Raw genomic sequence first — 72,089 nt, 5'->3', positions numbered from 1 at the left:
ACATAAATTCTCACTTTTATCCATTTAATAAGTGATGCATGTTGTTTAATTTGTGTTAAGGTATGTAAGAAAAAGTATGGATGTGTTGACTAATTTCTAAAATGTTATTATGTTGCATATGATTTTGGAACAGGATGTACTATAAATTATAGATTAAATTTTTTGTTACATGTTATGATATAAAAAGTAAATCAATATTTCTTCTTTGGCATGGCTTATTGAAATATTGCATTATGTATTTTAAAAATAAAATTTATTAATATTTTTCTTGCATTTTCCTTCTAAATGATAAAGAATAAGAGAAATTTTCAGGTAATTGTTTGTAAACATTTCTTCTTGAATAAATCTATCAAACATATGAAAGTACTTTTTCCTATTTAGTGAACAGCTTAACTGTATGTGCCCATTATTGAATTTTCTCTAACAATGACCTTTGAAGAGTTAAAGACATACTATATAAAATGCAATGTAAGAACTCTGACAAAATAATGAAACTTATAGATGTAGGGAAAATTATCTCTAGGTGAATTTCATAGAACTATTATTTTCATGTTCCGTAATGACTTGTATATAAAATCAGAGCAATTTTTATTCATTGTCATTAATCAATGGTCACTTATTATGTATAATTTAAATAATATATGCCTAATAAAAACTGTTTTAAGTACAAAGGAGTAAAAACTACCATTTTGGCTAAGAGATAAATCATCTGACTGAATCATGAGCATGCACTTTGATCTCTGCTAACCAACAACATATATTCTCTTCATACATACTTCTCAGCTCTCAAATTCTGTTATAAAGGGGAAAATGCTCAAAATTATTTTTATTGATTGGTATAAAATTAAAGTGGAAACAGACCCCAACTACCTTTAAAGATATGAACTCCTTGCAACATCTTTGCAAACCCCTGCTGGGGGAAGGGAGGTGTTCATAAAACATTGGAGATACTAGATCCGATCATTTAAGGGCTCCTTCCAGTTTTAAAATTGCTCACGTCTTCATTTATACATTAATCAGGTAATGTACATTTGCATATACATCAGACAGAGTAACTAGTTGATTAAGTCACCAGTCAAAAATTTTTAGATGAAGAGATGAATGGGATTTCCTCTAATGTTTAATGACCATGCTGGTGAAGCTCTTAGGGTGTTTTCGGGATTAAATAGTCCTGAAGGATATATCTATGAAGCTAAAAATGAGAATTAACTCCATGTGGCTAAAAAGATAAAAGTAACAAAAGGAGGTGCGATTTCTGAATATGATGGCAAAGGGTATAGTCCCTGATGTCAGACAAACCCTGGCTCTGAGGTCAGCCCATTCCTGGTTGCCCATACCTGGCCAAGTTATTTAAACTCATTAGGTCAGTTTACTCATCTGTAAACTATAAAATGTGGATGACAGACATACAACCTATATAGAGATGTTGTGAGGAGTAAATGAGATAATGTACAAAAAATGCTTGGGGAAGTACTTGAACATAGTAACTTTTCAACACATTTAACTGTAACTATGTTTCCTTGTCTGATGCTCCTTCCTTAAGGCAATTGAAAGGAACTTTCTGATGGATTGCCTTTCTTTCAGATTTCTGAGGGGAACTCTTCTTTGCTAAGTGAAAATTTACCAAGTGCCAGAATTTCAGTCCAGCTGACTACCCACCAGAATTGTTTAGGTGCTACATCAGTAGGGTAAGTTAATGATGAGGACACAGAAAATATATCCGTTTATTCTTGCTTTCTTTTATCATTATAATCATTTATGGAAAATAGCTTTCTGATATTGCACAGATAAATTGCTAAGATTTCTTTTTTTTAAGATTTTATTTATTTATCTGAGAGAGAGAGAACATGAGCTGGAGGAGAGGCAGATGGAGAGGGAGAGGCAGACTCTCCACTGAGCAGGGAGCCCGATGTGGGGCTTGAACACAAGACCCTGGGATCATGAGCTGAGCCAAAGGCAGACACTTAACTGACTGAGCCACCCAGGTACCCCAAATTGCTAAGGTTTCTATTTGAGATTTTATAAAGGACACAAGTTTACAATGTTTTTCAAAACGTCTCTAATATTTAAAGATCATCATATTAATATTGGATTATCTCCATTGCTTTGTTGACTTGGGTGAGAATATTTCAAAAATATAGAGTTAAATTTTTAGTTAGGAATTAATTATCTGGCTGATAGATTAGCCTTTCCCTTCTGTGGTGTTCTTCCCCCCCCCCCCCGCCACTGCCATTTTTCATTATTTTGGGTGTTATTCCTTATTTATTGACATACATTGGATAGACAACAAAGAAAACAGTATAAATGTACAAAATGAAAGTTAGTATTTACTGGTATCACCAGCAATGAAGGCATGTTTGATCTGAGGGAAGATTAAACTGAGCCATAGATACAACCAGACTCACATGATTAGGGCCCATGTGAGTACCACAGCTTTTACCTATGGTGCACACTGGGGGTACAGTGGGGACCCCAGAGCACATTGGCCCACAGATAGACAGCTGTATATCTTTGAGTTTCTCATCACGCAAAACACTTTTAGCAACAACAACAAAAAAGTTCCAGGAGGAAAAAAACCCAAATTAAACAAAAGCCCACGCAAGTGTAACTGACAAGATAGATTGGCTGTGCTTTTGCTCTGGAGACCTCTGGTAGCTGGGAGCATTGGCCACTTGGGGAAGAGGACAGAAGCAATGAGAGATTGGAGAGGCTGTGCTGGAAAAGCAAGCAGATAAGGTCTGGGCCAGCCCCTGGTTGATCACACAGCCTGAACAGTGATGGGCATGACATGTGTTTGGACTGGTCTCAATTTGTGCTGTCACAGCTGTCAAATATTTTAAATATCATCCCCAGGAGTACCTCAATTTTTCCTTCATTTCTCAGTGGCTGCAGATGAACAAGAGTTAGCTATTTTTGTGCTTTACATAAATCTGTTAAATCTTCCGGTTATTTCATGTGCTAAGATCTATCATGGCTTTATCCATATATTTCAAATCGCAAATGTTCATTTCTTTTCCTTAGATGTCAACCAAATGAAGATAAGTATTCTTTTAAAAGCTGCAGTTCTGATTTTGTGTTTGGAGAAAACATGGTAGAAAGAGTTTTGGTAAGAATTCTGGCATTATAAAGAATTATAAAAGATGTCACTTTGAGTTTCTGGAGGCATATTAATTGAAACAATGTTAAATTGGAGCATACTTTAAATCCTGAGTTCGAAGGCACGTTTTCTTTCTTTAACCAGAAAGATTCTCCTGGGAAGCAAGTTCTAGTTGTTAGAATAATAGGCAGGAACCCACAGAGGAAGGGAATTGTATAATTATAACATTATTACTGATGAGAAATATTAAATAGTTCTTTGACGTGTGTTACACCCAAGGTACCCAAGGAAATCCCAGAATTATCTGCAATAGATGAGCTTAACTGGTAATGATATTTTAATATCAGGTTTTCGATAGCGTCTTTCATAACAAGATGCACTTAAAATCATTTGCCAATTTTTTCTTGCTAACCACAACCCTCCCCTTCAAGCTTTTATAGTGAAAAACACTATCATAACTTTTTTTTTCAAAGATTTTTTATTTATTTATTTGAGAGAGAGAGAACACATGAGAGGGGATAGGGTCAGAGGACAAAGCAGACTCCCTGCCGAGCAGGGAGCCCGATGCGGGACTCGATCCAGGGACTCCAGGATCATGACCTGAGCCGAAGGCAGTCGCTTAACCAACTGAACCACCCAGGCGCCCTATCATAACTTTTTTTTTTTGCAGGCTTTAAGAGGAAAATCATAGTACTTTACTTGCCTAGGGAAACATACTTGCCAAGTGGAAACCCCTAAGGAGTTTTACCGGCATCCCTATTTAGTATTGGGCGTCCTCCTGCATGAGGTGGTTGCCCCTCTGCCCTCCACAGCTAGCATGCATTAGGACTACTAGTTACATCAAGGATCCAGAGGAGGCTACACAGATTTTAAAACCTGCATAGAGGCTCAGAATAACAAAGGACCAACTCATGAGGTCTGTCTATTCCAAGTTTTTTAGGGCTTTCACAAATCAATCCCTTTTAAGACTTGGTTTATTCTACACCCCCCTCAGGCTAAACCCAAATTCCAAGAGTAGTGTCCTAGCTTTTTAGCTTGGGGGCACCCTCTGTCACTCTCAAGATGAAGGGTGACTCCACAGTTCTAGAGCTGTTGATCCATATCTTTGGATCTGAACCAGAATGGACCAACTTCCAGAGTGAAGTTCTAGGCGATACATTTAGGCACATTTCTTCCATACTGTTTAGTCCTAAATTTAGCACTACATTAACCACAGCTTCTGTAAGATGTCACAGACACAAATAAAATACTTTCCAAGCCTCACAGGATCAACCTTAACACCCAATTCGACTTAACAAACATGTTCTGTGTTCTTACGAGGTCTAAAGCTCTGGCGTGGGTCTCAAGTTTGGCTGTGTATTAACAATCATCTCGTGACTCTCTAAAGGAGTCAGTATGCCTGAGCATTTCCCCAAACCGATTAGATCAGAGTCTCTGTGGGTGAGGCTAGGTGTCAGGTGATTTGAATGCACAGCCAGGATTGAAAAACACCTGGGTGAGTGGTTATGCGAAGCGAAAGGGAGACCCTGTGCTCTAGAGGTGCTTATAATCTAAGGGGAGACAGAGACATACCTGAGCAAATGAACTGCAGTTGGGATTAGAACTTTGCTTTGAGGAGGTACTGGTGTACATTTCCTGTGGGCACTTTCAATCTGGCTTGCAAAGGAAAACTGAGCTTCCTGTCTCTTTAAGATGATAACATCCTAGGCTAGCAGGAGCTGTAGCGATCACTTGTATGTGTCCTCTGCTTAATCCTATAATCCCGTGACCTTGTGATCTGGGGGTCAGAATGCCCTCCGGACTCGTGTGCTGACCATGCGCTGTTCCCGAGAGTCATGAAACTTTCTGTGCCTTCCTGTTTATTTTCTTAAAATGGAAATAATCACACTCATCTCTACCAATTGTAGCAGAATATCTTAAAATATCCAGTTAAATAATGTGGAAGAGTTTTGAGTTCATAAAGGAAAAGACAGAAACCCAAGTTCTGAAGTACTGTTACAATTCCCTCTGTTCTGCGGGGGGATCTCCGGGATCATAAATGGCCGGGCAGTTACTCGCTTTTTCTTCACAGGCCTTGGTTACAGCACCTGGGCAGGGCCCCATGTGTGCTGCCTTAAAAGCGATTTTTGGCAGAAATTAGAGGAAAAATTAAGATGAGCTCTGAGACAGTGAGTGGGTTCTCTGGGTAACTTGTATGATTATTTTGGATAGAGAGTGAGGCGCTGGGAATACTGAAATACCTTGAAACAGAGATGAGAGTTGCATCTCCTTTGAGGCATCAGGGTGGTCTGGTGGTAGCACGGAACAGCTGCTACCTCCTTTTGGGTCTCTAAACCTTCTCCCCTTGTCCCTGGAATGAGATCCCACCTGAAGTAGGCTGGTGGTAACCAGATTACGCTTCCTGAGGATCAGGACCAAGGTCCTGTGATGTGATAGGAAGGATTTCCCCGTAGAGCACATTGGGAACCCCAAACAAAAACATTGCAGTAGAGTTTGCCGTGTTGAAGTAGAAGAAAGAAAGGTAACTTTTGGCTTACTGCAAATATATAGGGATACAATTCTGTAATATATCTTTTTGCCTCACCCAGGATACTCAACATCTCACCCAACCTCAACTCGAAAATGACTCAAACACCAGGGAAAAACCGTTCAAATCCACTCTAGAATTTCCTGTCAACTCTCCAAATTCAAGTAAGAATTATGTCATTTGTAAAAAAAAAAAAAAAAAAAAAAAAAAGATTCAACTAGTGTATTTCCTGTTTTCCTATGTCATTTGTTTGGTATCTATAAAATACAAAAACAATAACGCAGTGCTTTAAAACTTTTTGGTAAAGATTAAAGCATACAAATATGGTTGTATGATACATAAGCTTAAACATTTTTTACTTGAGCACATGAGAAATCATTAAAGAGATTTATCTAAACTCGAGTAGTTTCACTTTTTGGGAAACCCTCATTATTTTTGTTTTGTTTTTCAAAGATTTTGTTTGAGAGAGAGAGAGCACGCGTGCGTACTCACGCACAAGCAGAGGGAGGGGCAGAGGAGAAGCAGGCTCCCCGCTGAGCAGGGAGCCCAATGTGGGGCTCTATCCCAGAACCCCGAGATCATGACCTGAGCCAAAGACAGACCCTCAACAGACTGAGCCACCTGGGCGCCCCGGGAAACACTCATTGTTATAAAAAGCTTAGGAGACCTGTATATTAATGGGGACAATAAAGAGCTTTTACAGTAGAGAAAAATGGGGTCTTTTATGTGTCTTTTCCCCCCTATTTTTTTCTTAGGCACAGACTCTATTAAAAATATATCCCTAATTGAATCAGCTGCTGCTTTCTCTTCTAAGCCATCACCCAAATGCTTGCTGGAGAAAATTGATGTTGTAACAGGGGAAGAAGCAGAGCATAATGTGTTAAAGGTCTGTATACCACACGTTGCTCTTTCTGGCAGCATGTCTGTACATGAAATCAAGTTTCTATAAGCAGGAACCCCTTTAAAAATAAAGGCAGAAGTATAGTTTTCATTAGGACAGAGCTGCTTCAATAAAACTGTGAGGGGCTTCCAAAGACTAAGCCAATAGTTTGTTGTATTCATACGTTAGTATGTGTAATTTTCAGGAAGATGGATTATTGGGTTTACAAGCATTCACATTAGTCTTTTAGAAAGAAGACAGCCAGGCATCCTGTCTTAAAATAACTTCAGACCTAATTTTTATACTTTTCATGCCTACTTTTATAATCAGTGCTATCATCCTATGATTGAAAATTTCTACTTACCCTGGACATTTTTAAATGATAAGATGAATAGATTTCAGTTCAAGATAATAAAAAAATTCTGTCTTTCTTTGAAAAGTTCTTTTATATAAGTTTTGGATTTCATATAAAGCAAGACTTTCACAGATATAATATACAGTATCATACATAGGATTCGAATGTTGAGTGGTCTATCAGCCGAGGCACATGAAATGTAATTACTATGACATAATGGTTTTTCAACAAGGTGCAGATTTCCCTTTCTCCTTCTCCATCTGCTTTTACCCCCAAATCTCTCCATTTCTCTTCTCTTCTCCCATGATTTACTGATACATTTACTATACAAGTGTGCTTCTAAGCATAACTCTCAGATCATCTTAAACCGAGGTTAAGTGAAATAATTGCTAGGGGTGAGGTCCTGGCATGCTATATTTTTAACAAGTCATCTGGGTGATTCTTGTACACAGTAATATTTAATTCTGGTAAGCATTAAATTATAGTACGGTGCTCTGTAGTACCACTTCCTAGTTGCCGTATTCCTCAAAAAATTTTAAGCATGCAAATAGTTTCACTAATCCTTTACTTTCACATAAGTCACATAGCTCAAATAACATTACATTTCATTTAAAAGTTGGTACATATAAATATATTGTTAAGTGAAAAATCACGATGCAGAAAGTATGGTATTCTACCATTTATAGAAAAAATAAGGGACATATGTATCGGCATGTATATACATACAAGTATCTCTAGAAGGATAAACAAAATATTAGCAACAGCGATCACCTGTTGCAGGGGGTAGAAACTGACAGATGGAGAAGTACGGTTGGGAAGGACTTTCCATTTTGTACATCTTTTTTGCTTTTTGATATTTGAACTATTCAAAAATTGCGTGTTTTAAAAGTTAAATTTTTAAAGCTGGTTTACAAATCATTAAGAGAGGTTATTCTGGTAAAGTCAGACAAAGAAAAGTGTTGCAGCATAGGAAAGGAATCACTTCGAAAAAAATTTTTTTATATATTTGACATTTAAAAAAATTGTCCTTTAGATCAACTGCAAGCTTTTTATATTCAACAAAACAACACAGTCCTGGATTGAAAGGGGCAGAGGAGCTTTGAGGCTGAATGACACAGCGAGCAGTGATTGTGGAACATTCCAGTCAAGACTAAGTAAGGAATCATTTTGTAAAGCAACCCACTCTTTCTCAGAGTAAAATTACCAGTAGGTACACATCATTTTCTGGCGATATGCTTTCAAAGAGTCAACAAATCAGTCTGTTGAAAACAATGTTGTTTCTAATGTACTATGGCAGCTTCCTGTTTAGAGCAGCCTCTGGTTCTGCCTCTATCACTGACTAGTGACCTTGGACGAAGTACTTAATCTCTCCCTGCCCTAGTTACATCCGTTTCAAATGGGGAGAATAGTACTCCATGACTTACTGAGCAATTGTGAGAATTCAGTGAGATAATGCACTTAAGCACCTATGAGCAAGCCCAGCACACACCTCAACAGTAATCTCCGTATTATTTAAAGGCCATACATAGGATGACATCATTTCTGAAGGAAAAGTAGTTTTCTAAAAGAGAGTATCTGCCCTGTCGTTTATTCTTGGCATTCTAAACATGGCATGTGGGTTGAGATGAAGGGTCAGATTCCTAGGAAATAAAGGTGTGTGGTTACTGAATCCTGTGTGTGGTTACTGACATCCAGAGTGATGGTGAGAATCTGGAGTCAATCAAACTGAAACACTCAGAAAGTTTTTGGCATCCGAGAAGACACACTGGGCATTGTTCAGAGGCCCAAACTGAAAGTGAGAGCCCTGGGCAGGGCCAGTAGGTTTACTGGTCAACACTGGGCAGGCAAAGCTGTGGAGGGGACCACTGGTAGAAGTTGGATCCATGTATACGGATGTTTATTGAGCTTCAGATATCAAGCTCAAGAAACCAGCGAGGACTAGAACTCATACTAAAAGAATAGGAACCGTGTCTTCAGTTCTGTAACTGGCAAACAGGTTTCTAAGTAACCCAACCAAGTATTATTCCCAAGGCAGGTGCTAGTTGTTTTCTACTCTTGTTCAATGCCACTCTTTCCACTGCCTGCCAAAATTTGTGATGCATGGTGTTTACATTGCTGGGTAACCTGATTGTACATTTTATGTGGTATACCATGATCACCTTTCCACATCAGTAGTTATCTTTCTTCCCAATTCTTAATGGGTTCATAGTATTATCTTGAATAGCCATGTCATTTTTTAACTAATTTAGCTAATTTCATTTTCTGAATGCCTAAAGCCAAGTTTTCTCCATTGTAAACAATTCTTGGATAAATATTCTTCAGACCACTAGATCCTCAAAGGAGTTCTAAAATTTTAATCATTTTTTAATATTATAGTAAAAAAAATAATTCCGGCGTTTAAGCTAAAATTAGTCCTCCAACATAATAAAGCTCAATTTGAAAACCAACTTATAATCAAGCCAAATTACAATGTAATAGTGAAAACACAGTCTGAAAAACCACTGAAAGATTTACTTTGCTTTCAAAAATGGCAAATTCCCCAGAAGGTCAAGTAATCAACTGTTCTGTAGTCTTATATATTCACCTTCCCATTTTAGTTATGCGCAATCAAGGCAGCCTGAGGCTGATCCTCAATAGCAAACTCTGGGCTCAAATGGAGATTCAAAGAGCGAACCACAAAAATTTGCGAATAACAGCTACTGATTTAGAAGACTATAGCATCAAAGTGTTTTTAATTCAGGTAAGTAACAGATTACAGTGATAGAGAATTATCCTACTATATTTCTAGATCGCTGCAATTGCTAAATTGTTTAATTTCATTGTAACCTGCACCACTGGCAAAAAACAAAAAACAAAAAACCAAACTTCAGCCATTCATTTTGGTTGTTTACAGTTTAATATAAGACCTAAGTTTTATATGGAAATTTACAGATTAACACCAAAATCTATAGTAATCAATTGGTATATGTCCAAGACATTTGTACTGATATATGCTTCAAACCTCCTCATTTTTCTTTACCATTATGTGTAATGGTATTACAAATTATGTCAACAATCTTACTAAGTTACCAAAGGGACTGTTGTCAAGACTGGCTCCTAGGAGTCCAGTGGAATACACAGCCCAGTGCTTATACTGAATGCTGAAATTCAGAAGGCTTTGAGATCACTGGAAAGAAACCAGTGAGAAATGGAAAAACAGAGGGCTCGTAAGTCAAAACAACCAGTCCAACAGCACATTCCCATTCTGGACATGAGTCAGTCTCCAAGGTAACAGGATGGGAGCACAGACTTAGCTTTTCCCGGCAGCAGGAATGCTTGACCTCAAATACAAGATCCAGGCACAAAAGAGAGAGATCTGGCAGGGATCAAACCAGAAAAAAGGTTAGGTTTCCCACATGGGCTGAGACCCAGAAGACTGGAACAGACTGAGTACTCACATGACTCAGGCAGAAGGTAACAGTACAAGTAAATTAGCTCCCATAGTAATGGAAATGGAAATGGAATGGAAAGTAATGGGGAAAAAAAGTTGCCAAGTGCCCAATGATGAAAAACCAAAGGTTTTATTAACTACCAGTAAGGGCACTGTTAGGTGTAAATGATGTTGAGTATTGAGATGTTAGAGTAAGATAATGCCCAAATGTTGTTTACCATCAAGGGAGACAATCCCTGATACTCTGCCAGGCTGGATCCCCTGGCTTTGAGCAAGTAAAGCAGCCTGCCTGTAGCTGATACTAAGATTGAGACCATTAGCTCAGATGAGATTCTGCTATTCAGTATCTGACCCACGCTGGCTCCCTAAATTGTAGGATATCTGCTAGAGATAAGCCAGCTAAATGCAAATAAAAATCACCCCAAATTCCATTCCCAGGCATGGTCATTACAACATTTTTCTTATATTTTAGCATATATGTGTATGCACACATATGTATGTATTGTACAAACTGTATGATCTTCAGGTAGGTTATTTAGATTCTTTAACTTGATTTTACTCATCTGCCAAATAAAGATAATAATAATTTACTTTATAAAGTGGTTAAATAGATTAGAATGTGAATATTTGATTATGAAGTTCACATAGGTAACCTTTTCACTCATCAGTGAAAGTGAGTGTTTTCCTATCATTAAATAGTTCATTTTTTGAAAATTCTTTTAATAGGCGAAAAGAATTCTATTATGCACCCTAATTTATTCCATTAATTCCACTTTGTTAAATACTTAGGTAATTTACTGCCTTTCATTATTAAAAATTCTGCAAGAAAGATGTGAGGAATTCTCTGTGTACATACATGTTAATTTTCTTCGGATAAGGTTTTGACTTGTCTTGACAAATTTCTCTTCAGAAAGACTGAATCAATTTTCATTCTCTCCAGCATTTTCTTATGGTACTTCCTGGGAATTATCATTCTTTTAAGCATAGAGAATTTGTTATTCAAAAAATATATCATTGTGATTTTATTTTTAATTTCTTGTTCTGAATTCCTTGAATGAATATATCTGAATGAATTTGGCAAAAGGCAATATATTGACCAGTGGAAGACATATTTAAATTTTAATGTTAGAAAGTCAAGGTGGCAGAGTAGTATTTATATTTCAATTACAAATACTCTTGCAATATTTATTAACTTACTAAGGAAAAACTACACCTTTGCACATAATGTAAAAAATGAAATCAGTCAAGATTCAACAATTATTTTCTCAACATCTATATAATATTTAGCACAATATGAGGAACAAAAATATTTTATTTAACTTATAGTTATTTTCCCCCCAAAGTAATTAAGGGAACTTAAGAACATGCAAATGAAAAAATATAACTCGGGGTGCCTGGGTGGCTCAGTTGTTAAGTGTCTGCCTTAGGCTCAGGTCATGATCCCAGGGTCCTGGGATTGAGCCCCGCATTGGGCTCCCTGCTTGGCGGGAAGCCTGCTTCTCCCTCTCCCACTCCCCCTGCTTGTGTTCCCTCTCTCGCTGTGTCTCTCTCTGTCAAATAAATGAATAAAATCTTGAAAATATATATATAGGGCGCTTGGGTGGCTCAGTCGTTAAGCGTCTGCCTTCGGCTCAGGTCATGATCCCAGGGTTCTGGGATCGAGTTCCGCATCAGGCTCCCTGCTCATCGGGGAGCCTGCTTCTCCCTCTCTCTCTGCCCCTGCTTGTGTCCCCTCTCTCGCTGTGTCTCTGTCAAATAAGTAAAATCTTTAAATATATATATGTACATATATATATATAACTTAAGACCCTTCTCCCAAAAAGTTGGCATTTAGTTTGTTCAACCCTCATTTCTTGGTTTGAAAAGTAAGACAGCTTTCTGGAGGGTTAGCAAAGAGAATAATTTACCTAGATTCTCTGCGAAATTGTGAAAAGATACAAAAATGTAAACCACTGCCATGTTACCTTAAAAGAGCACTGACTTTGATGACAAAGATCTGGGATGCGAGCCCAACCAATCTGCTGACTAGCTAAGTACACTCAAGCAAGTCATTGTACCTTTCTGAGCCTTCATCTCCTCATCTGTAGAGGGCTGTGGGAAATGAGAATATACTGAATACTTGTACTGGGTGCTTTTGCTAATATAAATGAAATAAATAATTCACTCATGGTTTCATTGTAAGGATTGAATAAAAAAGAGTGTAGTAACCATAACTGTTATAACAGTGTTATTGTCACCATCATTTTTTATATTAAGAGCATCCATAAAAACAGCATAGAAAAGTACTGAGAGCAAAGACTTCTGATGTGTTTCTTTTTTTTTTTTTTTTTTTAAGATTTTATTTACTTATTTGTCAGAGAGAGACAGACAGAGCACAAGCAGGGTGGAGCGACAGGCAGAGGGAGAAGCAGGCTCCCCGCTCAGGAAGGAGCCCGATGCGGGACTCGATCCCAGGACCCCGGGATCATGACCCGAGCCAAAGGCAGATGCTTAACTGACTGAGCCCCCCAGGTGTTCCTTCTGAGGTGTTTCTGATACAATATCATAAGGGTGGCTCTGTGGCACAATGGCCGGCACTCTGAGCTTCTATGCTGCAATATTATAGATTGCTCTAATGAGCTCTGCTCTTTCACTGAGCTGTGAGGCTTGCATGGGACATCGAAATGCAGTCATGTAAAGGAAAGGTGGTCTTTTTTTTCATCCACCCTACAATTTTCTACAGTGTAAAACAGTGGGGGAAGGATAGTCTTCAATTCAAATAGAAATTTTAAATCACAAAATTTCATTTCTCAGTTTAAAATGCACAAATTGGGACCTGTTATAAAATTATTCACTTTCGGATTCAATTTGCTTCAAGATGAATGGCTTTTTACTCTTTAATTTTTAGAGTTATTTATATTCTAGATTTATGCCATATAATTCTTTCCTTATTAATAGTGGAAGATTAAAAATCTCTAAAATGTGGCTATTATTATTTCTACTCCTAAGATTTTATTTATTTATTTATTTTGAGAGAGAGAGAGGGCAGGGGGAGGGCAGAGGGACAGGGGAGAGAGAATCTCAAGCAGACTCACCCTGAGTGCGCGAAGCCTGACATGGGGCTCGGTCTCACGACCCTGAGATCATGATCTGAGCTGAAATCAAGAGTCGGCTGCTTAACTGACTGAGCCACCCAGGTGCTCCTATTTATATTCTTAACAACTTAATTTTCCTCATGCAGGCCAGCGCCAAAGACACAGGATGTCTGTATGCAGCAATACATCATCGGCTGGTTGCACTTCGAAGCTTCAATGAACAGAAAGATGTAAATCAAGCTGAAAGCCAGTCAGAAACAAGCCTCCAACAATTAAACTGCGAAAGCTGTGATGAGGATGAGGATGATTTCATCCAAGTTACTAAAAATAGATCAGGTAAATAGCTTTTCTTTTCTTAGGTCAGCTGTTTAAGAAAGAAATCTTCTGCACAATCCTAATATATGAAATAGATTTTTGTAAAGTGGAACTAATCTGTTTAGAGTGGATGGGAATTAGAGTCCTAGCTCTTTGGATCAGAGGAATGGATTTGTAAATCATTGTCTTCTATCTGTGGCCTTCATTATGATTTTGCCAAAAGTCATCCCCATTGTGATGCCCGTATGTCATTTGCACATAAACTTAATAAAAATACCATAAAGTCTTACACTGATACACTGAAACTAGCCCATTTGTTTCTCTTCACATGGTCTCATTTTCCTATTATTGGCTATAATAGAAGAAATTATAAATATATCATACAGGTAAAAACACATTGCAGTGGAGCCCACCAGACAAATATGGCTTGAAATACCGAAACTCTTATTTATCTCCTTTTTGGAATTGGACTGCTTTATTCTCAAGGACTTTTTTTTGCCTAGGGCAAACAGTATTATTTTTTTTATTGTGTCTGGATTCATGAGTTGAGCAAGGTTGAAGTAGAACCAGTAGTTAGCAGATTTTTAGGTTTCAATGCTTATCCTGATGAGTAGATTTAAAACAAAAACTTATCATTATTTTTGGAGAGAAACACTGTCAAGGAAATAATAAACCCACCTCTGTTATATAAATGGTGCCAAGTATTTTCAGTAATAGTTTCATTTAGGCCTGAATTCTGCTCTACAGAGAACTGAGTAACATACTTATAAAGACAGTGTGTTAGCAAGCATTTTTGCAACTTTTAATCATTTTAAATCTTAAAGGTAACTTAATCATACATAATTTAAGAATCTATCAGAGTACAAGTGCAAAACTTGATGAAATATCTTCCTTTGCATGGGCGCCTGGGTGGCTCAGTTGGTTAAGCGACTGCCTTCGGCTCAGGTCCTGATCCTGGAGTCCCTGGATCGAGTCCCGCATCGGGCTCCCTGCTTGGCAGCGAGCCTGCTTCTTCCTCTGACCCTCCCCCCTCTCATGTGCTCGCTCTCTCTCTCTCATTCTGTCTCAAATAAATAAATGGAATCTTAAAAAAAAAAAAAAAAGAAATATCTTCCTTTGCCTAATACTAAAAATGTAATCAAGAAGAAAAATGCACAAAATATGCAGATCAGGATTATAAACTGCTTGACTCAGTGAGCCAGAGAACTAAGTGAATATGATTTTTCTTGTCGTTCTTAAACAAATGGTTTCTTATTCTTTAAAATGTGTGAGATGTATGAATAAAATTATCTTTTATAATGTTTATATTGTCAATAATAAAATGGGGTCTATTAGAAAATGGATTGGTATCCATTAGAAATGTTAGCTTGAAATAGGATTAAATGGCAAAATTCTCTCATCAACAAAAGTCACACTTAGGAAATCTATATTTTATTATATTCCATTTTAGGAAAGAGTAATATGCAACTATCCTCATACAAAATGAGAAACAATGGAAATAATGCAAAGTAAATGTCAATCATATGAACCCACCCTTCCTCTGCCATTTTTCCCTTTTCATTTAGTACTTTCTCTAGGAGGTGTGGCATACAAATGCTAAACTGTTAGGAAAGCAATAAAAAGTCTATTTTTTAAAACTTTGTTGCCCATGAATTAAGGAAGGGTTTAATTATCTGAAATGTCATGTTTAAAATTAGCAACATTTCCAAATGTTACATATAAAATGTATATTCTATATATTGCATTTCCTCACAGTAAGCATATTCATGCATATTCATGTTCAGTTGTGTTCAATATTAAATCTAATCTGAATATAACATTTTATAATATTTTAAATTTATATCACAGATCCTTCTAGGTGGACCCACAGACAGTCGGTTGCCTGTTCATGAACGCTATCTACTATAAACGTGACAACATCTACAAAAAGATTGGTCATCTTACTGAAAATACTAAGCCATCCTAACTAAATGAGAAGATCCTATTCGTTCCTTGAAGAGTTTTTACAGCACAGTTCATGAAAGATAATTTGTTCCAATTAAGATTTTTCTTTTATATAGTCTAATAATTGCAAGGTTTTATATTTTGATTATTGTGGAGAAAATGACAGAATTTAAGAAATACACGGACTTTGGAAGTTCAAAATTTATCATTTTTGAAGAAGCTAATTTAGAATAGGATTTGATAACTAATTGGGACTATTCATCACATTGGTGGATATAATAGTTCAAATAAATTTCTGGATTTCATAAATATCTAACTAAAATATTTTTTCAGTCATACATTGCCTGGTCATAAAACAAATATTTTACAAGATTTCCAGTCATTTCTTCCAAAACACTATATCTGCATGCTAACATTTCATTAAGTCATGTTTCTCTTCTGGGAAATGTGTATTTTCATTTAACCTTTGGATTTACTACTACTATAAGATTATATATTCATGGTATGAATTCCTTTAAAGATAGTGTTGTCTTGGACCTGTATCCATTGCACCTTGTGTATGCTTGACTCCAGTTCAGCATCCAATAGTTGTTGAAGGGATGAACAAAATACATTAACTATGTAACAAAACAGTAAGTATACAAAAAGTAAAATATGTTAACTTGTTCTTTGCTTTATGTAATTAGATTGTCATTAATAGTCTAATGGGTGTAGCTGTATAGAGACCTTTTAAAAAAACCAAATATATTCATATATACCCAAATGAATTTTTTCTTAAATGCTGTTGTTGTGGTAGACTGTAATAATTTCAACATTTGTGCAACAAAGTTTTGATGCTCCTCTTTTGAGATTTGTCTCAGAGACACCTTATGAGTTACGCAGAAAAATTAGTGCTTCTAGGCATATTTCATTTTTCAATCCAGTTTGATCACCCCATGACTTCAAAATGACTTTTGATCATGATTCCTAAATATTCCCTTGTTAGGGGCATCTTAGTCTTCTCAGGGTGTCATAACAAAATACCACACTGTTATTTTTCACAGTTCTAGAGGCTGAGAAGTTGAAGATCAAAGGGTCAACAAAATAGGCTTATTCTGAGGCCTCTGCTCGTGGTTGTAGGCTGCTGTCATTGCCTCGCGTGCTCGCAGGACCTCTTTGTGGGAGCACGGGCAGAGAGAGAGAGCAAGCTCCCTAGTGTCTTATCCCATAAGGGCGCTAATCCCATTAGACCAGGGCCCTGCCCCCTTAAATTTATCTAACCCTAATTACCCCCCAAAGCCCCATCTCCAAATTCTATCACATTGGAGGTCAGGGCTTCAACATATACATTTGGAGGAGAACATAAACATTCAGTCCATAACTAGGGAATAGGATTTATAATTCCAAAATGATTTCTGAAGATTTTTTGAACAATGACAACATATTTGGAATAATGGGTCTAACTTCACTAAATGTTACTTTGAAGAACAATATTCATTTGGATATATACATATGAATACACATTTTTTAAAGTTACATTATTTTGCTACAGTACCTTTTATAGTAATAAAAGCAATTATTTAGATATAGATAGATATATAGATTCATACATGCATACATACAGTATGTATGTATGGTATAGTATGGTATAGTTAGGCATATGAAAGTTCAATTAATTCTTTTAGACTCTAATTTGGTTAGTATATAAATTATAAATTATATAAATTATTAGTATATAAATTAGTATATAAATTGTTCAGAGTTTTGCTCTTTCCCTATAACTTTTACTAAGTTAGTTACTAAGAGAGGCTTATTCATTCTAGTGACTATAGAAGAAATACAGCATCCTTCTAAAGTAAGCAATGATTCAGGAAATGGAAAAGAAAAATTAATGTGAGAGAGGAATAGAGAAGAGGTAGAGAGAAGGGGGAAAAAAATCAAAGAAGAGCTCTAGCATAAAAGGAAGAATAAAAACAATGAGACAACAAAAGTTTAAAGTTGGTTGGGTTTTTTAACCCCAAAAAATGCCTCTGATACAGAACACAGAGGAAAATTTTCTTTAGAAGCAAAAATAAACAGAAGACATCTGGAGAAGAAATGAAAGAATTGGTTCTCTTTTCCTATAAGATCTTAGTTGATATGGGAACACTGTGATTGCACTAAATTGTTAAAGTAAAGCAGAGAACAGAGATCTTTATCTTCCTGACATGTTCATTCTTGTGCTCACTTTAGGGTGGAGGTAAAGCAATATTTCTCAATGCCTCAAATATTTTAATATCATTTGAATTCATTCTTTCTTTATTTGATTTTCCTTGTACTTCTCTTCATATACAGAGCAAAAAAAATTAGACTACTTCAATTACTTATCTACACATTAATGTCAGTGCAACAGAATAAAAAACAGAATATCAGGAAGGCAGAGAGAAAAAGTGAAAATTTCTGGATTATGACATGGTTACCAATGCAGAAACATGATATCTAGCTTGTGACTTTCAAACCATTTTCTATCCACTCTACTATTCCTTTTTACAATCTTTATGCAAATATTTAGTAATATTTAGGAGGGGATAATAGAAGTAGAAACATCTTATAGTTTCTCTTCGTCCTATATCTTCATCTAACCTTCTTCTTTTTGGCTTTTCTACATATGTTGACCTTTCTGTAAGGTGAAGAGATCATCCTACAATGATAATCATTTTCATAAGTTATTAGGTAGATGATTTCAAAGCATACATCTTAGATTTTGATAGAAGCTGCTTTTTGTCAGGGTGCCTGGGTAGCTCAGTCATTAAGTGTCTGCCTTTGGCTCAGGTCATGATCCCAGGGTCCTGGGATCAAGCTTCGCATCAGGAAGCTTGCTTCACCCTCTCCTACTCCCCCCTGCTTGTGTTCCCTCTCTCACCGTGTCTGTCTCTGTCAAATAAATAAATAAAATCTTTTTTTTTTTTAAAAAAGGAGCTGCTTTTGTCAAAATTTACTGAAATATTTCCCAAATATACTAGATATATATTTAATATATCTAATTATATATCTTATACTCAAGTAACCTTAACATTCTTCTCTTTCAACAAGACTTTAGACTCTACCAAGTTATTCAGCTTAATTATGGACCATCAGAATGTTCTCTTGTAAAATATTATTTTACATCCATTACTGTCAAAGCCAGGAATCCTTAGACCTCAAGGATTAATACCCTATACAAGTCTTGGAATATGTGGATGTCATTTAAAAAAAAAGGGTGTGTGTATCTTTCATAGAGTCAGTATGTACATGAAATGGGTTGGAAGGATACATCTTAACCTTTGTAAATCCTCAAGTTGTGAATATCACAATGATACATAATTTTTCCCATAATATGTTGAGAACAAATAAGCTTCTTGAGATGTAGTTACCAGGTGGTTGGGTAAGCTCACTCACTAAAAAAGTATATCAGCCCTGCCAGAGATGGGGTTTGAGTTTTTGAAACTCAGTAACATTACAGATTATTTTAGTAGTTTGAGGGTTTTGAAATTCATATTAAATCCATGAATGTAAGCACTTCTGTTTGTTTTGCAATGGACAAATCACACCCACAGTACTGCATGATTTTTGACATCAGACTTGGGAGTGGACAAACTGGAATACATGAACACATTTAAAGTTTCTAAGATGATACTTGGAAACTGTGGCATTGGAGAAGCTATTGAAATAACTGGCAAATGTGTACCCTAATAAAGACTTGATGTAATAGTTTTCAAACAATTGGAAGTTTGCCAAAACTTCTTAATTTCTGTGAAGCTAGTGGATATAAAAGACTATTTCAGTGAAATTACCTTAATTTGTATCTTTTTAATTTCTAATAAGGTTGAATATCATTCAGGTATTTATTCTCTGGTTGTTTCTTCTAAGAAATTCCTGTCAAAGCTAAGCATGCCATTTTCCCATTTTAGTGGCTTCTTAGCATATACAGGATAAAATCCAAGCTCCTAAGCACGCCACTTTCCATGTCTTTCCCCTGCCTGCCTCCCTAGCCTCACTTCCCACTGTGGCCTGCCTCCCTCTAAATTCTCTAGCAATTCAGAACTGCTATTTCATTGCTCCATGCTTTTGCTCATGCTGTTTTCTCTGTGGAAATCCTTAGGATAACAAGGTGTTGGAAGAGTGAGAAGAGAAAGGATCTTGAGGATGGTCAAGTTATACACGAGTAACTCACACCCCACAGAAGTTAAGAGAGGTGCTTAAATTTCCATTCCAAGTCACTACTAGCACCTGCTGTGAGGCAAAGTTCCTGACCAGAAGGGATCAGTGACCTACTAAAAGTAGACATCAGCCTTCATTGTGTTATTTCCTATTCTAATATACTCTCTGGCACACAGTAGGGACTCCATAAATATTCAGTGAACCCATGAATGAATGTTGTTGGTGGTGGATAGCTAAAAAAGGAAGAGTCCAGGTTCAGGATCAATTTGGGCTTTGAAAGAACCTTGCTATCACTCTAGTTCAACACCCTCATTTTATAGATGAGGTATCTGAGGCCCAGAAAGATGAAGTGACCTGCCGGAAGTCCACAGGCTAGTTACTGATAATGCTAGGACTATAAAGAAGCAAAGAGGGCACCCAAGCAAGTGGATGTAAGGAGCAGGAAGGACGAACAGTAGGACGTGGATTGCCATTTGATTCTCCCCCGTAAAAGGAGCGCTTTCTTCTACTTCCATTACTACTAAGTCAACCCAGGGCCAAGTGTAACTACTCCAACAGCGCCAGGTCTCCCTCCTCTTGCCTCCCAATCCGCTCAACAGTCCCAAGCCAGATAAACAGTCATCATCGTTTTCAGGACTCACTTCTTTCCAGTTAAGAGCCTTCAAAAGGCTAACTGCTGCCTATAGAATGAACTCCAAATTACTAACATTCTTACCTTTCTCTATTGACCTGTCTACTTTTTGCATCTTATCTCCCCATCTAGAAATGCTCCACTTGGCCAGATTCCTCTACCCGTTATCCTCTAACTTCCTCAAAGCCTACCTGTCTTTCTCTCCCTGGGCTGATAGTTTTTTGGTTGTCCGCAGGGGCTATTACTTGTGCAGTCCCGCAAGGCACCATGTTCAGATGGGCCAGGCACTCGGCTTAGTGCTGTCTGTCTTGCAATTCTTAATACTTCCTGAGCAAGAAGCTCTGAATTTTTATTTTGCACTAGGCCGCGCAAACTGTGCAGATGGTCCTTGGTCAGTCTCCCTGGCCCCCAGCCCAGCGTTGGTCATATCGGCCATCCGACTAGATTTGGCTGAACGAAGGAGTAAAGAAGCTAGACTTGTGCGCAATAATGAAAAGGTCTAGTTTTACACGGGCCGATAAAGTGCAATAATGAAACCCAAGCGAGGAAGTGCCCAGAAGCACCTGCTCTCCCGCCAGGCGCTCAAAACCCCACCCGCAGCCCCCGCGCCGCTTCAGACCGGTTCTAGCTGGATTCCTAAGGCAGCTCAATCGCCAAATAGAATTCCAGCCCTTCCTCCGGCCGCAGCCAATCCCCACAGTTCCTCGGGCTCCGAAACCGCTGCTGGCTCTGATTGGCCCACAGAGTTGGGGGCGGGCGGGCGGGTTTGGTGCCCTCCCAGGGAAGGGGGTGGAGCAGGAGGTGGGCCCCCAGGCGGCGAAGCGGCCACTGCGCAGGCGTGGATGGAAACGGATACACAAACAAACAAAACCCACCACCCTGAGGCCTCTGGCTCTTCCCCGCCCACCTTTCCCGGGCTTCGGCTCTCCCACCTCCCAGTCGCCGGCTTTCCCCGCCCCCGTCAACGTCTGGGCACGTCCCCCTCGCGGCGCGGGCCACGCACGGCGGGGCACTTAACCTCTCCCGGTCCGGCGCGGCGTTAGAGGCCCGGGCGGCGCGGGTGGTGCGCACTGCTGGTGGCGGGGAGCCGAGGCGGGAGCCCGGGCCTGCAGCCCCGCCGGGCGGAGGATGACTTGCTACCGAGGCTTCCTGCTGGGCAGCTGTCGGCGTGTGGCGGGCGGCCGGGCGGCGGTGCTGAGGGGGCCGGGCGCGGGAGGCCCCGCCGCGCGGCCGCGGCTCTGCGGTGACGGCGGCGGCCGGCGGCACCTGGGGCAGGGGCAGCCGCGCGAGCTGGCGGGCTGTGGCAGCCGCCCCGACGGCGGCTTCCGCCCGTCGCGGGTGGTGGTGGTGGCCAAAACCACCCGGTACGAGTTCGAGCAGCAGCGGTACCGTTACGCGGAGCTCTCCGAGGAGGACCTGAAGCAGCTGGTGGGTCCCGGCGGCACCCCCCCCTCCCTGTTGTGTGTGGGCTCGGCCCCCGTTCACACCCAGGCTCGGCCGCGGCTTTGTGGTGTGGCGAGAGCTCTCGGGACCACCTTTTCCCCCCCGACGCCCTAGATGCCCTGCCTTCCCGGCTCGATGCCCTCCACTCCCTCTGGCTTCGCGCGTAGACCCCCCCGCCCTCTGTGTGTGTCGAGAGAGAGTGAGGTAGAGGGTCACTGCTACTGCAGAGACCCCCCCCCCCCAAGACGGGGGAGGAAGACTTGGATGGGGGTACAGGAGCTCCCAGTGGGAAGGGTTTGGGGATTCATTTGTGCCCTCGCCAGCACCACCCCCTATTCTCCCTTTTGGGAATAGCAACAACAGCCCCGAGAAAGGTGGGCGGGTGGCTGAGGTCTGGACGCTCTGGAAACAGCTCCCCAAGCCCTCCCCAAGAAGGGGCGCCGGGGCGTCGCTGCGGGGAGGAGGAAGAGAGGGCTAAGTTACGGCGGACACACCCCCTTTTACTCTGCAGGACTGTCAGGCCTGGGATACTCCGGAAAGCCGGTCTGGGTGAGCCTTTTCCGTGATGGAACGTGGTCGTCAGACAAGGTTCTAGCAGTTTGTTTTGCTAGAACAAAAAGCACACGTGTTTCGAGTTCAGGGGATAGCGAGGGAGAAAATTTGACTTTGAGTATATGCTATTAAGTAGAAAGGGCAAGTTAGAGGGCAGGTAAACTTGATAATTATGAAATAAAAAGCCTACGTCCATAACATAGCAGTATTTCCACAATAGACTCTGTTTAGTACAGATATTAATATCTTTGCAAAAGTATATAAATCCATCTGAGAGAAAAACCGAGTATCTCTCTTCTCTCTCCTTTTGAGACTTCCCTCTCCTTTTGAGACTTCTGATCCCATGCTCCCTGCCCACCAACTTTAGGAAAAGGAGAGTGAAGATACTACCATGAACAATGTGCACCAAAGCTTTGGAATTACATGCCTATAACCAAATCTTGTAGGATTCTGTACAGAAGTAGACAGCCTGTTTTAAACTTCTGGTATGGTTTGTATTCTTCAGATTTGTTTGTAATGTTTTGTACAGGTATCAAAATCACGTTGTAAATCATGTCTGCATAAGTACTGAATCTATTATTAGCATTAAACTTTTTTTTTTAAGTTTTTTTTTTAAATTTATTTGACAGAGAGGTAGAGCCAGAGAGCACAAGCAGAGGGAATGGCAGAGGGAGAGGGAGAAGCAGACTCTGCACTGAGCAGGGAGCCTGATGCGGGGCTCCATTCCAGGCCCCTGGGATCATGACCTGAGCCGAAGGCAGATGAGCCTTTAACCATCTGAGCCACCCCATCTCCCCAGCATTAAACTTCTTGATTCTTTAACGAGTTAATTGAGGAGAGCCCCTGCTTTCGTTAGATGGAAGTGCTTGCTAGGTACAGATTTTTCTCTCCTTTCCTTTAGTGTTTGAAGATGTAGCAATTTATAGAAAACAGTTGTGTCATTTAATAAGAGTAAATCAATCAGTTTGTCAGTGTCTGAATTTGGGGGTGAGGCAGGGAATAATAATGTCAGAAGCAAGCACATTGTTTCTGTGTTGGGAAAGAGGTGTGTTCCTTGGATTGTACTCTCAATTTTGCAAGATCTTTTTAGAAATTGTCAAATATATGTATAAATATGTTCTTTATACAATTTTATGAAAACCTCTCAACAGTTTAAAATAGTACACTCTGTTGGCCTGTTTGGAGTGTGGGATTGGGTGTTAGGATCTTGGGGTCCTAGGCCCAATTCTGTGTGGTTAACTTCCTAGGGGTCTTTTTAACTCCTGTGGGCCTCATGTGTGACACTGATACCTTTTCGTTGTACCATCAGGTTTTCAAACTTCTGCCTAGTTCAGTATGTGAAGTAGTAGGGTTGGACTAGATAGCCTCCAAGGCCTTTTTTAGTGCTGGCGTTTTGAAACTCTGGATAACTTTCCAAGGCCTCAAGAAAATAAGTGTGCTCTGAATTAGATTAACTCTGGGACCTCTGAACTAGATTGCCACTAATCAAAATTTTAAAAATGTAGGCAAATCAGTAAGTCTTTACAAATTGAACTACCTAGTGTACCCACTCTGAGTATCTAGAGAGAAATCTCTTAATAGGTAAATATTTGTCTTTGGCTAGGTAATGCTGTTTGGGATAAGAAAACTTTGAGTTAAAACTTCTGTACTATAGAACACATGGTTTTGTAATTGCAAGGCAGTGAAATAGTTGTTGTCGTTTCAATTACATTTTATTGGATTATCTCCTTACTGATTTTTGTTTTACCATTTATATTAAAGCCAGTATTCAGAATGGAATAGCATTAGGTAGAGTCCAAGCCAAAGAATACTGAGCTGTGTAAAGTTGTTCTAAAATGGGATTCTGTGGTAGGACTGATAAGCTGGTTAATATTGTTTGCTATATTGCTGGGGTAAAAGATTCTAAGATACACGAATCATGTGAATTGGGAATAAAAGAAAGTGGCCGTGTGCTTACTTTGTGTCTTTGGCACCGTACCTCTTGTGTCTATAGTGTCATGGTAACCTGAAGTTTTAGATCAGAGGGTTCTTTTTTGTTGTGGAGGTGGTGGTTTTGTTGCAGAATAGATCTCTGTTAGGTTATTTGTTAAAATGCAAAAAGAAGATGAAGGATGGAGTGTCAGTGTAATTTATACCTTCAACCCTCATGGTTTTCTCATTTTGTAGAAGCTTAAACAAATGGAGGAAATACTTCTTAGTTGTTAAAGCATGTACAGAGTAGGTTTCTATCTTTCGAAGTCGGTCAAAGTCTGACTTCCAGTGACTCTTTCATATTGGTTACATTGCTTTATTTTTAAATCTTGCAATGATGTTTCCTGTGAATTTCTAGGAAGGTACCTTCGTAGGTACCTTACCTCTACTGGCTCATTACCTTGCAGGGCTAATTAAACTGTTATTACGATTTACCTACATCTTAAGAGATGCAGCTGTTGGCAGATGTGGGATTTTTATTAATAAGGTCCATGGCGCTCAACAGATCAGATCTTTAGGCGAATCAAAGCTGATTGGAAAGGGTTTTGACATTGTGAACATGCCTTTTTGGCCAAAGAGTAGGTTTTATTTAAAACTATTTTGGTATATACCAAACAAGACATGAACTGTTTCCATTCTTCTCTCCCTCCACCCCAACCCCAGAAGCAACCTTCTTTAATGGTTGCCATTTTTAGTTTTTTTTTTTAATTATCTTTATAATGGGATAGAATAATTTCATTTAGCAGTCTCTCTATTACTGGATTAAATTATTCCTAGTTATTGCCTTCTTAGCATATTTAAGAGATGTAGCACCTTGAATTTTATTTCCCTTACCTTGTATCCTGAAAATGATGGTGTAGCTTAGGTTATAGTTCTTGGGCAGATACTTTTGCCACTGGTGTGCAATGAGTGTAGTGTTCATGAGTATTTATCAAATTAATATCTGGAGTACTTCCAGGGCCTTCTAACAGTCTCACTCCTTTCACATCTTTCAGATACAGGCACCAGAGTGGTCTATCTAAAGTGAACATCTGGCCATTTTATTCCTCTGCTTAGAACTTCTCAAAAGCTCCCTCCCCATAACCTGTAGAATCACCTAGAAAATTTGTTAAAATGAGGATGCCTAAACTTTAGCACCCCAAGATTCTGATTCAGTTTGTGGAGACTCCAGACTCTGCCTTTCTGAACCACACCCTTAAGTTTGCTAGCTCTGTCCAGAGATCTGCATTTTTAACAAGCTCTCCAGGTTTGCAAGTGGTCCCCAGATCACACTTTGAAAAACACTGCTGTATGGGAACCTTTATGATCCTTACTTAGTATGCCAAACAAGGCCCTTCATGAACTGGCTCCTGTCTACCTCTTGAGCTTCATTTCTGATCAGTTTTTGTCTTGAGCTTCGTTTTCCATTAATTCCAAACTGCTTTTTTTTTTTTTTTAAATTTTATTCTTATGTTAATCCCATACATTACATCATTAGTTTTAGATGAAGTGTTCCATGATTCATTGTTTGTGCACAACACCCAGTGCTCCATGCAGAATGTGCCCTCCTCAATACCCACCACCAGGCTAACCCATCCTCCCACCCCCCTCCCCTCTAGAACCCTCAGTTTGTTTTTCAGAGTCTATCGTCTCTCATGGTTCATCTACCCCTCTGATTTCCCCCGCTTCATTCTTCCCCTCCCGCTACCTTCTTCGTCGTCTTCTTTTTTTTTTTTTTTTAACATATATTGCATTATTTGTTTCAGAGGTACAGACTGCTTTTATTTTCATTAGGTGGTGTGCTGATTTAATTTTATTTATTTATGGATCAGTAGTGCATTTTAAATGGTTCAAAATGTAAAAGATACAGAAGGGTGTGCAATGAAAAGTCTTTCTCTTATTCTTGTCACTGGGCACACAGTTTTTGTCCCTGGAAGTAGCGTTAGCAGTTTGTTTTTCCTTACAGAAATAATCTATACATACAAATCAGCCCAGTGAAATATTTTTCTTTGTCCCATCCCTTTTTACTTAGTGATAACATACTATTTAAGCTATTCTGCACCTTGTTCTTTCTTTTTTTTTTTTTTTTAAAGATTTTATTTATTTATTTGAGAGAGAGAATGAGAGACAGAAAGGTCAGAGGGAGGGCGCCTGGGTGGCTCAGATGGTTAAGCGTCTGCCTTCGGCTCAGGTCATGATCTCAGGGTCCTGGGATCGAGTCCCGCATCGGGCTCCCTGCTCCTTGGGAGCCTGTTTCTCCCTCTGCCTTTCTCTCTCGCTCTCTCTCTCATGAATATATAAAAAAAAAAAAAAAAAAAAAAAAGTCAGAGGGAGAAGCAGACTCCCTGCTGAGCAGGGAGCCCGATGCAGGACTCGATCCCGGGACTCCAGGATCATGACCTGAGCTGAAGGCAGTCGCTTAACCAACTGAGCCACCCAGGCGCCCCACCTTGTTCTTTCTTTAAAATAGTATGTATAGTATTCCAGTGTGTGCATGTCTTAATTTATTAGAATACAGTCTATAATGAATGACAGTTGTGTTAATTTATTTGTGTGTGAATCAAGCTTGAAGATAAATACCTAAAGGTAGAATTGCTGAGTCAAAAGGCATGTGCATTTGAATTGCTTCCCTTAGAGGCTGTACCAATGTATATCTTCACCAGCAATGGATGAAAGGTGCTCCCCCCCCATAAGCAATTTATCACATTTTGGGGGTCTAACCAAGCTGGTAGGTGAAAAATGGTATTTCAGGGTGGTTTGATTTGCATCTGCAGCCCCTTTTGCTTTGAAAGTTCCTCCTTCCTCTAGCCAATTCCTAGCCTTCCTTTGAGGTCAAGTTCCAAACATTATTTCCACAGGAAGCCTTCCTGGTAACCTTGCTGTGCCTCTCTCTGGCTACCAGGGTTGTGTTAGGTGTTCTACACTGTATCTTCCTAATACTTACATATTTGAGCTTTCCACCTTGGAGTATAATCTGATTATTTTCTTCTCTAGACTTGAGGGCAAAGACCTCATCTTATTCATCATCCTCTCTACCTTCCCATCCCTGCCAAATTACATGAATTTTGTTTTGAGTAAAGTATTGGTGCACATTAATATCTTCTCAGCTAGTAAAGTGTAAGTTACTTTATTTTTCACTATCAGTAATCTTTGTTAATATGTAACAGAAATGTATATTTCAGAATATCAGCAAGTGTGTGGGTTATTTCTTGCCTTAGCAAAGTTCATTGTATATCATGTGGATTGTGCAGGAAATTCGACCAACCTCTGTAAGACATTTGCATTCAAGGAGAGGTTAGCTGATTGGCTCTCCTTCCTAACTGAAAGTTGGTAGAATTAGGGCATAGGAACAGAATAGTTCTTGGCCTCTGTAACTTAATCATTAAAATTGAGCCTTAGTGCCCTAATGAGTATTTACAGTTCTCAAGCAGGAGTGAAATATATAGCTAATGTAGGAATGTTAGGAGTCTGTGGTGGGCAAGTCCTGGATTAAGAGCAGGAGATAGGAGTTTTGATCCTGGCACCAGTCTATTAGCTTTATAAACTTAAGCAAGTAACCTAACCTCTATTTATCAGCCTCTGACTTTGAAATAGGTATAATAATGTCTGCTTTTCCTTGCTTACATGATTTTTAGCTTTACGTAATTTTTTAATCTATAATTTACATAATTTAAAGCAGCATAATTCTAATTTTTCAGCCACAATAATGGTCATTATGTAAATGCCACTATTATTTATTAAATTATGTACCTAAAATGGTACTGCTTTGGTTACTTCAAAGTAGGTTCCTTTATAAAATAGACTGCTAAAAGAACTGAAGATTTGTTGAATTTAACTCTTGCTTATATAGTTTTTGTTGTTGTTTTTAAGCCAATCTCTTGGAGGAAGTGACAGTTCTGAATTTTTTTACTTTCTTTTAAGAAGTATTTTTGTAGTGGAGAAAATAATAATAAAAACTATGATCTTTAAAAATACAAGCATACAGTGTCACTGTTGCCAACATTCGTGAACTTTGTTGGTTAACTTAATTTGTTTAAAGTGTCACTTTTGAATATCTATTCGTCAACCCATTCATTGAGCACTTGCTAAGTGAGCATCCTGCTAGGTTCTGGGGAACCACAGGTGAATAAAACGAGTTCCCAAATGTTTGGGGAAAATAAATTGTGTTATAACTGTTTGTAAGTGGTCCATGGGAATACAGAGAAGGGAGAAAATATTTTTGGGGAAGGGCAAGAATGAAAGGGGAAAAGACCTTTGAATTTTTTCAACTTTTAAGTAGACTTTCTAGTGATCTTTTTAAAGTTTAGATTTTCAGTTATGAAATATTTTTACCACATAGAAACCTTTCAGAATAGACACCTATATCTCCAAATACTGGGCCTTAACAGATATTAATATTTTGCCACATTTTCTTGAAATATTTTTAAAGGAATTGTTATAACTAAAGCCCTATCCTTCCACCTTTTCTCCCTCCCTGTGTCCCTAGAGGTAACCACTAGCCTGCAGCTGTTATAGATGTGTGTGTGTGTGTGTGTATTTATATATATATGTATATATGTGTATATATATATAAAATATTTCTCATGCTTATGTTATACATTAATATGACCATGTCCATAAAAAGTATACTATTGTTTTGTGTGTCTTAAAAAAGTTACATCAATTATATATTCATTAGATTGTGCGCTTGTTCTTTAGAAACTTGCTTTCCTTAATATTGGTTTTGAAACTTATTTGGTATGTGTTAATTCACTTTAAGTGCTGTCTAGTATTACATTGTTTGGATAATTAGGTTGTTTCCAGTTTTTTAATTAAGAAAATGCAATTAGAAGTACAAATAATATTTCTGTAAGCATTGAACAGCTCCCTGATTCCCCATGTTCTCATTGGCACTTGGTGTAGACACTTACATTTTTGCCAGTGTGATGAGCGTGAAATGATATCTTTTAAGTTCAGGATATTTTAATATTAAAGAATAAGGAAGAATTTATATGTGAATGGGAGAGAATAGTACTGGCAAGATAGGGGGAAGTTAATCTTTTTGCCAACAAAAAGAACTTAAATGTTTTTGACTGTAATCTACAGAAAAATTTTACATCATGACTAAGTACATATACTCATTTGAAATAAAAGATAACATGAAACAATTGAGCCAGTTAACATGTAGTAGAGTTTCTTTTTTCTTTTTTTTTTAAGATTTTATTTATTTATTAGAGAGAGAGATCACTAAGTAGGCAGGCAGGCAGAGGGAGGGAGAAGCAGGCCCCCTGCTGAACCAGGAGCCTGATGCGGGACTCCATCCCATGACCTGAGCCGAAGGCAGATGCTTAACCGACTGAGCCACCCAAGCGCCCTGAGTTTATTTTTTTCTTAATAATAATGTGGGTCGTGATCAATAAATTGATCAATAAATTGATGTGACAACCATTTTTTATTAATTTTTTTTATTCTTATGTTAATCCCCATACATTACATCATTAGTTTTAGATGTAGTGTTCCATGATTCATTGTTTGTGCATAACACCCAGTGCTCCATGCAGAATGTGCCCTCCTCAATACGCATCACCAGGCTAACCCATCCTCCCATCCCCCTCCCCTCTAGAACCCTCAGTTTGTTTTTCAGAGTCCATCGTCTCTCATGGTTCGTCTACCCCTCCGATTTCCCCCCCTTCATTCTTCCCTTCCTGCTACCTTCTTCTTCTTTTTTTTTTTCTTAACATATATTGCATTATTTGTTTCAGAGGTACAGATCTGAGATTCAACAGTCTTGCACAATTCACAGCGCTTACCAGAGCACACACCCTCCCCAGTGTCTATCACCCAGTCACCCCATCCCTCCCACCCCACCCCCCACTCCAGCAACCCTCAGTTTGTTTCCTGAGCTTAAGAATTCCTCATATCAGTGAGGTCATATGATACATGTCTTTCTCTGTTTGACTTATTTCACTCAACGTAATACCCTCCAGTTCCATCCACGTCATTGCAAATGGCAAGATCTCATTCCTTTTGATGGCTGCATAATATTCCATTGTATATATATACCACATCTTTTTTATCCATTCATCTGATGTGACAACCATCTTAAGGGCAGTTTGGAAATCATTGCTTCAAGAATAAGTAGATAGAAGCTAAATAGGTAGGCTCTACCTTATAAAGATATTAAATGTCATATGCAGAAGTTGGCTTTATGTCCTAGTAATTTTCAGTCTTTTTTAGCAGGAGAATACAACTGTCAGTCCTACTCTCTTTCCCCATAAGAGTGGAGTGGAGGGTCAATTTTTCTGAGACTTTAGCATTCTGGGACTAGTATGAAAGCAGGCTTCTGGTGGTGGTGGTTAGGTTGGCAAAATGGGAAATAAATACTGAAGGAAGTAGTTAGCAGTCCTGGGAGCAGGCTATTGCATGAGACCAGATAAGAGTTGATGTCCAGAAGTCAAGCGGTGGCAGCATGAATGTGGAGGACAGATTGGAGAAGTTTACAGGTGTATTTATTGTACTTTGCCACTGACTGGCAATGGAGATTGAGTGTGAGGGAAGAATTTAAGGGGACATCTGTGTTTATTCTGTAACTATTTCATAGTTACTGGTGTGTACTTGGGAGATCAAGTCCCTGGAGTGGGGAGGTAACTCAAGGAAAATGAAATGGGAACAGATAATGAAGATGGAACCTTGAGCAACCCCAACATATGAAGGAGTAGGTAAAAAGAATAAAAAGAGGAATGCAAGCAGTAGAAAGAGAATGATGGAGAAAGTAAAGGTAAGCACCTGGGAGAAGGGAGAGTGAAACTGAAATGATCCAGGATAAATGCCAAATATAGCTAAAGAAATACTTAGGCTTCACTGTACCAGGCCTAATCATGCTAGGTGGAATAGTTTACTTTCTAGCTGTTGACGAGGTGTTACTAATCATTTTAAGGCAATTCTGAATTAACACTCATTGTACCATTTAGTTAAGCAGGTATGCTTTTAAGAGTGCTTAAATTATGCCTCGTGAGTCTATGTACCAAATTGTCATTGTCTCAGAAAGTTTGTGCATTTCTTATGTGTTAAATTTAAAAAGACCTATTTCCTTCCATAATTGAGCTTTCATGTGAATTAGTACATAGAGTACAAAGTAGTAATATTGAACTGATTAGTAAAACAAGTCTTAAAAATTTGTATTTCCAATAAACTCAGTTTTGGTCAAGTAAAAATATCTATGATATTTTAATAAAAGTGGTTGGATCATATAGGAAGTAGCCTATCACATCTAACCTTAAGGTAGGCAAATTTTTGTTGGTTCAGAATCCTCCCTTATTCCTTTCATGCTTTGTTGTATCTTAACTTTGGAGCTACCTGGGGAGAAGTGATGTTGGCTTTTGTAAATTTTGTAGGAGAAACTCTTGTTGCTTGAATGAAACTCTTTTGCTCTTTCACTGAAATGTGTCAGACTATAGATCTTTTAGATTCACATTGCTTTTTCCAAGTATTCTGGTGAATAATCTTTTTTCTGTATAATATATACTATATATATATATATATATATATATATATATATAAAATCTTTTTCCAAGTATTCTGGTGAATAATCATTTTTTTAAATGCACATCAACAGTATTTTTTTTGGAAAAAAGCATCTTAAAACTTTGTTGCTAATACCGGTGGTGTAACATTGCAGAATTGAGAATGTGTTTTAAATTTCAGTAGTTTCTCTAACCTCTTCATTGTAAGACGTAACGAATGTGTTTGTGTTTTTGATTAAAGTACGGTTTTAAATCTTTGAGGTCTTGTTATTTTCAGAGGGATAGCTAGAAATTCTTACCGGTCTTTGAATATAAAAGAAAACTTTAAAAACTCTACAAGCCAGTTGAATAGTGATTTAAGACTTTCTAATTGATGCTTTTACTAAGTGATTTTATAAAATGCCTTGTCTTGTATTTGCCTAGTTTAGCCAGTCCATGTTAATGAAGCTTATTAGCCCAGCCATCTAGATCTTTAAAGAAAATAATTAATATAAGAACTTGTATTCTCTAAATAAATGTATTGAACATGAGTTATAAGAGAATTAGTTCACAAGAAGCATTTAAGTGGGAATAGAATTTATGAAATGACATTTCTGTCCCAATATATTAAGTATTCTGATGCTAAATGAATTTTGTATTTAGGTTTGGAAATTTAGGAATTTTAGTGTTGCTAGCAAAACTTATTAAAATCATGGAAAACTTGGAAGTTTTTTGTTAGTGCTCCAAAATTATTTTCTCCACAAATTCAAACCCCCTTCACCATCTCAAAGCACAGTTTCCTAACCCTCAACTGCTGAGTAATCTTAATTTTCTGGAGTTTGCCGAGAGCCAGGAAGTGAGCACAAAAGCTTCTGAACCACCAGACTAGAATTTACAGTTATCTATACATAAAGGTTTATGTCCTGTATTCCTGGATACATGTTCTGTATTGTCCAAACCACAAATTAGAACATAAGATAAAAATCTGGGCAGGAAATTGAGGACCAGCTACCCTTAAGTTTTATTTATAGCAGGTTAGAAGCAGTACATTTGATGAAACTATTCTAATAGACTTCTTATACATTTGAGTTAGTTCTCATTGTCTTTGGCAGTTTTCAGTGCCCCATTATTTGATTGAGCTCAACTAATGTTTAAACTAATATAGTAGTAGGCACTCAAATATTTGAACGAATGAATTTAATTTTTTAGAGCTCAGTTTCTAGCTACATATTCACTCTTGAAATGGGCTCATGAGAGGTAACTACTGTAACAAAATAATACACCACAGTAACTAATCTGTTAGAAAAGTCAGGAGTTTGATACTGAGTATTTTAGTTTGAGATTCCTGTTGATATCCAGAGAAAGATGTCAGATACCTTGGTGGTTACATTTATTTGTATATAAAGAGAGGCTGGGGTTAGCAGTTGGGAGTCCTCTGCATACAGCTCTCGCACGGAAAGCCTTGAAGCTAGAGATCCCCAGGGAGAGAGTAGAGATGAAGAGCATTGTGATCCATATTTACTGAGAGATGGTTAGTACAGTTTTAGTTAATTTGTAATTGGCTAATGGTAGTGTAATCTGAATGTTAATGCTATGTTCATTTATATTCAGAAATTCTAGTCTTAAAATAGTTTTTCAAACCTGTTGTATGTTGACTTTTTTAAATTCAATGAAGGATTATCTAATTATGATCTTGGTCACTGCTTTCCTTTAAAAAATATTTTTGATGTTGGTATGATCTGTCTAAATATGAAGCTTATGTCTAGATGTCAAAGTGTTGTACAGATGATCTGATCTAGTGTATCTTTGTGAGTTAACATCTATGTATTAATTATCAAATAGCCAAATGTGTCTTCACCTCCCCTTGAGGAACAAACATTTCCCTTTATTTTTTATTATTTATTTATTTTTTAAAGATTTTATTTTTATTTATTTGACAGAGAAAGACACAGCGAGAGAGGGAACACAAACGGGGAGTAGGAGAGGGAGAAGCAGACTCCCTGCCGAGCAGGGAGCCCGATGTGGGACTCGATCCCAGGACTCCAGGATCATGACCTGAGCCGAAGGCAGTCGCCCAACCAACTGAGCCACCCAGGCGCCCCAAACATTTCCCTTTAGATTATAGAGTGAGGACAAAACTATTTTAAAACTCTTAACCCTATATTCATAAACAAAAAACTGGAAAGGTAGATATCAAAATATTAACATAAACTGTCCTGGGACAATAAGATTATATGTATTTTAAATTTTCTTTATATATGTATCTTCCATGTCTTGTTACTTTGATAAAATTTTTAATATGTAAAATACATATTAAGGATGCTATCTAAAATTTGGTTTTACTTTATAATTCAGTAATAATCTAAAAAGAATATGTTTAAGATTGTATTTTGGACAGGTACTTGAAAAACTGATATTGTGTCATCAAGAGGGAGGGTATAAGGGAAGTTGGAGAAGGAAAGAAATAACATGCTTTTTAATTCTCACATTCACTCTACTGGACAAATTTCCTAGTTGATTAAACGAATATGCATTGAGGATATGTCTGAACTTCTCTCTTAACATTTTACTTTATGGATTATTTCGAAGACATGTAATTTAAAAGGAGAATTATTAATGGTAAAGTAGTGACATTGTAAAAATGTCCTCCAGTGGACTAGGAAAGATAATTCTTGAAGGATATATGTCTTTATATCTAAAAGTTATCCAATTTCAGGGAGCTAACCCGGCCTTTGTTTGGATTGCATGGGGTAAATTCCAAATAGAGTTCATAAATCTGAACAGAAGAGAGCTGCAAATCCAAGTGGAACAAAGGTCATCTAACTGCTTTCTAAAATACTAGTTTGTCTTTGGTCTTCAAGTAACCACATGCGATGTGTTAAAAATCCATTAAAAAACCCTCAAGTTGAAAAATAAGCAAATTTTGAGATCCTGTTAACTACATGATTCAGGAAACTTAATGCTGTATTTGGTATTGAAACCAAATTATGATTTTCTGAAATCAATCTTTCTAGTTCAGTTTAAACTTGTAGTCATAAAAATGTGCCTTAACCCATTATATTTTTATAGGGTTTTTTTAAAGAGATATGTTATAATGTGTAATATATGTCATGTAATGAGACAGAATTTGTTTTATCTTGATACAGCTTGCATTGAAAGGCTCTAGCTACAGTGGACTACTTGAACGACATCATATTCACACCAAAAATGTAGAGCATATTCTAGATAGTTTACGGTAAGTTAATGGGATTGGATCGTTGATGGGCTTTTGTATTCAGGACTTCCAGTTTTTATTTTTACTAGCAGGTGATCCTGAGATTTTTAGTAAAGATTGCCATTATAAAATCATTTTCAGAAAATTATATCTTGGTTAATGGAGTTGATATTATAGTGTTTCTAAGGAAAGTGTTTTTTTTTTTTTTTTTAAGATTTTATTTATTTATTTGAGAGAGAATGAGAGACAGAGAGCACGAGAGGGAGGAGGGCAGAGGGAGAAGCAGACCCCCTGCTGAGCAGGGAGCCCGATGCGGGACTCGATCCCGGGACTCCAGGATCATGACCTGAGCCGAAGGCAGTCGCTTAACCAACTGAGCCACCCAGGCTCCCTCTAAGGAAATTTTTATTGTACTCTGAAAATTTCACACATTTTCAGTTAATATTTGGTCTGAGAAGTGCCTTTTCTACAGAGATAATTCTGTATACATTAGGCTTCAACTGTATGTGTAATATTTTATTAAATACTGGATTTTATGGGTGTTCATTAAAATATTCTTTGAATGTCTAAAAATTATCATAGGAACTTCTGTTAATTCTATTAATGCAGTCAGTGAATAAGTTTATATGTATATAAGAGAATCAGTGTGAGAACATGCAAAGTAGAAAGTATTTTAGTCACTCTTTCAGTGTCTGACACTGAATGAATGAATATTTGTTGGATTTAAAATAATGACTGTTTGCTTTTATAATTAAAAAGTGTCTTGAGATGTTACACTTCTTGACCATTTTTGTATTAGTGAATTTTAGCATCAGAGGAATAGAGAAAATGAAATGAAATTCTAATCTATTGATACTGCTATTTGTCAGGGGCAAAAACAAGATGTTTTTGAAGCATGTAGAGATTTCGGATAGTCATTAACTTTCAGTTTATTCATATGCTTCCTGACCATAGTAAATTGGCTATTGTAATTAAATAAATGAAAATGAAGTTAACCTTGCAAAACTAAACATAAATTTGTTTATAAAACAAGTTTGGTTATTTTACATCATTGGAGTAACCTGCCTCAAAACATCCTTCATGTTACTAGTGGACATTTTATATAACTTTTACTTTTTTATCTTAGGAATGAGGGAATTGAGGTTCGTCTAGTAAAGAGGAGAGAATATGATGAAGAGATTGTTCGATGGGCAGACGCTGTCATAGCTGCAGGAGGTAATAGTTTTACAGAGGTAAAGATGTTGGAATACGGAAATGCTCTTTACTATCATTTCCAGATACCTGTGGTCTAGCTGTAATGAAGCCTTCAGAATCCTACCACAAGATGCATTTTGGGATTTTTAGGATAAGATTTAAAATATCTGCTATATATAACATTTCACTTTTTTAGTGAATGATGTTATTTGTGAGGTTCTATGTCTATTTCTGTTTGTATATTTAAGGTGTGCATTTGACTTCAAATATTCAAAAGATGAGTTGTAACTGTATTTTGATTTAGTTATGCCAGTCTTAAAAAAAAAAGCTGAAATTGTTTAAGAGTTCAGTGAGATTAGCTAAGTTCCATCCCACTCTGGCTCCAATATACTTACAGCTATCTTTCCTGAGCTTTATTATTAAGTAAGTGGACATTGTTGTCAAAGCTTTAAATTGATAGCATTTGTTAGAAAAATCTGCACTGGACACTTTTTTGGATGTATTCTCATTAAAATAATGTATGAATTTGGACTGATGTTATGACAGAAGGAAAGAGATTTGGTTAGTAGAATGATAGGATTAGAACAGTGGTTCCCAGCTGGGGGGCTACTACGGGCATCTAACAGGTAGAGGTCATGGATACTGCTGAATATCCTGTAATGCACGGGACAGCCCCCCCCCCCCCCCCCCGCCCCCCCCAACAAAGAATTACCCGGCCTAAAATGTCGGTCTTGCCACTGTTGAGAAATCCCGGATTAGGGATAGTGGGTAGAAAGGAAGTGGAATAGACTGGTGGTCAGCAGGATGGAGTAGGAGTGTGATTGTTAAAACAAAAGGACTTGTGTTCAAAATGATGTTAAAAACTAGTTTTGTAACAAATCTGGTTATGTCTTATGTCCTTTAGGTGATGGCACGATGCTCCTGGCAGCAAGTAAGGTCTTAGATAGACTTAAACCAGTTATTGGAGTAAACACTGATCCAGAACGGTAAGGAAAAACATGTTCTTTTTGTTTGGTATGTGTGTGCTATACATACAGTTATTCTTTGCTTTGCATAATATCTATTTCTGATAAGTCTCAAATTTGGGGAGCTCCATATTTTCTCCACCGTAGTCACACTGCTGTGCTCTGTTGCTGCAGGGCATTTACTGTGGTGCATGATGTTTAAGTGGAAGGATCATTGCTCCTGGTTATCATGAATGTTAGAACTGTGTTCCAGAAACATTTTAGAGATCAATTGAGGCATGTACAATTCGTTTCTACTTTCAGTAGAATTTTCTTCTATGTGGTGGTTTTCAAGGACCTAGCTCTCATGTATATATAGCTCAGGCGTGAGAAATAGATACGCGTTTTAGCTACCATTGGTGGTAGAAAATTATGATATGGGATTGACGAGTCTTCACATTGGACTTCCTAGGTAGTCTGGGAGTAGTACCTTTTGGCAGAAGAGACCTGAGCCGTTGACCTACTTGGGTACTGGTGACCTTTTGTATTGCCAAAGAGGCATGAGTTAATGCCCTGTCTTCTGTCCTTCCTTATGTCTCTCATCTACATTCCTGGTTATGCCTCTGCTGATTTTCTGGGTGACTTCATTGACTTAATGAAGAGACCAAACCCTGTCATCACTTCTTTTTTTCTTTCTTCAGCTTCACTGACGTTTAACATCATTTTGTTCCAGCCACCCGTGGCCATGAGCATACCTGGACTTTATGATCATCTAGAATTGCCCCATCTCTCAAATCTTAATTCCACTCTGACCACAGCCTCCTACCTTTAACCGCAGTTTTATTTCCTCAATCCTGCTAAATCTGCCCTTTGGTTTTCAGTGTGTTGAATCCCTCTATTTTCTTAATTTTCCCTCACTTCCTTCACATTCTTGACAAACTTAATTTTCTTTTTTTCTTTCCTTCTTTTTTTCTTCTTCCTTCCTTTCCTTTCCTTTCCTTTCTTTTCCTTTCTTCCTTTCTTTCCTTCCTCCCTCCCCTCCCCTCCCCACCCCTCCCCTCCCCTTCACTCCCCCCTTTAGAGAGGGAGTGCACATGTGAGGAGGAGGAGAGGGAGAGACAGGCTCCATGCCTAGTGCAGAGCCCATGCGGGGCTCCATCTCACAACTGAGCCAAATCAAGAATTGGATGCTTAACCAACTGAGCCACCCAGGCACCCCTCTTGACAAATTTCTTAAACATTTTGTACCACTGTCTTTCTGCTCAATCCTACATCAGTCTGTCATCCTTTTTATTCCTTCATCAGCGCTGCTGAGGCCATCTGGGGGGAAAAAAATAGAAACTTAAGCTTGATGGCTTGTTTGGGCCCAAATTTACTTCCAGTTTGTCATTTCTAGCACTTAGAACTAGATCCTCAGAGTTGTTAAAAAAAAAAAAAAAACTTTCTGTGTGGCTCAGGTCTTCGTTTTTGTTTTTTTTTTTTTAAGATTTTATTTATTTATTTGACAGAGACAGCAAGAGAGGGAACACAAGCAGGGGGAGAGGGAGAAGAAGGCTTCCCATGGGGCTCAAGCCCAGGACCCTGGGATCATGACCTGAGCCGAAGGCAGACACTTAACAACTCAGCCACCCAGGCACCCCAGGCTCAGGTCTTCCTCTCTCTTCTGTATTCTCTGCACTAGCTACTTCAAGGTTATTTTAACTTCTGTATGCTTCTTGCTTTCCTTACCCTTCCTCCTTCAGCATTTGCCTTCTCTTTCCTCATAAAGGAAATGGAAATCATTGGACTTTGCAACTTTTCCCTGGCTTTGAAACAGAATTTTGTTCTGTTATTTGTTCCCTTTCTTCCCCTCTCTCCAACATGCTTCCTTTGAGGCTATAAACTTGTTCAGGACTATCCTCTTTTAAGAAAATTTAATAAATCCTTTACCCTGTGTCTCTCTCTTGGCTGTTACTCTTTTTCTTCATCTCTATCCCCAAGCTTGGGATCTCCACTTCCTTAAGTTACTGTTTTGCCATCTTTGCTGTCTTTTCTGGATTTCCTCCAACTGGTTCATTGACATTCTTTTTGCCTTACCAGTAATGTCCTGGTTACTGAACTTACTGAACATTTCAGTCCTTGTCTTACTTGATTTCTGGGAAATTTTTGCTCCTTGGTTGTATCTGTACTTTGCCATTTATGACATTCCCCCCACCCCTGATCTTCTTCCTATTCTGGTGGCTACTTCTTTGTCTCTTTTGAAGGATGTTATATTAAGTCACTGCTTAAATAATGGTGTTTTCACATATTATCTTCTGGGCCATCTTTCTCTAACTTTTCTCTCTCTTAACTTTTTATACTGTTTCCAGTATTAATTAATTAATATTAATATTAATATCTGTAGTTGAACTTAAATCCTGGTGACTCCAAAATATTTATAGCCAACATTGATCTTGCTTCCACTCTTATCCTTATTTACATTCTCTTCCCACTGCAGCCAGTCATCATTTTATGAAAGTTTGATAACATTATGTGACTTCTCTGCTCAGAATTTTATGGTGGCTCCCCATCTAACCCAGGATAAAATCTAATTCTTTACTCTGACTAGGGGGACCAATGCACCTTGGTTTGCCAGGGACTTTCCTAGTTTTAGCATTGAAAGTTTCATATCCTGGGAAAATTGTCAGTCCCAGCCAAACTGGGACAGTTGGTCACCTTAACAATGACATACATGACACTACATTTTCTGGTCCCTGACTATTCGGTGTCCTTTTCTCCTGTTATTTTTCTCTTCATGCTATTCTAGCCATACTGTCCTAAGTATCCAGTGGCATTAAAAATGTAACCTGTCTGGCTGGCTCAGTCTTAGAGCATGGGACTCTTAATCTCAGGGTCATGAGTTTAATTAAAGTCCTACGTTGGGCATGGAGCCTACTTAAAAAAAAAAAAAAAAAAGACAACATGTCTACAAATGAACCTGTTTCCTTTCCCTTCCTCTACCGTACTTGATGAATGGAATCATAATCTGTGCTGAAGCTGGAACCACTTGCCCCTCACCCCTTTTATCACATCGGTCTATGGCTCTAGCGCTAAGTTCTTGGGATCTTACCTTTGAGTCCATCTCTTGCCATCCTCACTGCTACCAAACATAGGCCTTTATAATTTGTTGTTTAAATTACTGTAATAACTTCCAGTCTTGCTCGTTCCAATCCACCCATTACACTTTATCTTCATGGTCTTTCCGAAGTACAAATCTGATGGTATCTACTTCTAAATTAAAATCTTTTAGGGTTTTTCCATGACCTTCAGAATACATTGCCAATTCCTTAGTATAATAGTATGATCTTTCACCATCTGTTGCCTATTTGCTTTTTAAGTTTCACTGATCCTCATTTACTCGTAGGCACTATACTTTCTTCAGTTAAGAAAAAATTACTGAAGTCCCTCTAGGAACAGCTAGGATTCTTCTTAAGGCTGTTTTTTGGTTTTCTTGGTTTTTTTTTTTGAATTGCATTTTTTGCCCAGTTTTGTTGAGCTATAACTGACATACAGACTGCATAAATTGAAGGTGTACTGCATAATAACTTACACCTGATGTGAAATAACCACAGTAAACTTAGTTAACATTTATCCTCTTATAGAGATATGAAAAAAAAAGTGTTTCTGTTTTTTTTTTGTGATGAGAGCTCTTAGGATCTACTCTTAATAACTCAAATATACAGAAGTATTAATTACAGTCCTTCTGTTGAATTGTTACAACCCAGTGTTGGAAGTTTTTACCTTTGACCACCTTCACTCAATTCCTCCACCACCCACTCTGATGGCTGTCCTTAAGAGCAAATGTCAGGTATGAGCATCTGCTAATACCATGGGTGGAGGCTTTTCCTCTGGTGAGGAGGTTTGTTGATACTTAAAACAGTAGGATGTGAAAGAATAAGGGAAAGAGTTCTCCAGAAGGTGCATATCATTTTCATGCCTTTATACATGCTTTTGCCTACAGTGCCCTTATACCACTTACTCAGTTGTGTAGTTGTGTAAATTGTTCATTGAAGACTGGTGCCTCTCCTGGGCTCTGACTATAATTTTCTATAGAGCATATTTTCTGCTTGGTTGTTGTCTCTTCCATTAGACTATAAATTTCTATGAAGTATAAAATCCTATAAAGTATAGGATTGTATTTTAACTCCTCTGTCACTGTTACAGTATTATACCTAGTCCATAAACAACCTTTGAAATGAGTGATTAAATGATCTTAGGGAGTAGGGCTAGGATCCCAACCTAGATGAGTAAATATTACTTGAGTATAATTGAGATCATTCATTCAATAATTATTTTTTGATTGCCTTCAGTGTTGATGTGTTTATATTTTAGAACTTCTTTTTTTTTTTTTTGACATTTCCTTTCGATTTTTATTTTCATTTCAACAACCTCACTAGGTGACACTCCTCATTTTCTAGAGGAGAACAGAATGACAACCTGCCTTGTCCTTGGTGACACAGGTGACAGAAGAAACAGCAGAAATTCAAGCAAATCCATCTCCCCCTCCCCCCATTGTCGGTGAGGCGCAGCGCTGGCCGCGGGCTGGGCTGGTGCCTCCCACGGGCCTGGTCCTGCATGCGCTGGTGGGCCGGAGGGTTCGCCCCTCACGCCAGCATGGAGTCGCCTTGATGAGGTGGCTGTGAGTGATTTTATGACAACTCCGGTTGGTTTCCAAGTGGCCATGTTATCTCTGGGCTCTACTCCATGGATCTGTGGTTCAATGATACACTTCGAGGTCTCTGGGCACTTTTTCACTCAAGTACAGGCCACAGGGCTGTTGGAATTAATCAGCCAATCTGAGGCCACCGGAGATTGTGGCCCAGTGCAAAGACTGATTTGGGAGAAGGGAGTGAGCCCATTTCACACCTCACTTAAAAATGTCACCTTTCCTACCGAATGCTTGTGGCTGTTAGCGGCTATCTGTTCTATCGACCGCCATAGAAGCAGGTGCTCGAGGCCCCAGAGTTCTGGCCAGTTGTAACCCGAGTTTCCAGACCAGTGCTGTGCCTTCTTACATTTTGTTCGTGTTTGCGAGATTTGTTTTTCTGGGGCCATGAGGCCATTTTAAGTCCCTGAGGTTTAATCCAAGGCAGTGGTAAGTGTGTTTGTTTTATGTTACTGGGAATAATTTTTGGCCATGTCACATTGCTGTTATTTTTGCTTGTTTTTGAGAATTGGGAAGTAGAGGGATATTTGAAGTGAAGGAACAAAAGAATCAGAAGAAAAGACCAGTCTTTTTTCCTCTGTGATTTTCAACCTTTTTACTTTGCTTCAGAGGGTTCCCAGTTCTAGGGGCAAAGCCAGGGAACAAGCATGATGCTGCCCAGCACCCAGGTGCCTGGCTCAGAAACCTCCCTTTGCAGCCTCCGTGCAACGGGTCCTCACCTGTTGCTCCTCCGTGTGCTGAAGGCTTGGCAGTCCCCAGGCGGAGCGTGGCCAGGCCAGACTCTCAGGCTCTTCGGAGTCTTCATTAGATGTCTTTTTTTCTTCCTATGATTTTAGTAAATCTGGAAACTTAGGAATCATTAAAATAAAATTGTAACTTACTGATTGTCATTCAAAGAGCTACTAATGGTTGGTGAGACTTTGGGTCCAGCAGGCAGGACGGGCCTCATAAAGAGCAGAGAACACGTACCCAGCTTTTTTGATCAACACCTTTTTAGGTCAAAAGCACCTCATGATTTTGTGTGCTTTTCTTTTTTTTTTTTTCAATTTATAAAAAGATTTTATTTATTTATTTATTTATTTATTCTTATGTTAATCCCCATACATTACATCATTAGTTTTAGATGTAGTGTTCCACGATTCATTGTTTGTGCATAACACCCAGTGCTCCATGCAGAATGTGCCCTCCTCAATACCCACCACCAGGCTAACCCATCCTCCCACCCCCCCTCCCCTCTAGAACCCTCGGTTTGTTTTTCAGAGTCCATCGTCTCTCATGGTTCGTCTACCCCTCCGATTTCCCCCCCTTCATTCTTCCCTTCCTGCTACCTTCTTCTTCTTTTTTTTTTTCTTAACATATATTGCATTATTTGTTTCAGAGGTACAGATCTGAGAGTCAACAATCTTGCACAATTCACAGCACTTACCAGAGCATATACCCTCCCCAGTCAGTGTCTATTACCCAGTCACCCATTCTCTCCCACCCCATCCCCCACTCCAGCAACCCTCAGTTTGTTTCCTGAGATTAAGAATTCCTCATATCAGTGAGATTATATGATACATGTCTTTCTCTGTTTGACTTATTTCACTCAACATAATACCCTCCAGTTCCATCCACGTCATTGCAAATGGCAAGATCTCATTCCTTTTGATGGCTGCATAATATTCCGTTGTGTGTGTGTGTGTGTGTGTGTATATATATATATATATACCACATCTTCTTTATCCATTCATCTGTTGATGGACATCTTGCCTCTTTCACAGTTTGGCTATTGTGGACATTGCTGCTATAAACATCGGGGTGCACGTACCCTTTCGGATCCCTACTTTTGTATCTTTGGGGTAAATACCCAGTAGTGCAATTGCTGGATCATATGGTAGCTCTATTTTCAACTTTTTGAGGAACCTCCATACTGTTTTCCAGAGTGGCTGCACCAGCTTGCATTCCCACCAGCAATGTAGGAGGGTTCCCCTTCCTCCGCATCCCTGCCAACATCTGTCGTTTCCTGACTTGTTAATTTTAGCCATTCTGACTGGTGTGAGGTGGTATCTCATTGAGGTTTTGATTTGGATTTCCCTGATGCTGAGCGATATTGAGCACTTTTTCATGTGTCTGTTGGCCATTTGGATGTCTTCTTTGGAAAAATGTCTGTTCATGTCTTCTGCCCATTTCTTGATTGGATTCTTTGTTCTTTGGGTGTTGAGTTTGATGAGTTCTTTATAGATTTTGGATACTAGCCCTTTATCTGATATGTCATTTGCAAATATCTTCTCCCATTCTGTCAGTTGTCTTTTGGTTTTGTTGACTGTTTCCTTTGCTTTGCAAAAGCTTTTTATCTTGATTAAGTCCCAATAGTTTATTTTTGCCCTTGCTTCCCTTGCCTTTGGCGATGTTTCTAGGAAGAAGTTGCTTCGGCTGAGGTCAAAGAGGTTGCTGCCTGTGTTCTCCTTTAGGATTTTGATGGACTCCTGTCTCACATTTAGGTTTTTCAACCATTTGGAGTATATTTTTGTGTGTGGTGTAAGGAAATGGTCCAGTTTCATTCTTCTGCATGTGGCTGGCCAATTTTCCCAACACCATTTGTTGAAGAGACTGTCTTTTTTCCATTGGACATTCTTTCCTGCTTTGTCAAAGATGAGTTGACCATAGAGTTGAGGGTCCATTTCTGGGCTTTCTTTTCTGTTCCATTGATCTATGTGTCTGTTTTTGTGCCAGTACCATACTGTCTTGATGATGACAGCTTTGTAATAGAGCTTGAAGTCCGGAAGTGTGATGCTGCCAGCTTTGCTTTTCTTTTTCAACATTCCTCTGGCTATTCGGGGTCTTTTCCAGTTCCATACAAATTTTAGGATTATTTGTTCCATTTCTTTGAAAAAAGTGGATGGTATTTTGATGGGGATTGCATTGAATGTGTAGATTGCTCTAGGTAGCATTGACATCTTCACAATATTTGTTCTTCCAATCCATGAGCATGGAACGTTTTTCCATTTCTTTGTGTCTTCCTCAATTTCTTTCATGAGTATTTTATAGTTTTCTGAGTACAGATCCTTTGTCTCTTTGGTTAGATTTATACCTAGGTATCTTACGGTTTTGGGTGCAATTGTAAATGGGATCGACTCCTTAATTTCTCTTTCTTCTGTCTTGTTGGTGTATAGGAATGCCTATATTTTAGAACTTCTTAATGGCATAATTTTATATCAAGAGATTCTTTAGTGATCACATTTTATATAGTTTGTTGAAATACATTTTCCTTCAAAAAGCTGGCTTAATACTCCTGTAAACTTGTGGGAATTTTGAAACTGGTAAGCAGGCAATAGAAGAGTAGGCTTTAGAAGTCCTTTGGTTTTTCTTCTTGTCTCCAGGCCAACAGTGTATTAAGCCTCCTAGCTTGTTTGGTAATTCAGGTTGCTTGACTTCTTTTTCTTAAGTACTCTGGTGACTCAGAAGCCTTAAATAAGCCCAGAAGTTAATGTTCAACTTAAATTTCCTCTCCTCTATATTAGTTATCAAATGCTGCATAACAAATCAGACCAGAACTTAAGGGCTTAAACAATAATAATCATTTATTATTTCTCATGGCTTCTGTGTATCTGGAATTCAGGAGCTTGGCTGGGTGGTTTGGCTTGAGCTCTCTCATGAGGTTATAGTAAGCAGGGGCTGCAGGCACCTGAAGGCTTGACTTGGGCTGGAGGATACCCTTTTAAGATGGTTCACTTACATGGACTCATCTAAATTAAATATATAACTTCAGTTTGTCTTGTCTGTATTCTGCATTCAGTTTATTGAACCCAATAATTATGACACTTGAATGCTTAATAATTAAAATGGGATAGAAGGCATGTGGTAGCTAGCCTCCAAGGTAGCTGCCTAGCATTCACACCTTTATGTGGTTCTCTCCCTGCTTCTGTATTCAATCAGGGCTGGCTTGTGTGACCAGTAGAATATGGTATGACAGTGTGTGGATTCCAAGGCCAGGTCATAAATGGTATTACAGCTTCTGTATTAGTCTCTTGGATTGTTCATTCTGGGGTAAGTCAGCTGGCATGATGTGAGGATATTCAAGCAGCCCTTTGGAGAGGCTTTCATGGGGAAGAATTGAGGCATCTTGCAAATAGCTCACACCAATTTGCCAGCCTGTGAGTGAGCCACATTGAAAGTGAATCCTTCAGGCCAAGTCAAGTCTTCAGGTGCTGACAGCCCTGGCTGAGATCTGACTCTAATCTCCTGAGAGATTGTTCTCTCTTGGGTGTTGTAGACCTGTATTTGACCCTAGCAGGTATTGTTTTATCAAATGACTGTTGATACCCTCTATATACTTAGCATCGTGTAAAAGTGTTGCAGTGAATATAAAAATTAAAAAACTTAGGCAGGGCCTAGTCTTAATTTCAGTGTTGATTCTCACAGATAAAGAAATTGATCTATCACGACTTTGTAAAAGCTTTTTTTCTGCTCTTCACGCTTATAAGTTAATGTATAGTTATTAAGAGTTTGTTTTGCCAAGTCTCCTCTCAACCTTTCCTTCAAGATCAAAGCATCATGTAAATGATAATGATTGAACTTTCTGGACACCTTTGGGTGTTAGATGCTATGTTCTCTCATCTTCCTATATCAGCTATAGGCAATGTTAACACTTTGTAATTTGCAATTAAAAAAAAAATTGTCTATGTCAAGCTCTTAACTTCCTGAAGGAAGTTCACCCATATATATTTTTTGAATAAATGAAGGATTGGATTGGATTAGCTTTATGATTTCTCTTTATGACTTAGAATGTCTTAAATGATATTTAAAAGGGATTTATGGTTTACTTTCACATATAGTGTGATTCCTCAGAATAACCTTTTGAGATTAGTGGTTTTATCACCCTTTTAGAGATGAGAAAGCTGACGCTAAAGTGACTTGCCCACAGTTTATAGTTAAATCATTTAAAGATAGGGTGGAAATACCACTATACTATTAGATAATTTTGTAGGGTAATCAATTGGTGGCAAATGTGCTGTTATTTTTAGTTTCACTGTGATGTGGAAACTTCAGTAGTGTGTATGATGGCATTGAAGCTGGATGTAAAACCACTATTTCTATTTGGTCTTTTTGTCTTAACTGAAAGTACAGAAAATTTTGTTGCAAAAAAAATGAAGTATAGAACAGAAATTTATAAAGTTTCATGTCTGGTTTTTGTAGTTTAGTGATACCTTTTGAATTAAGTTTTTTCTTTTTTCCTTTTTCTTCCCTTTACACACTACAAATCTCTTATGAAAGGTCTGAGGGTCATTTATGTCTTCCTGTTCGATACACACATTCCTTCCCAGAAGCCTTACAGAAGTTCTATCGTGGTGAGTTCAGGTAGGAATTTCTTACAATTGTTTTATAAATATCTTTATGTGCCATTAGAAATGCTATTGGACAGAACAAGTTAGATAATATTTGGCTTAGTGTATAGTTATGTATTACTCTATGGCTACTGTTATTAGCTGAGTCATCCACACCTCTACCTTTCTTCTAGTCCAACAGGAACTGTGTAGAAAAACCCTGACAAAAGCCACTTGGCCTGTAACCCAACTGCAAGTAGAGGGGTTTTCTCCATCAGTGAACTAGAGGCCATGTTTCTATTTTCTTAATGTTGTTACATGTTCTTAGCAGTTTGGTAGAAAGCTAGTTAAAACTATTGGCTAAAAGTAAGTGTTCAAATTCACTGAGATTTTATATTTTTATCCTCCTCTCCCATCCAGAATGGCTGAGGGTTGGATTTACTCCACCATTCTGAGGTTCTTTTATTTTACATATTAAGTGTTTCTTAAGTAGGGGGATGTTTTGTCATACTTCTTTCACTTAATTTGTTCAGTAGTCAGGCTATCCTGAAAAGAGAAGAGTGGAGGGAGGAGCTGAGATGGGGTTGGTGATTATAGTAGAGAGAGCCAAGTTGGATGACTTTTTATTTCCTGACTTGGACTAGATTTTTATTGTTTGAGAAAGCTTTGTTTTTTTTGTGAAATTGTATTAAATCTTGATTTCTGGAATCATTAGTAATGATTCTAGTTTCTGGTTGTTTCAGAAGTTTGGCACCTCTACAAATGTCCAGTTTATAGCTATCAAGTGGGAGTATATTTTTATATACTAATCTAGCAGAATCTGTCCCACTGGCTTTTTGACATCAGTTTTTGGTTTTGAAATCAATTATACCTAATTTTTTTCCTTCTATCAAAAACGTCATTTAAGTTTTAGGTGTAATCTTAAATGTTAAAAAATTTGTCATTGATTTTTTTTTTTTTTTTTTTTTTTTTAAGATTTTATTTATTTGACAGAGAGAGACACAGCGAGAGGGAACACAAGCAGGGGGAGTGAGAGAGGGAGAAGCAGGCTTCCCACCGAGCAGGGAGCCCGATGCGGGGCTCGATCCCAGGACTCTGGGATCGTGACCCGAGCTGAAGGCAGACGCTTAACGACTGAGCCACCCAGGCGCCCCTGATTTCTTTTTTATTGCAAAAAAAATAATCATTATAGAACTCTAGGAGAGGGAGTTTTGTCTAACCACCTTAACACAATATTGTTTTATCACAGTGGTTTTCTTTGTTTTTTTTGGGTTTTTTGTTTTGTTTTTGCATGTTATGCTTTTGTATGAGCGAAACACAACTGTATCTTAGTATCTTAGATTTAATGGATACTTGATAAAGAATTTGACTTTGATTCAAGTTATGTGGGAGATTTTGTACAAATACATTAGATATTTCTATTATTTCTGAAAAGAGAACTAAATCTTTGACTTTGTCTTTGAGGAGGAACCTGTAGGTTTTAGGTGTTTCTGGTATAATTTGTGGAATAACTAGGTTTTTATTTTTATTTTTTTAAAGATTTTATTTATTTATTTGAGAGAGAGAGAATGAGACAGAGCACATGAGAGGGGGGAGGGTCAGAGGGAGAAGCAGACTCCCTGCTGAGTAGGGAGCCCGATGCGGGACTCGATCCAGGGACTCCAGGATCATGACCTGAGCTGAAGGCAGTTGCTTAACCAACTGAGCCACCCAGGCACCCAATAACTAGGTTTTTAATATGAATTTTTTAATTTGGTGAAATTATAATGCCTCATCCTAAGTTTACTTTATCTTAACATATTTGCTTTTCCTTCACTCTTCTAAGGTGGTTATGGAGGCAGCGAATCAGGTTGTATCTTGAAGGGACTGGCATAAACCCTGTTCCTGTGGACCTCCACGAACAGCAGCTAAGTTTGAATCAACATAGCAGAGCCTTCAACATTGAAAGAGTTCATGATGAAAGTAGGTAGATTGGGAATTAGATGTGTTTGGGCAGTATTTAACTTCTTGTTCCTTTGATTTCTAATTTATATAAGTGATAATTTACAATTATTTGGGGATTTTAGTGCTACTGACCACATTTAAGAAAATACAGTGAACTACTTGAGGTGTAAAATGTAATATGACTAGATACAGAAATAAGAAATAAGCATACTTCTAAAAGAAATGTGTTCTAGGATGGGTTTGAAAACATGAAATATGAAAGAATTATAAAATATCTAAGAGAATAGTTGATATTTAAGGAAGGATTCTTGGCTTTAATCTTTAAAATGTCAAGAGAAAGGCAGTAGAAATGACCTAATCTATAGATTTCTTAATAATTATACATTTGTATAGCCATATTTAAATATATCTATCATAGTTATAGTTGTTGGTTAAAATCTTTTTGTTGGGAAATTTTGCATTGCAGCCTTAAGATTTGTGTTCCAGACATCTCTGTAAGCTGCTAAGAGAATATCAGTATAAGGTGATATGCAGCTTTTTTTTTTTTTTTAGTAAGTGTTAAGGTGAATTCTCAGTTTTGTGGATTATAATTTAGCCATATTTTCCCAGTAATTTTAAGGCTTTCATGCTACAGGAAGACCCCAAGAGATATACTAAATATCTGTGGACTGTATAAAAAGGTATTTTTTTCCTCCTGTGTTTCATTTCTTGGCTAAACCTATCAGGAAAAGCTACCTTTACGTATCTGCTTTGTTTTTGTCTTATCTCATGATTTTCAGAGTTTTTCATGGTGATTTATAGCTTTATAGGTTGGGCTGTTCTTAAACTATGTGTTCGTGTCATATCTTAAAGATTTTAAATTTTTAGTTGGAAATATTACTTTATCCCTAGCCAAAAGAATTTATTGCTATCACCGGAGATGTTCAAGATTTGGCTCTGAAATTCATTGGCTTTATAAGAAAGCTATAGATTGGTATTCAGAGATTCAGTGATCTCTAATATATAACCGATTTGGTTTCCAATATGAGCCATGTGTGTAATTTGCTGCTGAAATCCAAAGTGGCTCCTGTGGAAGTACTTGATTATTTCCATGTCTGAAGCTCTCAGAAATTAAGTGTGACAATAAGAATCTTATGAGGTGGATAAGTATATTTCATCACTCTTAAAATATTGTTTCAAGAAGAATTAAGGTTTATTTTGGTGAGAGAGAGAGGCTTCTTTGGAGATATGTTAGGTGATTTTGAGGTTCATTATGAACACTCTAAATATGAGATTTAACTTCTATGTTAATAATGTTAAAGTACGGATTCTATTGAAACAAAAGTATGAATATTTTAATATTTTATAAAATTTAAATCCTAACATTTCTAAAATTTAAACAAGTTGTTTTTCTTTTCATTACTACAGGACCCGAGGCTTCAGGACCCCAGCTTTTGCCAGTGAGGGCACTAAATGAAGTCTTCATCGGGGAGAGTCTATCATCCAGGTACTTTTAAACCTGTATTCTTGAGTTTGGAATTTAATGTTTTAGTATTTTTTAGATATTTATTTGATTTCTGCATCCTAAGAATTATGAATAATTAATATGGTATAAGTGATAGAAATGAATTATTTAATATTTCCAAAACCTTCTCACACATTTATAATACATGTTAAGAAGAGAGAAGGTTCTATGAGCAAAAAAGTTTGTGAAACCCTAGGTTAAACAAAGTTATTCAGGTTCCATTACTACAGAGCCTTTAATCTATCATATAGGTGCTTTATAAATGTTTAAGAGAATGATATACTAGGCATACATTTGCAGTGGTTATAAAACTTTTATAGACAGTCCATATTAAAACTTCCTAATTACCTTAATAATGTCACTTAAGGCTGATTTGTTTGCTTATTTTTATCCAGGATCCAGTTAAGGATTATGCATTGCATTTGGCCATCATGGCCCTTTAGAATTAAGAATCGTTCTTTAGTCCCACCCCTGTTTTGTCATTCCTGATATTAATATTTTTGAATAAGCTAGTTGGTTTGCAGAATATCCCTTGTTTTAGATTTGTGTGATTTTCTTTTTTCTCTGCATGATAAGATTCAGACTAAACACTTTTGGCAGGAATACTACTTGGTGGTAATTGTATCCCTTATGCAACATCATAAGTCAAGTGTATTGACAGTTTAAGATTTGTAAAAAAAAAAAAAAAAAAAAAAGATTTGTAATCATTATTAGCAAAAACTAAGGTTAATAAAGTTCTTCAGTAGGAGTATAAAAGTATAGTATGGTTTTATTACTGATGAATTCTGTTTTGTGGGTGTTGAATATAATTTAGCCTTAAATGGTCAGCAGAATTTTTTTCAAAACTTTCATGTGATATTAGTTACCAGTTATAAAATGACTGCCATAATGTAAAGTTAATTAAACTCTTGGTTGCCATTTAGAACTTGCCTTCTCATTTTTGTAGATGTAAGTAAATTAGGGATGGAAAATTAGAGATGAGTCTCTGTCCCACGTGGCTGCTGTCAGAACCGTGTGCCCCTTTGAGGTCATGTAGTTGATTCCCTAGTTTACTGAGAGTTCCATATATTCTGAAATTCTGATTGTTGACCTGTCTTTTCATAAGTTTAATTATGATGAGAAATATTTGTCTTAATTAAAAGATACCCATGTTTTAGCCAATGACTAATTCAGATAGTACTGAAAAGAACAAAGCCTGATTGAGTAGAATGCCTTGAACAATCTTTTTCAGTTGTAATTATTTTGATTAATGTAATTTTAAATTCAGCAAAATGTATTGTGTACCTGCTACGTGCTATATGCAGGTCACTAAGGATGTAAAGATAAGTAAGATAAAGATAGAAGTAGCATCTTATTTTTTTGGAGGGTGGTAAAATACATAATTTTAAAAAGTATTTAAAGGTAAAATTCTTTGAAGGCATCAAAAGTATATTCTTTAAAGAACATAAAGTGTAAATACATTTATTTTAACGTAGTAATAAGACTCATGCTACACATAAAATGTTTTCTTTTGCTCTATATCAAGTTTGAAGTAATATGGAAATGAATAATGGATACTTGGTGACAGAGAAGGCAGGAAATGTAATTCTAATTAGTGGTATAATCTAATCATGATTACTAAAAACATAAGGCAGAGAGCAGCAACTTTAAATGAAATTGGAGAGTGTCTACATTAGAAGACAAATGAAATCTTGCCATTTGCAACAACATGGATAGACCCTAGGGTATTATACTAAGTGAAATAAGTCCAAGACAATTACCATGTGATTTCACTCATTTGTGGATTTTAAGAAACAAAACAAATAGAAAAAAGAGAAAAAAGCAGACTTAAATACAGAGAACAAATTGGTGGTTGCCAGAGGGGGCAGGGGGTTGGGTGAATAGAGGGGATTAAGAGTATACTTATCTTGATAAGCGCTGAGGGATATACATAATTGTTGAGTTACTATATTGCATACCTGAAACTAATATAACACTCTATGTTAATTAAGCTTGAATAAAAAATAATAAAATAGATGGCAAAGGTAAAAATGTTTTGAGAGTTTATGCCGATTCTAGAGAAGCCATTTAATGGCTTATGTTATTGTTTGTGTATTTTAAAGGTTATAACTTCCGAGAGATTCTACTAGTGAGTGTTGCTTTGTAATTTGTACTTACTAAAAATCAAATAACTTATAAAAGGAGGAAAACTGGGATCGATTGACAGACTTCTGGGAATTCAGTGAAGTCCCACTAGATTTTAGATTGTTTTTTTCTGTGGCAGCAGTGATTTGGTTGGTTTATCTCCTAAATAATGTCTGATGCTGCTGCTTTTTGTGTTGAGCCTCACCTTATATCCTTACTAAGATAAGGACAGTAGTGCTTCTGATGCTATTGAGAAAGTTTTCACTATAGGAGGTATTAGAACTTATTTTTAAGGAATCTATGACATAGACCCTTAGAAAGGAAATGAATACTTACTGGATGCCTGCTATGTGTCAGGCTTTATGAATATTGTGTATATTACCACATTACATGCTCATAGCAACCCTGTGAGAAAAGTAGTTGTATGTATCAGTGAAAAAGTTGAGATTTGGAGAGTTCACATAACTTGCCCATGGTCCTATCATTAGTTAGCATCAGAACTATCATTGTATACCCAGTATTTCTGATTCCAGATCCTGTATTGAGGCTTCACTATGCCCTGAAAACCCTGAAAACTTAAGGGCTTTGCTTGGAAAATATGAAGTGCAGCAATATTATTCCTGCCTCATTTATAATGTTCTTAGATTTAAGAACATTTTAAAAGCCCAATTTTTTTTTCTTTTCTATTCTAACCTAGAATGTCTTATTCTTGGGCTGTAGCAGTGGACAATTTAAGAAGAAGTATACCCACTCTAAAGGGACTGTGAGTTTTATTGCTGCCTTAAAAAAATAATTTCCCTGAAACAAAAATTCTGAGTTGACTAATCTTGATAAACCTGCATGTGAGAATGACACTAAATTTGCTCATTGTTTTGGGCTCAACACCCCTCACCTGACTATACTTTTCTTCCTCTCCACCTGTTTCTCTTCTATCCCCACTTACCTCTAATCTCATTTGTTTCTATGTGATTCTAGCATAATAGCAGCCATTCCTATAGAGTTGACTGGCTTGTCTGAATGTAATAGGCTCCTAATACGCCTAAAATTCCTAATTTTCTAGGAAGATATAACAAAGCTATGAAATAGATTCAATGTAAATATAAGGCCTGCTATCTTTTATGAAGAATGGTGACTTCAGAGAAAACACGAAAAGGAGTTGTGCCATGTAAAACCTTTACAGATTGAGTTTGGCAGGAGAATTGAGGGTTAAGAGATAAATTATCCATTGAGTGTTAGTGTTTGCAAGCATGTCTAATAATTGTCGTTATTGGAAAAGCTATATTGAGTTTAACTTTTTTATTTGCTGGACAAAAATAACCCAGTGTTGATCAATGACACCATTATTTAAGATATAGTTTTACAAAATAGGCTTTCACAGGTTTCAAGAGTTTTTTTTTTTTTTTAATAATTGCAAATTTATATGTTCATGCAGTTAAAGAACAGTGTCATTTTTGCTGGTGTCAGAAAACCCATTTGATTTCATATTTATGAACTACTCTAAGAAACAGAAATCTTTAAAGAAATTACAGTTCTAGTTTTATTCCTAGTTTTGTCTACTGATGCAGTACCGTTTGAGAATTTTCTTTAGAACGTGATCTTAGCTTACTATCAGTTCAAAAGGCACATTAGTATATAACTTAAACAAGTTGAGCAGAAACTGTTGGCAACTTGAAGGGTTAGATACAGACTTGGAGCTATCAAGGACTACCTACTGAGAATGAAACTCACCTAAGAACGGTATTTTCTTTTTGAATTGTGAAATAAGGCTCTGTATGTGTTAGATTCCATAAAAACAGTAGAGGTTATGGTAGGTAAAAATTTACCAGGAGCCCTTGTTTGAAATGTTAAAATATTGATAGAAAGGACCATATGGATCAGAGAGGGATGGAGATACACAGATTTTTTTTTTTTTTTTTTTTTAACTTTTTCACTTAGTATTGGTATTAGCATCATGGTGTGCGTGCCTACTAAGTCAGGTATGTCTAAGTCAAGCTGGCCCACTTAGATTTCATTAGTTCTGAAGAAACGATATTTGTCTTACTTACTGTGAGCCATAAGTTCAGCAAATCCAGTTTTATATTCTCAATTCATAGGGCTTCCTACTATGAGATTTCAGTTGATGATGGTCCATGGGAAAAACAGAAGAGTTCAGGGCTCAATTTGTGTACTGGAACAGGATCAAAGGCCTGGTGAGTAACTTGGGATGTTGCTTATTGACTTTGTGAAATATTTTAAGTAACGTAATGTACTCGAGGCTGCACATCGGTGTATCTAAAGCCTCTGATATGCAATAGGTAGCCTGGTGGTGTTATGTTGGTTGGCTCACTTTCTGCTTTACTCATCAGTTGGGTCCAGAAGTCCTGCCTTGACTTTGTAGATTGGAGCTGTAGCCTGGATTTGGTCGTTATTTAGCCTATTGCACTAGGTTTGTAAAGAGAAAAAAAGAAAATGAGAAATGTTTTGGGGGACTGTATGGTTTTTTTTTTTAAATGAAAAATATTTTAAATAATAGTAAAGAAATGAAAACAAGTACAATAACAATAGCAAACGTCCTGGAGGTTTGTGTGGCAAAGGCCGAACTGGAGATAACTTGGGCTCCTGTATCTTGCTTACCCTCTCACTTCTCTCTGGGTAATTGCTGCTGCTTAGTCATATACATGCAGACGCCTCCCAGACTTTCATCCATAGCTCTCGTCTCCTGAGCACAAACTCCTACCCTAAAATGACCTACTAGAGAGAGTGTAGACCTACTAGAGAATAGGATCGCTGTTACCCCAAGTTCATGCTCTAGAGAAAAAACCTTACTCCCCTAATCCTTGCTCTTAACTTTTGAGTCTCCCTATTCTCCCCTTTACACATACCAGTCTCTGAATCCTGCCAGTCACATTTCTGAAGTCCTTGCCCCTCTTTTTCATTTTCTCCTATTTCTTTGGTCCAGACCTTCATCTTTTTTTTTTTTTTTTTTTAAAGATTTTATTTATTTATTTGACAGAGAGAGATAGCAAGAGCAGGAACAGAAGCAGGGGGAGTGGGAGAGGGAGAAGCAGGCTTCCCGTGGAGCAGGGAGCCCGATGCGGGACTCGATCCCAGGACCCTGGGACCATGACCTGAGCCGAAGGCAGACGCTTAATGACTGAGCCACCCAGGCGCCCCCAGATCTTCATCTTTTTAGTGAATATTCTTTGTGCCTCATCCTTTATTCTAAAGGCTGTCATCCATTCTACCAACAGAGTAATATTTCTAAAATGTAGATAAATTTGGCTGTATCCCTTCTGTGCTGTAAAAGTTTAGTTTACTCCTGACTATGTTGATTACTCAGTCTGTATAAGACCCTTTAAATAGGACCTAAGGAACCTTCCCAGCCTATTGCTGCCCTACACTCACCCACCAGCACACCAGGGACACTGCAGGCTACTTGGAATGCTCAGCACAACGTGTTCTCTCTGGGCTTTTTGTTTTTGCTCAGTGCAACTTCTTCCTTCATTGAATGCCTGAACATTCTCCGCTTTCCATCCCCTGGCTGAAAATCCAATCTTCAGATGTCATTCTGCGTAGGAAATCTTTACTAGGATCTAGTTCTTTTCATCAGCATAATGAACCCTCTTTTGGTGCATCCCTCGCATTGCATTTTTTCCTCATAGCACTGTTCTAGCACTTACCACATTATTAGTTCTCTAAATAGCTGACACCCGGCTGGTTCAAGCAACTTGAGGCATTTGGGATGGTGACTCATGGTTTTGTGTGGTTTGTTTGTCTTTCCCCTCCCTCAGTTTTTTGGGTGTATAGCATAGTACCTAATACATAATCAATTTTTTTTAAAAATAAATGACTACATATACAGTGGAAAACAGTACTTAAACTGTTATTTTAAGTTTGGATAGTTTAAAATGGAGTAATACTTTTTCAGTATTACTTTTTAAAACTTTTTATTGTGGAAAAATTTATACGCAAGAGTAGACAAAATAGTATAATCAATATCCATGTACCCATTAGCCAGTTTCAATAATTATCAACACATGCCCAATCTTTTCCTCTGTTCCCCTACTGTCTCCTTTTGTCTTCTGTTATTTTGAATTAATTTTTAGACATCACATTCATTCATAAGTATTCCATAACTTCACATCTTTTTTTTTTTTTTTAAAAAGCCTCATCTTTGTCAAATAAATGAACCTTTGGAGAAAAATGGGAAGTATTATTTAAAGATTGGCTAAGATCTCATTTCCCTGAGGGCCAGTGAGAACTAATTTCTAGGATGACTTTTAACAATAATTGTTTGAAAAAATAAATTTAATCTATTATAAAATTATTGTGTAACCCTCATAAAATGAAAATATTATGGTTAACTGCCTAATTTATCATGACATCTTTTCTGCTCACTGTGATGTGTTACTTGTCGAAAACTGTACTGAGAATCAGAAATGGATTCCTAGATCCTTCTTCTCCTCTCTCAGTATTCTGATCCCCCCCAAAGTGGGCAAAGTGGTATAATTGAAAAGAGTACTAGCATGGAAGTTAGAGCCCTGGCTAAACCACCAGCTAGCTTTGTGATCTTGTACAAGATTCCTTTTCTGCAAAGTGAGGAGAAATGGAACAGATAAAATAAGATTATCTTCTGAACGTGATTCTGTAGGTTCCGTTTTATGCGCTAAATACAAGCTATCAGTTATTTAGCCCCTGCTACTTTGAATATACTGTGCTAGGTGCTTTATATACACTGACAATATTCTTACAGAAATCCTGCAAGAAAGTAGTTGTAGCCCTGTTTTATAAAGGTAGAAATTAAGGCTTTGCAAGGATAAATAATTAGTGTGAGGTCACAAATAGTGTCAGAAACTGGAGACAAGCACAGGCGTGCTTGACTACAAAACCAAGGCCTTTTTGACTGCCAGCTTTGAAATGCAGAGTTCGTACAGTTCAAAGATGTGTTAGCGGGTTGTACTGAAGGATTATCAAGGTTAACTTGCTAATCTTAGTGAAATAGTGGTTATGCTAAAGGCGGTGAATCAGCTTTGACTTTTGCATTGGGGTGTGTGTCTGTCTGTGTGATTTTGATAGTTTTAGTTTTCAACCTTTTAATAGTAAGAGCATAAAGAATAAGAGCCATTAGGCTTGTAAAGTAGTCCTGCCCTCCACTGCCACACACTTCATAGCTGAGTCCTGTGTTGATGTTGGACATGAGTAAGTATGGCTTATATTAGGATTTCAGTCTTTTCTATGTTGCTTATTAAAGTCTCATGTTGTCTCTGATGTTGTGGTCTAGAACTGTCTCTGTCCCTGCCACCTTGGTCACTCAGCCTCTTCTCTGTTCAGCCCTACATAGCTTGCTTGCTTCTAACATCTTCTACCTTACTCCCTCCCATTACTGATCCTTCTTTTGCTGTGATTGCATTTCCCATTCATCTTTTGTCCTTTTTCTGTTTAGAAAATGGGCGGAGAGAAGAGAAGCCTGGGGGCCAGAAGGGCTGAGGGAAAGCTGTACATTTCTATACGTTAATAACTTTATCAAACTACCACTTCTAAGCTTTTTCTTTGTCTTGAGCTTACATATATTATTTAAATTTTCAAAAATAGTCTGGAAATAAGTGATTTTATTTTTATTAATAGAGTATTATTAAAAGGTCTCAGGAGTTTCCCAAAGCCATGTGGCTAATAAATGGTGAAGACAGGATTTAAGTTCTGGACTTAACTCTAAACTGTAGACCTCAGAAATCACTGGAAAGAAAGGAATAGAATAGCCCATTTCTTTTACTCTTTTAATGCTTGCACAGAGAGATAGAAGTTTTCCTATGTGACCTCTCAGTCCTTGCTTTGAATATGAAATGTGGAAATGTTTAACTTTGCATAAGATAGTTATTGTAACTGATAAACCCCCAATCTCAGTGACTTAACACCATAGAAGTTTCTTTCTTGTTCTTATCAAGTCCAGGTGCGTCCTCATTGGGAGGTGGATCTCCAAGTAGTGACTCAGAGTCCAGGCTCCTTCCATCATGTGGCTCAACCATCTTTTAAACATAAATCCTAAAGTCTCTCTACTTATATACATCAAGCCAGAGGAGGAGGAAAAGCATGGAGGATGACCTGTGGGAGGCTTATTGGACACAGGTTTAGACGTGTTGTGCATGACTTCTACTCTCATTCCTGTAGCTAGAACTCAGTCACATGGCTTTATGACAAGGAAGGACGGAGAAGATAGCCTGACTATGTGTGTACGCACATACACACACACACACGTGTGCGTGCGCACACACACACGCAGAGAGTCTGGGGATTAGCTATCCCATTTTGCATTCCTAAAAATTCCTCCACAAGACAGGGTTATGTTGCATAGCAAGTTGTCTCTGAATTATCTCATTGTTGTCTCTGTCCTCTACTTAGTGTGGAATTAGCTACATTCACTGGGAGAAGTACTACAGAGTTCAGTCACATATATTTCTGTTAGTTTTTAGGACTGTTGCCAATCCCCCTCCTCCATACATTGTCTTAGCCAACTTAAGGGTAAATGTTCTTAAGTGAAGGGAAAGCTTTACTAGCTTAAGAAGATAGGAGATTCAATTTGTCTTTGAATTGGATTGTCTTTAGTGGAAATTATGTGTGATTTCAAATGAGAACTCTTAGAATGGTGAAGGTTGTAGATCTAAGAAAAAATCATCATGTGCTAGCTAATACCTTCTTAGGCATATGGTTTGTCTTTGATGTAGAATATAAACCACTCCTAAAGGGAGAGTGAACTGGCTGAAATCCAGGTTGCAACCATAGGAAATTCCTCTTAATTTAAGCCCAATTCAGAGGACTTAGTTTGGGTTGTCTTGTGGTATCCCGAATAAGTCCTAGTTCTAGGACTATTAGATCAAGTTGTATGAGACTTTTGTTCTCTTAAGTCTTAACTTCAATATTTTAATTCAATGGAACCCTAATAAAAGAGCTCATTTTATGTGACTTTTAATTTAAAATAGAGTTCTAAAACCGTATCTTCCAATAATGTGAATATTCAGAAGAATTAGAATATAACTCATGCACATCTCTTTCATTTGATATTTTCATTCAGTATTGAGTTTCTGCCATGAGCCAGGTGGTGCCGCAGATGCCTGACCTTGTAGTGTGTGGCAGTAACTCTAATGAGATAGGTATTGCAAACCTCATACTAAAAAATGAGTCGGGACACTTATTTTGCTTCATGCCACATAGTAAGTATGAGCAAAGGTACAGAGGCAAGAATGGGCTTGGTGTGGTTGCAATATGAAATTGGAGAGTAGATAATGGTGAAAAACAGAGTAGGCAATGGCTAGTTTGAGATTTTTTTAGCATAGGCATGTGGTCTGTGAATGACCCCAAATTTTTAATATAAAAATTTGTGTATCTGCATTGTTAAGAGAATGCCCAAAATGTTATCACATTTCTCAAAATGTGAAGGGTATAGGGTTAGAAGGGTATGCAAGAGTATCTGTTACTCTCCCCTCCTCAAAAAGGTTGAGTCACTGAATTACGTTGAGAATGTGTGGGTCATTGTTATCTACTGAGGCCATGTGAGAAGAGTTGTGAGGCAGCAGAAGAATTCTAAATCACTGGGAAAAAACAAACAAAACTTTCCATAACCATCTTGGTAGACCCAAGGACAGAGCTACTTTTAAAAGTGATTCATGTTTGTATTAACATTTGTTCTTTTAAGTGGTTAAGCAAGGCATCACACAGCAGTAAAGATTTCTCATCTTTTCTGTTTTATAATTTAGAGAGATATTTACACATTAAAAATATGTTAAATAGTATAAAAGGATATCAAATGAAAAGCTAGTCTTTCATTTCATATCTCTAGTACTAATCTCGAGACAACCACCCCATATATATATATATATATATATGTAATATTTACTTCCCTGTTTGTTTATATATACTACATAATGCCTTTGGTTTTTTAACTTAACATATCCATTATCTATCAGCACATACAGTTCTTGTTTTATTCTTTTTAATATCTACATAGTAACATATTTAACCTGCTTCCTGTGAATATGAGTTGTTTTGCTATTATAAACAATGCTTTGTAAATAACCTTGTACATGTCTTTGTGTATTATAGATGCAAGTATATTTTAGGATAAATTAGTAGATTGAAGAATATCTTCATTTTAAATTTTAATAGGGCAGAATTGCCCTCCAACTGCAAGTTTTCCATCAGTATGAGAATGTTTTTCTCATACTCATGCCAATATATTATCAGTCTTTAGTTTGTATTTCCTTAAGTAGGAGTAAAATTGAACACTTTTTCATATAGACCTGTAAACTGTTTATGTACTTTGCCCACTTTTTAAAACTGGGTGAAGTGGCTATTATCTTTTGGTTGTTTTTTCTTGATAATTCTAAGTGTTCTTTTGTATATTAAGTAGATAATTCCTTTTTCATTTTTAGTATGTTTTTAGAATTAAAGAACTTACGTGATGTTTGTTTCTAGGTCATTCAATATTAACAGGGTTGCAACTCAGGCTGTGGAAGATGTTTTAAATATTGGTGAGTACCAAAATAGCTAGTATGTTATAATATGCTAAATAATGTATAGATTTTATTACATGTTAGCTATTATATGACACAAGATATTTAATCAAGAAATTTCCCCCTTTTTCAATAGCAAAACGACAAGGAAATTTAAGTCTTCCATTGAACAGAGAATTGGTAGAAAAAGGTCAGTGACTAATGATCATAATTACTAACCGTTTCATTTAAGTTCTGCATCGATCTTGAGGACGTCATTGTGAAGTCTACTTGTCCAATTAGCAAAGCCTAGTACTTTTCTGACTCAAACAGGCTCTTGATATGATATCCCTTTACATGTATTGAAGCAATGAAAAGTTTAGAGCTGGACTTTTTATATATTATATTTTTGTGAACTATGAAATATAACCTTTATGTCAAAACGGGTGTTAGCTACAAACATGTCCTGGGGGATAGGAAAATATAGAAAAATATAGATCTGGCAAATGGGAAATGCTTACTTAGACTCAGTATGCCATTAATATGCTCTGAATGAGATGGAATTCACTGAGCTGTGAATGCTTATCATCACATTCACTAAAATGTTCTCTTTATAACTTTTGACTACCTACTCCTGCCCAGTTGCTTCAGGGTTCCCTTAAGAGAACTAGCCGTGTTGGGAAAGAATACTACTGATCAGGGAGTTTGAAGACCTGGGCTCCAATCCCAGACCAGTCACTCACTGAAAATATGAGCAAGACTGATTCCATTCCTCTACTTCCTGGACTGCAAAATGAGGAAGGGGAAGTAGATTGGTAATGAATGCATAGGGATTCTTCAACTGTATTCTTAAAATTTTTTTTTCTAAATATTTAAATTCTTAAATAGGAAAACACATTCGTTTGATTTGCATATGAAATTAACTCACTACAGTCCCATCTCATCTATCAGGAACATTTTTGTACAGACTTCACACTACAGCTTTCCTTTCTGTCTCTGTTTAGTTGAACAGTATCCTAAGATTAAGGTCAATTGTTTTTTAAAAAATCCAAACTTTTTCATAGTTTATCTACTTACATATGTAATAGTGTCAGTTCATTTAAGTGTATATTTTGGATTTCCAGGTAAGACTTCCTTTGTTGGGGGAGATGCTTGGCCTTTAATAGTTTGAAAATAGGACTAAATCTCTGACGTCCTTTTCAGCTCTCTAAAATGGACTTTTTCGTTCTCTCAATTGGAGACCAAAAAGATTAACATTAAATCTGCATCAAAGAAAGGAAAATTAGGCATTTATAGTAATTTATTCATTATATAATTTAACTTAAAACATAATTATATAAAACAACTGAAATTTGTATCAGGCATGTAAATTTAAGGGTGTATATATAAAATACAGTGATTTTTCTGCTTTATTGAATGAATGTTACTCCTTTGAAAATTTGTCCTTAGAAACAATAGTGAATGCAGGGGTGCAGTCATTGTTACAGACATTTCTGGAATTACTTCTTTCAGAGCTAGCGCTTTTTTTTTTTTTTTAAGTTCTCTCTATGCCTAACATGGGGCTCGAACTCATGACCCTGAGATCAAGAATCGCATGCTCTAGTGATGAGCCAGCTAGGTGCCCCTGGAGCTGGGGGTGGGGTGAGGTGTGTGTATTCGTTCCCAGAGAAGCAAATTACTATTTTTGAGAGTGAATTAGATTTCAAAGAGCCAAATAATTTAAGTGAAATTTTGGTAAATAAGCTAGATTATCTGACAGTCTTATGATCTGTTTTAATGTGGTGGTCAACTAAACGTTCTTACAAGCCTGATTTCTTTGTACAGTTGTTTTTGACCAATTTGTGCTTTGCTATCAACTTTCACGTGCCTCTTGGTTATGAGAAACAGGTCTCAAAGATTTCTAAACATATCTTGAGTAATTGCAGTTTCATTAGAGAAAGCATATTGCCTGTCATTGTTTAAGACTGCATTTTATATCAAGACAATTAACTTATGAACACTTTGACATGGTATTTTGCAAGGGAACTTGGCAAGGGACTGTCGGAACTCAAGTTCCATTTGAGTGCCTCAAGCTAGTTCCTTACTTCTGTTTAATTACTGGTTTTGTAGCCCCCCCGCCCACTATGTCTATTTCTGCTATATTGTGGTGGATACAGGCTTTGAAGGTTGTGTGTGTGTGTGTGTGTGTGTGTGTGGTTTTGAGGACAGGATAGCATTCATTTTTCATTTTGCACTTCTCAGAAGTGACCTTCTTTCATTGACTGAGCTAATACTTTTTTTTCCTTCATAGTAACAAATGAATATAATGAATCGCTGCTCTACAGTCCAGAAGAACCAAAAATACTTTTCAGTATTCGAGAACCAATAGCAAACAGAGTTTTCTCCAGCAGCCGTCAGCGTTGCTTCACCTCAAAGTAAGCTTTCAAAGGCTGACTTCTGACTTTGCTTTCATTGCTTGTAATTATAAAGGAGTCTTGGTTTTAAAGTATTCAGTTTGATGAAATTCACTCATTCAAACTAATCTGGTAGGAAAAGTATAGAAGTCGTGGAACTAATGAGGTGTCATGCTGTACCCTGGTGAGAATGGTATTTTCCTTCCTAACATACTGTACCATTTTAGAGAAACTGTAAGTGAATAGAAGGGGCATAATTATTTAATTGGGTGATGTGGATTTGTTGTTTTAACATATTAAGACACAATAAGATCAAACTATCACTTTTAAAAAAACTGGAAAGCAACTTTTTCATATGCTATGGGATAAAAGCAGGATAAACATTCTATAAAACCTCAGTTGTATAGCAATAAACTTTTAGAGTAGGACTCATTTCTGTCACCTTTTCCTTAAAAGTAGCCCCCCCTTCCCACATCTATCAGAGTTTTTTTGAAGGGTGGATATAAAAAAATATATAATTTATTTTGTAAAGGTTGTCCAATTTTCTGAACAAAAACACTGAAAAGTCATCTGTCTCATGGCAGGCGAAGTATGGTTTAATTTTGAATTGCTGCTTATACAGTGTACATATTCTTTTTTTGAAAATACTGTTGATATTTTTCTAGGAAAAACCCTCAAGGAAATTCATTTTACTCATTTGAGAGTTAATTTTGATTACTCAATAAATCTATACTCTGTTTAGGTGAGACTACAAAGACATTTAAATTTTTGCTCATATAAACAGAATAGGCTTCATGACTTTGGCAGTTGGACAATATTTCTTAAACTTGTCATAAAAAGCACTTATCAACAAAAGATTGACAAATTGAACTATATTAGAATTAAGAACTTCTGTTAATTAAGACAACATTAAGGAAATAAAAGGCAAGCCTGTGAGATATTTGCAGTACCTATATCCAACAATGGACTTATATCCAGAATATTGTAAAAATTCCTACAACTCAATAAGAAAAGGCAGCTCAAAAATTGCTGAAGTTTCAGACTGTCATTTCCCAGAAGAAGGTATCCAAATGGTGAAGTGTATGAAAAACGTCCTTGACCTTATTATTCATGTGGGAAATGCAAATTAAAACTACATATTCTGATACCATATACTCACCAGAAGAGCTAAGATGCTAGTTGTTGTAAGGTGGGAGTAACTGCCACTTATATATTGTTAGGAATAGTTTGGAGAGTTGTTTGGCAGTTACCTACCAAAGCTGTATATAGCACATGCATTGACCCAGCAGTTCCACTCTTAGGTGTATATCCAACAGAAACGTATATACACAAATGTCTGCAACAAAAGATGCTCAAGAATATACATAGCAGCACTACTTCCAGTAGTAAAAACTCAGGTGTCAGTGAATAGAAGAGATCCATAAATTTTGGTATTTTTATACAATGGAAGTGTTTTCATACAGCAGTGAAAATGAACACACTACTACTAATGGTAATAACCATGGATAAATTTCAAAAGCATACTGTTAAGCAAAAGAAAGCTAGATACAAGCAAACCTATTCTTCCATTTATATAAAATTTAAGAACAAACAGAGCTATTACTACTATGGTGACTGACATTAGGATAGTGCATGTGTAGGAAGGAGCAGGGCCAGGGGCAGTGAAGGGGCTTCTGGGGAACATTTGATTCCTGATTTGGGTGAGGAATGACTACACAAATGTGTTTACTGAGCTGTACACTACAAATTTGTGCCTCTTCGTGTGTTATACTTAAGTAAAAACTATCCATGAAAATAGTTACATTCTTGTTCAATATTAGTACTTGTAATAATAATAACATTTTCTCATACGAAAAAAGCCTGTGAGTTCCATCAAGTCTGAACTTGTTCCCTCATAACTGTTTGGGTGAAGGGAGCTATCTTGAATACTAGATTTTGGTAATGTACCCATATATACATAGTTACTCTCTCAAACCAAAGAACTTGATTTTAAAAATCAAAGCCAAATTATCTGCCAATTTCAATAAAAATAAGGGTTTTAAAGAAACCATAATTCAAGGTTAAGAAAACTTAATATTTAATGAGCTGTTTCTTTCTGCTCAGGGTGTGTGTTCGTTCTCGTTGTTGGGATGCCTGCATGGTTGTGGATGGAGGTACTTCTTTTGAGTTTAATGATGGAGCAATTGCTTCGATGATGATCAATAAAGAAGATGAGCTTCGAACTGTGCTTCTAGAACAATGAAAGATTTCCTCAGATGACAAATTTTGACTACTGGGAAATGCTTTCATTTCACTGCAGAAACAGACTACCACTCATAAAGCTACGTATTTTGGTTGTTATTGAGACTGGTTGGCCCTGAACTTCAAAGGTGACCAAGAAAGTGAGATTTGCATTATTCTTCTTTTGGATTTGGATAGAAAAGAATGTTCGCTGTGTTAGAAAATGGATGGACTAAACTGATTAGAATTGATACCAGTGAAAGTTCTATATTGCTTATAGTTGGTATCCAAGAGTACTGATATCTTTTTAGAGAGGTAGGCTCAAATAAAGGATTAAATGTTTAGGATTTGAAATTTCACTGTACAAGTTTTTTTTTTTTCCTTCCCTTTCCTAACTGTGGAATTGGTCAGACCAAACACATATCATATGATTAGTGTATATTTTTTATAGTACCTAAAAAATCAAGATTTTTAAAAAATTTTGATGGAGAATTTTGATAAATCCTGACATTGACCTAATTGAAGTAGGTAAGTGCATTTTTTATATGTGCTTAGAATTTTCTAATTTCAGAATACAATATTGTTATGGCTCTTTATTAAGTTCAATCATTTTTGAAATTATCGATGTTTTCATTTAATAATTGACTTTCAGGTTAATTTTGACAGTGCTGGGTGAAATGAAGTATATCTGGAAAAAATCATGATACTGTTACAAATGTATTAATTATCCAGTAGCTTTTTTTTTAGGTCATAGACAGTTTTTTTTGAATGCTTTTGAGTCTTAATAGATTTCTTCCATATTTAAAACTCTAACATGGAATCAAAGACTAAAAGGATGAGCTGCTTAGACATATTAGGAGTTTGGTGAAACCTTTAAAAAATATTTTCATCTAGTATTAGGAGTATTGTCAGAAAATGGATTCTTTAATAAATATGCAAAACATTAGTTTTGGAACTGCCTTACTTTTAATATCATGGTAGTTTTCACCTAGCTCATATTCCATGTTTCACACATTAGCTTTGAAAGATAAAATGTTACAGCTTCCTTCACTTCCCCCCACCCCCATGAGAGCTCCTTTCGTTTGAGAGGAAATTATCTAATTCTTGATCTACTTATAAGTAATCCTAGAATTTTTACAAAAAGCACCTATTGCTGCATCATGAGACAACTGGTATTCTCATGCCATTTATTCAGAGTTGTATCTTTTTTTCATTTGCTGTTAAAGAGTTATATTCAACATTCAGATATTTATTGAACACATACCTTATGCCATGTACTGTGTCAGATGCTGGGTATACATTGATGAATGAAAGACTCTATCCTAACAGAACTTGAGTCTTGTGAGCTCAGAAATTCTGTGAAAGCTAGGAGATGTATAATCAAATTGAGTGCTATTAGTTTTGCCAACGTTTAACATGTTCTTGTCAAATTTTTAAATAAATGTTATACAAAGGTAATCTAGGTTTTGATGTATATCCAGAACAAGAATCTGTTTTTCTTTTCTAAGTATCTGCATAGACACTTGGAGCAGTGTTAAAAAAAAGTGTTTTCCCAGAGCTGGATCTAGTTTCTGGCTTGATTTAAAATTATTAACTGAAGATAACACTTTATGGTATGGGATTTCAGTTCTTTATAAAAACTCTAAGAGGTTTAACTGCCTTCTTAGCAAAAATTCCAGCTCCCATCTTTACATCAAGCAAATCTGATTGTCCAAAATGGTACCATAGATCTGTTAATATGTAACGTACTAATAGGCAACCTGCTCTGTAAAATTGTTCATAAGCTGTATTTTAAAGGTTAAAAAGTCAATCTGCTCCCTTTGCAGTATAACTTCTAACATTTCTGCTATGTGGTGGGGATTGATTTAGAAGAGAGAAGAGGCAAAGGATATTACAATAGAAGAAATGTTTTTATGAGTTAACCTTTTAATGGCAACTATATGTGAATAAACATAATTAAATTAGTGTTATTTATATTTTTTAAAACTACACTTGTTTCCTTAACTCTTACAGCAGCATTATTAGAAAACCAGATTCCCCCAAAATGTTTCAGGTCTTTTCCACTGCTGTGCCCCATTGACTTCAGTCATTGCTAATATTTCACACTGAATGAGGACTTATTATATAAGCAAAGGGTAAAGTACTTACTATTTTTGATGCTTCACATGTGTTTATATTCATAGCCCCAGTAAATCAAATCATATTAAATGTTTTACTAGCCTTCAGTATAATTTCCATTCATTTTACTTTTAAGTATCAAAATAAACAATAGGTATAAAATCATTAGAACCAGTTAACACAATTTTGTATCAAAGAGTCACTTGATGCACATGGAACATTCTCAACAAATTCAAAAAGATCGAAATCCTACCATGCATCTTTTCTAACCACAATTCAGTGAAATTAGAAATCAACCACAAGAAAAAAATCTGGAAAGACCATAAATACATGGAGGTTAAATGACATGCTACTAAAACAATGAATGGGTCAACCAAGAAATCTTTGGGATGCAGCAAAAGCAATTCTAAGGGAAGTTTATACCAATACAGGCCTACTTCAAGAAGCAGGAAAAAGCTCAAACACCCTAACCTTACACTTAAAGGAGCTAGGAAAAGAACAAACAAAACCCAAAACCAGCAGAAGGAAGGAAATAATAAAAATCAGAGCAGAAATAAATGATACAGAAACTCAGAAGAAAAAAAATCAATGAAACCAGGAGCTAGTTCTTTGAAAAGATCAACCAAATTGATAAATCTCTAGCCAGACTCCTCAAAAAAACACAAATGAGAAAGGAGAAATAACCAACACCACAGAAATACAATTATAAGAGGTTATGAAAAATTATATAACACATTGGAAAACCTAGAAGAAATGGATAAATTCCTAGAAACATAATAACCTACCAAAACTGAAGCAGAAAGAAATAGAAAATTTGAATAGACCAATTACCAGAAATGAAATTGAATCAGGAATCAAAAACTCCCAACAAACAAAAGTCCAGGACCAGATGGCCTCATAGGTGAATTATACCAAACATTTAAAGGAGTTAATACCTATTCTCAAACTATTCAAAAAATAGGAAGGAAAACTTACAAATTCATACTATGATACCAAAACTAGATACAGCACAAAAAACTACAGGACAATAGCTGATGAACATAGATGCAAAATCCTCAACAAAATAATAGTAAACTGACAATACATTAAAAAAAATCACAATCAAGTGGGAAATCCTAGCCATAGCCATCACGTAAGAAAAAGAAATAGAAGGCATTCATATCGACAAGGAAGAAGTAAAACTTTTACTACTTGCAGATGACATGATACTATATATAGAAAATCCTAAAGACTCCACCAAAAAGCTACTAGAACTGATAAATGAATTCAGTAAAATCATGGGTTATAAAATCAATATGCAGAAATCTGTTGCATTTCTGTACCAAATAATGAAGTAGCAAAGAGAAATTAAGGCCATTCCAATTGCACCAAAAATAATAAAACACCTAGGAATAAACTTAACTAAGGAGGTAAAAGACCTGTGCTTTGAAAACTATAAAATGCTGATGACAGATGACATAAAGAAATGGAAAGGCATTCCATGCTCATGGATTGGAAGCACAAATGTTGGTAAAATGTCTATTCTATCCAAAGCAATCTGCAGATTTAATGCAATCTCTATCCAAACAGCATTTTTCATAGAACTAGACAAACTGTCCTAAAATTTGTAATGGAACCACAAAAGACCCTGAATTGCCAAGGCAATCTTGAAAAGGAGAAACAAAACTGGAAGTATCACAATTAGGGACTTCAAGTTATATTACAAAGCTGTAGTAATCAAAACAGTATAGTACTGGCACAAAAACAGACACCTAGATCAATGGAACAGAACAGAAAACCCAGAAATAAACATAATTATTTATTGTATTGTATATTATATGCAGTTAATCTTTGACAAAGGACCTGGCTGGTCTAGTGGTGGTAGGCACCATTTCTGGCTCTACCTAGCTAGCTAGTACTGCTTGCCTTATCCTACCTGGCATTCTCCTGCAGACCTGATCCATCTAACCAGCCTGCTCCAGCATGTACCCCTCCAAAACAGCTCCCATGCCACTACACTCAGTGGGCTGCCTTGGTCTGATCCAATGCTCCTCTCACCCCAAAGTGGCTCCTCCTCTGGGGTAGCAGCCCAGCCTACCAGTGCATCTATAGCAACTGTACCTGGGTGCTGCAACCAGCTAAGCTGGGGGTCAGTTCTACCCAGCAGCATGCTCACAGCACTTGTGCCCTAGCCACAACAGGAGAGTGCACACTCCCAACATGTGACAACCCTGGAGTGCCTGGTTCTGGTGATAAGCAGATTGGATTGTACTTCTGAGTCCCACAGGACACCTTCTACATAAGGCCACTCCAAGACTGGGAGACAGCTGATCTACTGAATATACAGAAACACAGGCAAAATGAGGAGACAGGAATATATTTCAAACCAAAGAACAAGACAAAACCTCAAAAAGAATTAAATGAAACAGAGATAAGCAATCTACTGATAACGAGTTCAAAGTAATGGTCATAAAGATACCAAACTTGGAAGAAACACAAAACTTCAACAAATATATAGAAAATATAAAAAAGAACCAATCAGACCCAAAGAATAACAAAAATACACTAGAGGGAATCAACAGCAGATTAGATTATGCACAAGTACTACCAGCATCTGGAAGACATGGTTGTGGAAATCACCCAAGCTGAACAAAAAGAAAAAAAAAAAAATAAGGATAATTGCAGGGACCTCTTAGACAACATCAAGTGTACTAACATTAGTATTATATGGGTCCCAGAGGAGAAGAGAGAGGGGGACAGAAAATTTACATGAAGAAACAATAATAACTGAAAATTTCCCAAACCTGGGGAAGGAAACAGACATCCAGGTCCAGAATGCAAAGATGAACCCAAAGGGGTCTGTACCAAGATACAATAATTACAATGTTAAAAAACTAAAAGAGAATCTTAAGAAAAAAAAAAAAAACAACTATGTGCCCCCATAAGATTATCAGCTGACTCTTTAGCAAAAATTTTATAGGCCAGAAGGAAGTGGTAAGAAAACCTACAACCAAGGGCACTCTACCTGGCAAGATTATCATTCAGAATTGAAGAGAAAGTTTTTCAGACAAAAGTTAAAGGAATTGTTCATCAGTAAATCAGCCTTATGAGATATATTAAAGGAACTTATTTAAGTGGAAAAGAAAAGACCATAACTAGAAGAAAATTATGAAAGACTCACTGGTAAAAGCAAACATACAGTAAAGGTAGTGGATCAACAACTTTAAAGCTAGTTGGAAGGTTAAAAGAAAAAGTGTAAAATCAACTACAGTAATTAGGGATACATAAAATATGTCAAAAACAAAACATGGGGAGGTAAAAATGTGTTTCCAGAATGCTTTCAAATGTAAACAACCATCAACTTAAAACAGACTGCTATATACATAGGTTGTTATATATGAGCCTCATGGTAACCACAAACCAAAAACCTCTTAACAGATACACCATAAATAGAGAAGAATCCAAACATAACACTAAAAATAGTTCTCAAACCACAAGGGACGACAACAGAAGAGAAATGCAAATTAACCAGAAAACAACAAAATGGCAATAATTACATACCTATCAATAATTACTTTAAATGTAAATGGACTGAATACAATCAAAAGAGAGTAGCTGAATATATAAAAATTAAAAAAAGAAAAGACCTGCTGCCTACAAGAGACTTCAGACCAAAAGACACACAAACTGAGAGTGAAGGGATGGAAAAAGATATTCCATGTAAATGGAAATGAAAAGAAAGCTGGGGGTGAGCAATACTGTCAGACAAAACAGACTTTAAAACAACTAACAAGAGACAAGGGCCTGACATAATGGTAAAGGAATCAACCTAACAAGACGATATAACACTTATAAATATGCATCTAACATAGGAGCACCTAAATATATAAAGCAAATATTAACAGACATAAAAGGAAAAATTGACAGTAATATGGTAATAGTAGGGGCCTTTTACACTGCACTTATATCATCATCCAGACAGAAAATCAATAAGGAAACAGTAGCTTTCAATGGCACATTAGATAAGATGGACTTAGGATATATATACAGAACACTCCATCCCCAAACAGGACAATACACATTCTTTTCAAGTGCACATGGAACATTTTCCAGAACAGATCACATGTTAGGCTACAAAACAAGTTTCAATAAATTTAAGAGTGAAA

General features: G+C 37.1%; 2 protein-coding genes across 13 annotated transcripts in view; both read left to right on the top strand.

Moving 5' to 3' along the window:
* Positions 1-16,389, top strand: part of LOC118006426 (ran-binding protein 3-like) — a 289,201-nt gene extending 272,812 nt beyond the window's left edge. For all 9 annotated transcript variants that reach the window (XM_034999085.1, XM_034999092.1, XM_034999089.1 and 6 more), the window contains 8 exons: positions 1,585-1,688; positions 3,022-3,106; positions 5,686-5,788; positions 6,380-6,510; positions 7,893-8,013; positions 9,457-9,599; positions 13,510-13,699; positions 15,527-16,389. In XM_034999085.1, coding sequence (XP_034854976.1) covers positions 1,585-1,688; positions 3,022-3,106; positions 5,686-5,788; positions 6,380-6,510; positions 7,893-8,013; positions 9,457-9,599; positions 13,510-13,699; positions 15,527-15,570 — 921 coding nt within the window. In that variant the 3' untranslated portion in view covers positions 15,571-16,389. The remainder of the gene's footprint in view (positions 1-1,584; positions 1,689-3,021; positions 3,107-5,685; positions 5,789-6,379; positions 6,511-7,892; positions 8,014-9,456; positions 9,600-13,509; positions 13,700-15,526) is intronic.
* Positions 16,390-21,237: 4,848 nt separating this feature from the next.
* LOC118006438 (NAD kinase 2, mitochondrial) lies at positions 21,238-67,791 on the top strand. Of its 4 annotated transcripts, none has more exons than XM_034999111.1 (13): positions 21,238-21,839; positions 34,984-35,072; positions 36,178-36,266; positions 37,150-37,231; positions 47,130-47,213; positions 49,005-49,141; positions 50,531-50,609; positions 53,449-53,514; positions 54,845-54,940; positions 61,197-61,252; positions 61,371-61,424; positions 63,504-63,627; positions 65,710-67,791. In XM_034999111.1, exons 1-13 carry the CDS (start codon positions 21,540-21,542, stop codon positions 65,846-65,848), a joined length of 1,395 nt encoding a protein of 464 aa, XP_034855002.1. In that variant the 5' UTR covers positions 21,238-21,539; the 3' UTR covers positions 65,849-67,791. The 4 variants fall into 4 exon arrangements, with proteins under 4 accessions (XP_034855002.1, XP_034855004.1, XP_034855003.1 ...); XM_034999114.1 differs by lacking the exon at positions 21,238-21,839 and adding an exon at positions 33,882-33,963; XM_034999112.1 differs by lacking the exon at positions 53,449-53,514 and having other exon boundaries at positions 21,240-21,839.
* Positions 67,792-72,089: the final 4,298 nt, after the last annotated feature.

The sequence above is a fragment of the Mirounga leonina genome, unplaced genomic scaffold (assembly GCF_011800145.1).
Source record: "Mirounga leonina isolate KUSES-001 unplaced genomic scaffold, KU_Mleo_1.0 Mir_96, whole genome shotgun sequence".
In the NCBI taxonomy this organism is placed as follows: Eukaryota; Metazoa; Chordata; class Mammalia; order Carnivora; family Phocidae; genus Mirounga; species Mirounga leonina.
Note: the sequence above shows the minus strand (reverse complement) of the source record. Positions and strands in the feature narration are given on the sequence as shown.

What these genes read in the sequence shown, in the direction of transcription:
- LOC118006438 (XM_034999111.1), top strand. Translation starts at nt 21,540, where the DNA reads ATGACTTGCTACCGAGGCTTCCTGCTGGGCAGCTGTCGGCGTGTGGCG. An exon ending in ATACCCACTCTAAAGGGACT is followed by an intron (nt 53,515 to 54,844) that starts GTGAGTTTTATT and finishes CTCAATTCATAG; the next exon opens with GGCTTCCTACTATGAGATTT. An exon ending in GGAAGATGTTTTAAATATTG is followed by an intron (nt 61,253 to 61,370) that starts GTGAGTACCAAA and finishes CTTTTTCAATAG; the next exon opens with CAAAACGACAAGGAAATTTA.